Source organism: Lathyrus oleraceus, chromosome 2 (assembly GCF_024323335.1).
Source record: "Lathyrus oleraceus cultivar Zhongwan6 chromosome 2, CAAS_Psat_ZW6_1.0, whole genome shotgun sequence".
Taxonomy (NCBI): domain Eukaryota; kingdom Viridiplantae; phylum Streptophyta; class Magnoliopsida; order Fabales; family Fabaceae; genus Lathyrus; species Lathyrus oleraceus.
This window is the reverse complement of record NC_066580.1, coordinates 86,575,766-86,647,854: the sequence shown is the minus strand read 5'-3', so window position 1 is coordinate 86,647,854 and position 72,089 is coordinate 86,575,766.

Genomic DNA, 72,089 nt, shown 5'->3' with positions numbered 1-72,089 from the left:
ATGGTTCACTAAGCAAACTGAACTGTCATGCTCGCTAAGCGAGCAGATCCTTCGCTAGGCGAAGCCCATGCGTTTTCAAAATATAACATAAAATCTTGGGCTTGGACCTCTCTCATTTGAGTCCACAAAGCCACGAAAATTAGGCTATATATTCTAGACTTCCACCTCCCAAAAAACCCTGACTTAAAAACCCTGGAAAGAATAGTGAGAGAAGAGCTAACAGGATTCAGAGCAACCTCCAGGCAGCTCTGAAAAGTTCACTCTGACTTACACACTTTTTCGCCTCTGCCACACGCAGACCCTAACACTGCCTTGAAAACCCAGCTGTGCCATTCGATTTTGATTGAGTTCTCTAATCAGGTTTTCCCTTATTCCCATTACTCTATGCTTTCAATTTGAATACTCTGAATGTATGATGTATTATCATGAGGTTTTGCCCACGGGTTTTGATGTGTATGAATCTATAAATCAATGCCTTGGATGTTTGATCGTTTAATTTCTGAAATGTGTACCATGAGGTTTGGGGTTCCTGGAATCGCACTGTTATCAAAAGAAAAATCCAGAATTCGCAGGTATTCGCTAGCACCTTCGCTAGGCGAATCTTCAGCGAGGCTTCGCTAAGCCTTCGCTAAGCGATGTAGTAGCGATCGCGACAGTCGCTGCTTTTTGCTCTCTAACCTGTTTTGTTGTGACATGTTTTCTATTGTATCCATGCATTGCTTCCTAACCTGTTTGTTGAGTTTTGTCAGGGCTCACATGACCTTAAAATAGATGGCTTGCGTGGCATTCCACTTTATTTGTGGGATACCACCTGGAGGTTTATTCCGATTACCTATACTGATTCGCTTTCTTTGATGGTACCAGCTTGAGGGATCTCTGGGTTTCTCGTTTCCTTAGTTGCTGTTACTCTGGATCTTTATTCGTGTGGTACTTTTACCTCTTTCCCGTATTTTATCGCTTTCTTAGCTGGAAGACCTCAATAGGAGGCAATGTTTTTTTGTGTGTCTACTTTAAGCTACATGTTTTGTATGGTGTGGTCGTCTCCCCATAGGTTTGCTAGACTTCGTAGAGTCTCTCGTTTGCATGTCAATTAAGGTAGCACTGTTCCTTCGTCTAGGACTTCCTTTTTGCACGAGCATCCCTAAAACACCAACAACTCATTGATTTTTCTTCTCCTAAGAACACGTTTACTCCTTCTACTACAGGCGAGTAAGTCTCCAAAGGCCGAGCATCCGGTAGATTGCGTGGTAACGTCGTTCATCCAAAACACTTCCCCTTAACCCCTAGGTAGCCGAGCTACGAAGACTCTGATTCTCATATTCAGATGAGATACGTATGCAGTGGATGCGACATCCGTGCGAGTCATTTTCCTTTGACCCCTCTTTTAATAAATAACACATTAGATAACCCACACCCTTTAGACAAGAACAACAAGAGTGGACCCCGTAGAGTACTACGGATGCGTAGGGGTGCTAATACCTTCCCTTCGCATAATTGACTCCCGAACCCAAGATTTGGTTGCGAGACCTTGTCTTTTCCTTTCCTTTTTCCAGGTTTACTTTGAGCGTTTCCTTTCCCTCCTTTGGGATAAATAACGCACGATGGCGACTCTTCTGTCATTTCCTTTTCGCCGGTTGTTCTTTCGCATACTATGATTTTTCAGGTTGCGACAGCTGGCGACTCTGCTGGGGACCCTGGTTTCCCTAAGCGAGTCCCTCCTAGCTTTTGTAGGTTGTTTGTTTATTGGGTGTTCATTCTTTTGTACAATTATTTATTTTTCAGCATTTACCTGCTTCATTGCATTGTGTACATATCATTGTTGTATCTCTTGGCTCTGTTGTTGGTTTGTTTGTTGGGATGGGATGTTCTATGAGAGATAAGCCCATTACCCAGGCTTGAGTGTACACACAGGTTTTAGAGTGGATAGTCATGAGGCTTGCGTGGCATGTTGCTACGTTAAGTCGTTCATGAAGAACCACACTCAGACGAGGTTTCTTTTGGATATATTCTGTCCTATGGGTGTTCCATAACGGCAGATGTTCCTGTAGAAATCGTCGACTCTGGTGACCATTTCCCGAGAACTCAGTCGAGGCCTCTCCTCCGAGACGTGATTATGTTAGCTCTGGTGGGCGCATTGTCGCTGCTCAATCCGAGGACCCCGAGACTGGGAACTTGCTTTAGGATATCCTGTTGAGGAGAGTCAGTGAAGGCCTTTTATCCCGTAATAATGCCAAACCTTCGGTGGTAAACGTATTATTCTCGACTGAAGGGCTGAAGTTGACGAACTTCTAATCCTAGAACCTACCGGAAAGGGGCGGGCTAAATTTAGGAAACCTTAACCTTCAACCAAACCGGTTTTCTGGAGCGGAGTTTGGATCTTGTATTGTATTCCTTAGTGGGTTTCTCTTCAGACAGTGTAACCCGACAGATGCTCAAGCGGATATAGCAACCCTGATTTCCATGTCATTGCATTGCATCACATCATTTTGCATCATAGCATGTTTATTTTCAAAGAAAAATATAGTACATATAAAAGAAAAAAAATTAACCCGCATATGCCCAGAGGTGGCGTGAACTAGCTGCGAGAGTATAACCTCCGATGTTGGAGAGAGAATTGACTGATATGTTCATTGGAACCCTGTAAGGTGTTTTCATGGATCGTATGGGAAGTTGCCCGTTTGGTAGTTTTTTGGATGTTGTGATTTGCGGAGAAAGAACTGAAAGTCTTATCAAAGCGGGAAAAATCCAAGACCCTGGTTCTTCAAGTTCTTCAGGTGCTAAGAAACCATTCTCAGGGGCACCCAGAGGGAGAGAGGGTGAGACAAATGCTATATATAATCATAGAAATGGAAATAGAGGACAACAATACTGTCAAGTTGTTGCTGTGACTATTCCAGCAACCCAACCTCAACAACCACAAAGAGGACAACCATAACAACAACAGCAACGCCAATTCCAACCAAGACAAAGAATGCCAGATCGACATTTTGATCCGCCGCCTATGACTTATGCTGAATTACTCCCTGAGCTGCTCAGGTTAAAGTTTGTTGAACTTTGCACTATGGCTCCATTAACAAGGATTCCCGCTGGTTATGATGCTAATGTCCGTTGTGATTTTCATTCTGGTGCGCCAGGGCACCACATCGAGAATTGTTGGGCTTTTCACCATAAAATCCAAGACTTGATTGATGCCAAGACGATTAACTTCGCTCCTACTCCGAATGTGGCGAATAATCATATGCCTCAGCATGGAGGGCCCAGAGTAAATAGTGTGGAAGATGGAGAAAATTTGAACTTGGTGGTCGATGTTAATGACGTTCAGACTTCGTTGTGTGTAGTGAAGGAACGTCTGCTTAGAGGGGGAGTATTCCCGGGATGTGACGAGAATTGTTCAGATTGTGGTAATCATGAAAATGGCTGTGTGAAATTGAAAGAAGGTATCCAGGAACTGATGAATGAAGGTTGTTTGCAGTTTGATCGAGTAGTGAAAGGCCGAGAAGAGGTATCGACTGTTACCATTTACTTTACACCCTCAGAAGGTTCTGTGCGTGCTCCAAGAACTATTGGTGTGCCTGTGACTATTGATACGCCCGTGACCATATCTGCTCCGGTGACTGTTGGTGTTCCCGTGACTATTAATGCTCCAGTAACTATCAGTACTCCTACCACCATTGTTGCTTCTAGTGGAAGACTCTATGAGAATAGTAGAGAAATTCCGTGGGAATATGACAATGCTTCTTCCCCAGTGGCGATTGGTTCGTCAAATAAGACTCTAGTAACAGTTGGTTCGGCTGTGGATAACATGGGAGGACCCGGAGGATTTACGAGAAGTGGTCGTTTATTTGCACCTCAGGTTCCGAATGATAACAATGCTGAGGCTCTTGCTAGAACAAAAGGAAAACAAGTTGTAGTTGAAGAAGAACCAGTGCGAAAGGAAGTGCCCGAGAATTCTTTTGAGAAGGACGTGGAAGAATTTATGAGAATTATCAAGAAGAGTGATTACAAGATCGTGGATCAGTTGAACAAGACACCGTCAAAAATCTCTATTCTCTCTCTGTTGATGTGTGCCGAGGCACACCGTAACGCCCTGTTGAAAATGTTGAATATGGCTTATGTGCCTCAAGAGATTTCTGTTAACCAGCTTGAAGGGGTTATTGCAAATGTTAACACGAGATATGGTTTGGGATTCACGGATCTAGACTTGACACCTGAGGGTCGCAATCATAATAAAGCTCTGCATATCACGATGGAATGCAAAGGCGCTGTTTTGTCGCATGTTTTGGTTGATACCAGTTCTTCTTTGAATGTGCTGCCCAAAATGGCTCTGAGTAAGCTTGATGCCGAAGGGGTTGTTCTCACACCAAGTGATCTTGTTGTCCGTGCTTTTGATGGATCCAAGCGATCAGTTTATGGTGAAGTCACGTTGCTTGTGAAGATCGGCCCGGAAATGTTTAATATTGTCTTCTATGTGATGGATATTCAACCAGCATATAGTTGTCTGTTGGGGCGTCCATGGATACATGGAGCTGGAGCAGTTTCTTCGACTCTCCACCAAAAGCTAAAATATGTGTGGGATGGTCAAGTTGTGACCGTGTGTGTCGAAGAGGACATCTTTGTGAGCCATTTATCCTCCTTCAAATATGTGGAGATGGATGGCGAAATTCATGAAACTCTATGTCAAGCCTTTGAGACTGTCAGTATTGAGAAGGTGGCTTCTGTTGAACAAAAGAAACCAGGTACCTCGATTGCGTCCTATAAACAAGCTCTGAAGGTCATTCATTTAGGTAATGCGGAAGGCTGGGGCAAGATGATTGATGTGCCCGTAAAAGAAGACATGTTTGGCGTTGGTTATCATCCTTTTCAATTATCAGAGCAGGGTGTCCAGAATCAGAAAGGGCCGTGTACTTTCACTAGTGTCAGATTGATGAATCACGGGGATGTCTTTGCAACAGACAATGAAGATGGTGACAGTGATTGTGATATGGTGCGCCCGTGTGCTCCAGGGGAGAAGATCAACAACTGGACTGCTGAAGAAATAGTCCAAGTTACTCTTCATACAGAGTAATTTTCTTTTGTTTTGCATTTTGCATGAAAGCCCTACGCTCTGCCCAAGGCGTAGTGGTTCATTGTAGGGCCACATCATGTTTTAAATTTTCAATGATTATCACCAATAAAGGACGTTTTGCAATCAAATTTGTGCTACATGTCTTTCTGTTTTTCATTTTTTCGTTTTCAAAACCATAAAAATGGCAATGTTTTCTTGTTTTCTGTGACTTTCTTGAACTCTTTTCTAAAAAAAAAGCATGAAACATCGCTCGTGCAGAATTGATCTTGCGGATTCCATTAAAGACAGTTTTGTTATGGCTCAGTATGACTTTGATAATCCCATTTACCAAGCCAAAGAGGAGAGTGAAGAAGATTGTGAACTCCCCAAAGAATTGGCCAGACTATTGAAATAGGAGGAAAGGTTCGTTCGACCTCATCAGGAAGAGTTGGAAGTCATTAACCTTGGTACTGAGGATGTAAAGAAAGAGATCAAGATATGGGCTGCTTTAGAAGAAAAGGCCAAGAGTATCTTGAAGGAGCGTCAAAGAATGACAAGAAGACACTGAGGAGGCTAGCTGGAAGCTTTTACTTGAACAAGGATGATGTGTTGTACAAGAGGAACTTTGACATGGTTCTGCTCAGATACGTGGATAGACACGAAGCAGACATGTTAATGCAGGAAGTACACGAGGGATCTTTCGGTACCCATACTGGTGGTCATGCAATGGCCGAGAAGTTGTTAAGAGCCGGTTATTACTGGATAACCATGGAATATGATTGTTTCAAATATGCTCGGAAGTGCCACAAGTATCAGATCTATGCAGATAAAGTGCATGTACCACCAAACCCTCTGAATATTATGAATTCTCCTTGGCCATTCGCGATGTGGGGCACCGATATGATTGGAAAGATTGAACCTACTGCTTCTAATGGACATCGCTTCATCCTAGTCGCGATTGATTACTTTACCAAGTGGGTGGAAGCAACTTCCTATGCCAATGTCACCAGACAAGTGGTTGCTCGATTCATTAAGAAAGAAATTATCTGTCGTTATGGGGTTCCTGAGAGAATCATCGCTGATAATGGTTCGAATCTCAATAACAAGATGATGAAAGAGCTTTGCAAAGAATTTAAGATCGAACACCCCAATTCTTCTCCTTACAGACCAAAGATGGATGGTGCTGTAGAGGCAGCAAACAAGAACATTAAGAAGATTGTGCAAAAGATGGTTGTGACGTACAAGGATTGGCATGAGATGTTTCCTTTCGCTTTGCATGTGTATCGTACCCCAGTGCGTACGTCAACCGGGGCAACTCCGTTTTCACTTGTGTATGGCATGGAGGAAGTCTTGCCAGTAGAAGTTGAAATCCTTTCTTTGAGGGTGATGATGGATGTAAAACTTGACGAGGCTGAGTGGGTTCAAGCCAGGTTTGATGAGTTAAATTTAATTGAGGAAAAGTGATTAGCAGCTGTGTGTCATGGACAACTATATCAGAGAAGGGTGAAGAAGGCCTTTGATCAGAAAGTGCGTCCTCGAAGATATCAGATAGGTGACTTAGTTTTGAAGAGGATCCTTCCTCACGGTACAGATAACAGGGGCAAGTGGACTCCGAATTATGAAGGTCCATATGTTGTTAAAAAGGTCATTCCTGGTGGAGCCTTGTCGCTTACAACTATGGATGGTGAAGATTTTCCGTCTCCCGTGAATTCAAATGCAGTCAAAAAATACTTCGCATAAACTGACCCGCTGGACAAAAAAAAGAAAGTCCAGGCAAAAAAGGGCATCCCGGCGAACCAAGAGAAAAAGAAAAGAAAAAGGTTCGGGCAAAAGTTAGGGATAAAGAATAAAAAAAATAGTATGTACACTCGGTAAGTCGAAAACCTACAAAGGCGGCTTAGGCAAAAATGGGTATCCCGGTGGATTGAAAACCTGAAAAGGCGGTCCAGGCAAAAGAGGGATTAAAGCGAAGACTACAGTCTGAGTTATCTGTACTTCATCGCGTTTTAGTGTCTACCATCTTGAAGGATACGATCGGTCCAATCACCCTTCTAAGAAAGCAAAGAAGGTGGGGAAAGTGAAGATCTATGAGTCATAACAGAATTTGAAAATAGTGGAATGCCGTGTTCACATTGCCAGTAGGATAGTTTATTTTCTCTTTTTGCGCAATTACCTCTTCCTAGGAATTGCTTCCTGATGTATTTGCCTTCATAGGCAATTTTCAATCAATAAAAGTCGTTATTCAGTCAAATTGCTCTCTTGTTTTTTATTTTCACTGTTTTGTTTGCAAAAACATCCGAATTTTGGATAAACATTGCATCTAAAAACATGAAGGCTAGACAATGACGTGCGGAAAGATAAAACATCTGAAAATCATTTTGAATGCTGAGTACACTTGAGTATATTTTGTCCATACGATCCCCTGGGGCATGTATGTCTTGCCGTTCTGCAGGCTAAAGTTTGTTCGAAGGAAGACCCTGTTGTTTCAACACTGTCCAGTCGTGTAAGAAGTTGGGTCGTCTAAGTCATGTTCAGAATTTATTTCCCCAGCATGGTCGAGAGGTTGGTGTTTTCCCAACAAGTGACTCCCCAGTTGAGTTGGTTTCTCTACCATTCCGAGAATGTCAGATCAGTAAGTATCCTCAGCAGAATTGTTGTATACCCCAACGGAGTTGACAGTGCCAAACTGTATCTTCCCAGCAGAAGCGACCGCTCCTCAGAGTCCGATGCCAGATCGATGATCTCGACGCCAGATCCATGGTCTCTCTCCTTGAAGCAGAATCTCGGTACGGTATCAGTGTTTGCTTCCCCTACTGAGTCGTATATCTCGCAGATTATGTTTTCCAGAACCACTGTCGCTTTCCTCAACAGTAAGCTTCCAGTGCCATTCACTCCCCAGTTAGAGTCTCGGTATTATGTTATTGCCAGAACGCCGTGTGGCGGGTCATTTCCCCACAAAGTTCATTGTGCTGTGTATCTCCAACGACATTGTCTGGGTCAAGAAGAGTGTGATCATTCTCCCCAGCAGAGTTCCTCACCTCGACTTAGCATTATTTCTAACCTAGCACTCCGCATCCCTGCATGTAGAATCATATTGCATTGCATCCTCTCAAATCGCGTAGAATTTCCATTCAGTATGGAGCATTACGCCATGAAAAAACTCAAACATATGCATACATGAATTAAACCAGATTGGATCCTATCCCCAGCAGAGGCGTATCATTTTTCAACATCAGTGTAGCACGTTTGCAGCAGTTGCTCTTGGCAACATTCAGAATCGATAATCCCAGTGATATTTATTTTCTCACCAGCCCATGAAAGGAAAGCTTGATTCCCTTCCGATTTAGTCCCCGACAAGTGTCTGCCTTATTTTGACAAATGTAAATGTCATCCTTGCGATACCGGTAAGTGTCGTGTTAATCCCCGTAAAGGTCTATGCTTCTTTAATGTCGGTGAACATCGTCTTTCGATGTCGGTAAACGTCAACACCCGTGTGTGTCCTTTCCTTTTTGGTGTCGGTAAACACCTTTGTTCGATGTCGGTAAACATCAGCCGCTTGTTAACCATCGGTAAATGGTTTTGTTACTCAAGATCCCCCATCAGATTCGATATCCGTAAATATCGAATACTTCATTTTCGCCATCGGTAAATGGTTTCGTTTCATAAATATATTCTTTCCTTGGTGTCAGTAAACATCTTTGTTCGATGTCGGTAAACATCGAGTTCCTTCCCAGTCATCGGTAAATGTCTGGTCTTGTAAACGTCATTGTTCGATATCGGTAAACATCAAGTTCCTTCCCAGTCATTGGTAAATGTCTGGACTTGTTTCGCTATAAACATTATTGTTCGATGTCAGTAAACATCGAGTTCCTTCCCAGTCATCGGTAAATGTCTGGTCTTGTTTCACCTGTAAATATCTTTTTTCTCCCCAGCGAAGCCGCCATCGGTAAATGGCCTCGTTTTCTTTGATATCAGTAAATATCAATTTTGTTTTGAAGCCGCAATCGGTAAATGGCCTCGTTTTCTTTGATATCGGTAAATATCAATTTTGTTTTGAAGCCGCCATCGGTAAAACGACCTCGCTTTCCTTGATTCGTCACCTACAGAGTGCAAATTCTCCGGTTCTTTTGCTTTCATCCGTTCAGGTTCACAGTTGATTGAATAGGGGCAGCTGTAGCACCTCAAATTTGCCCCCCTCATTCATGCATTCATTTTTTAGGTTATTTAACATTTCATATTGCATTTTATCATGTCAATCAGAATTAACTCCAAGAAGCTTGAACATCATCCAGAACACTTTGTGGGTTCTATCCGGGTGATCAGTCAACACAAGGGAAAGACTTGAGTTACTACCAACAGGTTCAGATAGGGTCTATTCATCATTCAGAACGCAAATCTTGAAGGAGCAAAAATATGTCCCTGAGCTGTCATGCTCGCTTGGCGAGCAGCATGGTTCGCTAAGCGAACTGAACTGTCATGCTCGCTAAGCGAGCAGATCCTTCGCTAGGGCGAAGCCCACGCATTTTCAAAATATAACAGAAAATCTTGGGCTTGGACCTCTCTCATTTGAGCCCACAAAGCCACGAAAATTAGGCTATATATTCTAGACTTCCACCTCCCAAAAAACCCTGACTTAAAAACCCTGGAAAGAATAGTGAGAGAAGAGCTAACAGGATTCAGAACAACCTCCAGGCAGCTCTGAAAAGTTCACTCTGACTCACACACTTTTTCGCCTCCGCCTCACGCAAACCCTAACACTGCCTTGCAAACCCAGCCGTGCCATTCGATTTTGATCGAGTTCTCTAATCAGGTTTTCCCTTATTCCCATTACTCTATGCTTTCAATTTGAATACTCTGAATGCATGATGTATTATCATGAGGTTTTGCCCACAGGTTTAGATGTGTATGAATCTATAAATCAATGCCTTGGATGTTTGATCGTTTAATTTCTGAAATGTGTACCATGAGGTTTGGGGTTCCTGGAATCGCACTGTTATCAAAAGAAAAATCCAGAACCCGCAGGTATTCGCTAGCACCTTCGCTAGGCGAATCTTCAGCGAGGCTTCGCTAAGCCTTCGCTAAGCGATGCAGTAGCGATCGCGATAGTCGCTGCTTTTTGCTCTCTAACCTATTTTGTTGTGACATGTTTTCTATTGCATCCATGCATTGCTTCCTAACCTGTTTGTTGAGTTTTGTGAGGGCTCACATGACCTTAAAAGAGATGGCTTGCATGGCATTCCACTTTATTTGTGGGATACCACCTGGAGGTTTATTCCGATTACCTGTACTGATTCGTTTTCTTTGATGGTACCAGCTTGAGGGATCTCTGGGTTTCTCGTTTCCTTAGTTGCTGTTACTCCGGATCTTTATCCGTGTGGTACTTTTACCTCTTTCCCGTATTTTATCGCTTTCTTAGCTGGAAGACCTCAATAGGAGGCAATGTTTTTTTGTGTGTCTACTTTAAGCTACATGTTTTGTATGGTGTGGTCGTCTCCCCATAGGTTTGCTAGACTTCGTATAGTCTCTCGTTTGCATGTCAATTAACGTAGCATTGTTCCTTCGTCTAGGACTTCCTTTTTGCATGAGCATCCCTAAAACACCAACAAATCATTGATTTTTTTTCTCCTAAGAACACGTTTACTCCTTCTACTACAGGCGAGTAAGTCTCCAAAGGTCGAGCATCCGGTAGATTGCGTGGTAACGTCGTTCATCCAAAACACTTCCCCTTAACCCCTAGGTAGCCGAGCTACGAAGACTCTGATTCTCATATTCAGATGAGATACGTATGCAGTGGATGCGACATCCGTGCGATTCATTTTCCTTTGACCCCTATTTTAATAAATAACACATTAGATAACCCACACCCTTTAGACAAGAACAACAAGAGTGGATCCCGTAGAGTACTACGGATGCGTAGGGGTGCTAATACCTTCCATTCGCATAATTGACTCCCGAACCCAAGATTTGGTTGCGAGACCTTGTCTTTCCTTTCCTTTTTCCAGGTTTACTTCGAGCGTTTCCTTTCCCTCCTTTGGGATAAATAACACACGGTGGCGACTCTTCTGTCATTTCCTTTTCACCGGTTGTTCTTTCGCATACTATGATTTTTCAGGTTGCGACAGCAGTCTTCGGTCCAATCACAAGACTGATCCTTCCGATGAAGCTTGAATATAGGCGCACATGTGGCAATCATGTGGGAAATGAATCAGGAAATATAATTCAAGCGGCCGAGAAAACCTCTGACTTGCTACTCAGTTCTGGGCGCATGCATTTCTTGTGTTGCTTTGACCTTGGCAGGATCAACTTCAATACCTTTCCCGCTGATAATAAAGCCCAACAACTTACCAGAACGAACACCAAAAGTACATTTATTGGGATTCAAGCGGAGTTTATACTTCCTCAAATGCTGGAATAACTTCAACAAATGCTCAACATGTTCCTCTTCATCAATCAATTTAGCAATCATGTCTTCGACATACACTTCTATCTCTTTATGCATCATATCATGAAAAAGAGTAGTCATTCCTCTCTGGTAAGTTGCACCAGCATTCTTTAGACCGAAAGGCATCACTCTATAACAGAATGTTCCCCAGGGTGTAATGAATGTGGTTTTTTCCATATCTCCGGGTGCCATCTTAATCTGATTATATCCGGAAAATCCATCCATAAACGAAAAGACTTTGAATTTAGCAGTATTGTCTACCAACATATCAATGTGTGGCAGAGGGAAATCATCTTTCGGACTGGCTTTATTCAAATCTCTATAGTCAACACACATGCGGACTTTTCCATCCTTCTTTGGCACAGGCACAATGTTAGCCACCCATTGCGGATACTCAGTTATCACAAGAAAACCGACATCAATCTGCTTTTGCACTTCCTCTTTGATCTTCACAGCCATATCAGGATGCGTTCTTCTCAACTTCTGCTTGACTGGCGGGCATTATGGCTTCAAAGGAAATCTATGCTCCACAATATCAAAATCCAAACCAAGCATGTCTTGATAGGACCAAGCAAACACATCTGTAAGACCTCAATCTACCCCGTCGAGACGAAGATTTTAACCTTCACTTCTCCGGCTAGAATGACCTTAAATAGGGGCATCTGTAAGACCCCAATTTTGTCCCTAAGATCCCTCATGGCATCATAACATTGCATTTGCATTACCTCAAAGATCATAAGCATCTTGGTTCCCTTTACTTTTGGGTAGGACCTCTTGTGAGTGGTTTGAGATCACCAAGCATGTTTGAATTGTATATCATCGCTTTTCTTATTGTGTTTACTAACCAAAAGCATAAAAATATGTCACTAACATCTTTTGTTTATAGCTTGAGCAATCACAAGGTCAAGAGCTTCAAGGAGATCCTTTGTGCAGAGATATGGCCAAGAGAAGATGATAACAAGAATGGTAATGGTTCCCAAAGCTCTCATCCATAAAATATGCCTCCCTAGCATATCAATTCATCATTTTTGATCAAAGCAAGTTAAAGGGTTTGAGGCTTGTCCCCCAAGGAAACCCTAGTTCATCTAATCATCCATAATGCCTTGCTCTTGAAGAAACCTCAACCCGTGGTCAAATACAATCAAGGGAAGTTCTTTAATTAATAATTTCATGCATATTTGAAGTTATTTGAGTGTCCTCAATCATCAATTCATCAAAATATGAGTCATGGACTTGAGAAGTTGATAAGTTAATTCATCTGATTATTTTGAAATGTACTGAGACCTAACTTTTTATGTGTTGGTCAAATGGAGATGATCCCAAAAGCAAAAATGTTTTTAAGGACAATATGAACAACTTTCATGTTTATCACAAATTGATTTGAAGCTTGGAAGGTCATCATCCATTCCAATACATTATAGGTCATTTTGACTGAAACCCTAATTTTGGGTCAACTTCCCAAGAACATAACTCATTCATTTTTTATGATTTTGAGGTGGGATTAAATTAATTGGAAAGCTTAAGATGTCTAACTCAAATGTTATGTTGAACAAAAGTTCAAAATCTCAAAGGAAATACATGTGATAATGCAAAACATTATAGGTCACTTTGGACCAAATGCATTGAAAGTCAAAAAAGTCCAACTTCAAGTGCCCATAACTCATTCATCAAAAATCCAAATGATGCAAAATTTAAGTCCATTTTGATTGTCTTGAAGATATCTACCACTTTGATATTGAAGATTTTTTCATTTGAAGTTTGCATCATCAAAACAGAGGGGCTTGAACATTGGCCAAATTTGGAAACCTCACCTTTGCATGTTTTGTACCTTGCACTTTAAACTCAAAATTCACTAATTTCCACACTTCAAATGGATTTTTTTCCCAACATAACATTTGTTCCTTACATCAAGACCTTTCCAACCATTACTCACATGCTCATGTTTGGATTTGGCAAATGGCATTTTCGAAGAGGAGAAGTTTTAGGCATAATTGTGTATAACATGTTGAAACTCATTACACAAGCCTATGCATTTCCAACTACACGTCCATTTCAGCTCAATTTTACTTCAGATTGCATTTGGAGTTGGATTTGGGCCTTTTACATGATCATGCAAGCCCATGCAATGAAGATCCTCTTGCCATGCACACGGGTTTGGTCACACTTGCCTTGCCTCTCCATCTATAAATAGAAGCATTATGCCATTCAATTTTCATCCATGAATCAACCTGAAATGCTGCTGAACTGAAAATGAAACCTCTCACCAAAGGAACTATTTCATTTTCATTCAAATTTCTCAGATATGAAATTCAACTAAATCTGGTCGAATTTCTTGACCTAAAGTTCCTAGACCTCTCTCTCATAATCCATTGAAGCTCTGTTTGGCCAATGGAATCAAGGAAGCAAGCTCAGATCACCACAATTCAAAGGTTCTCTCCAACTGGTTTTTTTTCTTCGAAACTCACTATTTCTTGACCTATTTGCTTGGATATTGTGTTGGCTGAAGTCCTCTTCATAGAGGCAATTATTTTGAGTGCTCAATTGTTGAAATCCATGAAGTTCAGTATGAACACCATGATTTTCTCTCTTTGATTTCTCTCTCTATGAGGATCTAGAGGAGAAACCAATGGTACAGGGGTGATGCACATCACCCCAGCTTTCCAATGATGTATGGATCGTGTATTTTGGTTAAGCTTTTGAAACCTGTAAATGTCACCGGAATCTTCATGCTCACCGGAGAAGACGGTGGCTCTGGTCACCGTCCTTTTGCCAGATGCATCGTGAGCCCTTGGATTTGATCTCTAGATTTAATCTCCACTGTCCAATGTTATGACTTTGTTTTAATGTTTGTGTGACGCATTGACTTGGACATACCATGGGCGCGCGCTTCTGGACCATTAGATGTTACCACGTCAATTAATGAGTTCCATCAGACGCTCCTGGTTTTTTTTTATTTTCCTATTTTCTGATTTAATTTCTTTTATTTCCATTATTTTCAAAAATTCATATCTTCTTCAATTTAATTCCAAAAAATGTGGGACCAATTGCGTTCTTCTCCAAATAATTTCTAGTTTCTAATTTTGATTTTTAATATTTTTTATTTTGTCATTTGATATTTTTTTGTGAATTTTCTCTTTTATGTTAATTTTAATTCATTTTAAATAGTTTTTGACATTCAAAAAATTCAAAAATATTTTCCTAACCTATTTGAATGATGATGGATCTATGAAAAATATTCTCATCAATTTTTTAATTGATTTGAGATTTATTTGAGATTTTAGTTCAATTAGGTTATTTTTATTCATTTTTAATTGATAAAAAATTAGTTTCTGACTTTTAAAAATGCAGAAATTTTTTGTCAAACTTTGTTTGACCTTGTTGAACTTGGGATAAATCAGTTGGACCTTTCAAGGTTGATTTGAAGTGATTTTGAAGTTTGAGCTTTCTTTTATTTTTAATTCAAGTTTATTTTAATATTAAAAATGCCAAAAATATTTTGCTTATTGTTTGACCTCCAATCTTCATCTCATTTCTGGTTTCTCATGGTTTGACTTTGACTTTCAATGTTATTTGGTCAACACACATGGATTGGTACATTTGATTTCACCTTATGCACTTTATTCTTTCCATTTCCTTTTCAATTATTCATCTCCTTCTTCTTCTTCTTCTTTCTTTTTGATCAATGAGTTGAAGGTTGATAAGTTAGCATTGATTAGGGAGACTTAATCTGCCTTGATTCAAATCTATTTCATCTTGATCAATTGATCAAGTGAATGGCTTTGCATTAAGGATAGGTTGTTTCCTAAATCATGCAAAAGACTTAAACCAATACAAGATCAATTCTATTCTTCTTTTTGGCATGGCAAGTTGTTGGAACTTGGTTCACTAATCAAGACTTCTAACTTGTGTTGTTGCCTACATTATTATTGACCGGCCCCAGATAGTTGTGACTTCTACATAAGTCCAATTACGATTGCTTAACATAGCGCTAAATTTGCCTTATGGCACACTAACTACTAACATTAATCATTAACCATTAACATTTACTTTTTGCACTTTACTTTTATGCAATTTATTATTCTGGTACATATTATCCATTTGCTTTTTCCTTTGCTCACTTGAGCACATGTTTATGTTAATGCAATTTGCCTTTTGCTCACCTGAGCACATAATTGTGTACATACTATTGTGTTTGTGTTTGTCTGTTTGTTGTGAACCAAATGCAAAGAATTGGACAAAATGGACTTAGATCTTAGGACTTTCCCTATGCAAATTTGGAGTCAAAGAGCAACTAGGCATTGGGCCTTTAGAGTGCTATAAAAGTCAAAGAGCAACTAGGCATTGGGCCTTTAGAATGCTTAATGTTGAAAGATGACATTGAAAGGACCATATTCTAAAACTCTTCTTGTCCATTCCTTGCTTGTTTTGCTAGAACCTTTTGATGTGTGTGTTTCTTTGTGCTAGGGATTTCCACTTGAGCCAAATTGAGGAACCATTACCATGAGCTCCTAAGAGAGAGAGAGATTCAAGATACATTGGGGAACCTTCCAAGAGTTCATTTGATTGTTGATTGCTTGAGTTTATGCTTATGTGATTGCTTATTCCAAAGGATGGGAGCTACTTGGATCATCCATATGATCTCAGGAGAGGAACTCCTTTTTGTGGTTTTGTTTTCTTATCCCTCATCTTTTGCATTTCTTAGGATCTTAGCCATTCTTCTTCTTCTCTCCACTCTAACCCAAGCCAAAGCTTTTGTGCAAACATTTAATACTTGTTTTCAACATTAGAAACCTAAGCCTTATGCTTTTGATTTTCAAACTCCCTTTTCATAACACTTATTTTGAATTGAATCTCTAAGTCAACTTTGACCATATTTTGTAAATACTCTTCATTGGTAAATACCACTCATTCAAATATTTTTGTGGTTTCAATGGCCACCCTCTTAATCAAAACCTTTTCATAACCTTTAGCTATTAGGTCTGAGTTATCCTTGTGGAAGATGTAATACTCACCTATATCCTTAGTGATGGACAATGTGTCTTCCATGCTTATTATAGGGTTAACCCCTCACTAGCATGTTGAAGTTATCCTCACATGGTGGATTTCTGGGTTTAGGTTGAGTTTTCTCCCTTGGACAACAAAATACCTTAAGGCTTTTGGACCAATCAATTCACCAACTCATTTTGAGATTTTTACCCCGAACTACGAGGTTTTGATCCTAATCTTTTTTAAGATGGTACGTAGGCAATGGGTTTATCCATCCAAACACAAATGTAAATACACTTGTATATTCTATTCTCATCTCTTCAATCATGTTTGCACAAACAAATTTTCACAAAAACAAAAACCTTACAACAAGTATGAAAAGGGCTCCCTAGGAGTACCTAGGATGTTTTGGATGCCTAAAACCTTCCCATTGCATAACCAACCCCCTTACCCAGATCTCTGACTCGCTTTTACTAGTTTTTGATTTGATAAAAAATGTAGGTTTTAGTTCGCTTTCTAACCATTCCTTTGGATAAATAGAAGTGCGGTGGCGACTCGACTTGTATGATTTACCTTGGATTTAGTCAATATCTCTAATGGTAACGAATACCCCGCTACAGAAAAGTGGCAAACTGTTGGGGACATTTTCCTAGTGGGTTTTGCCTACTTTTCATCTTTGTTGTATTGTTATGTATATTGTTTTGTGATATATTTTTGTGAAATTTGGGATTATTGTATTGTATGTAATGATTGAATTGCTTGAATATTAATTCCTTGTATGCTTGGTGATCTTTGTGAGATAAGTTCTATACCCGGACTCGAGTGCACTTAGGATAGGAGAATGGTAGTCTTGTTGACTTGTGTGGAGTTATTCCTTAGCAAGTTGACTTGCAAGACCATTCACTTGGTGGAGGTCATGTTGGGATCAATAATGTCACACAAGTAGTTGTGGTTAGACATTACTCTTTCCAATATAGACCTTAGAAGCCAAGGACCTTAGTGTAACAAGCCCATCTTGGCATATTCTTAGGATGTAGTGCGAAAGTCGTTCAAGTGTAAGGTTTGATACGATTGTTACGCGATACTACACTCATAAGATTCTCTCTTGAGAATATTTTTGGAATACGAGTATTCGTTTCTCCGATAATATCCGAAAGATGGGATGATGACTATGGGAACCTCTTGTAGAACATGTTTGGCAGGTTTAAACCCTAGTACACTCCCTTTGGGTGGTCCTTAACCGAAACTCCATGCTCGTGACTCGCAACAAACCCTTGATTCATGGTTGATCCGTTCATGTATCCTTAATATCAATGGAACTTGGGTGTTGATAAGGTGTAAACCATAATCCACCAAAATGGATGATTGATATTAAGGATAACATGATCCATCCCATGACCTTTGTTTGGTGTGCTTTGCTTGATCCTTGAGTGTTATTGTTGCATTCATGCATTCATGCACCCATTTGCATCCATATCATCAATAATGAAGAAAATTTACAAGGAATTTAAGAGGTCTATTTGCAAATTTTCAGACATGGAAAGACAAAGAAGGAATACAAAGAAGTATAGCTTCAGACAACTAGATTTGAAAGAGTTAAGGAATCTGCATCCTATGTATTAGATCCCTTGGGTTTCAAGGCTCGTTTTGGGAAGCTTCTTCCTCTTCTGACTACTCAGGTGGACGAAGGGTTGATGAGTGTATTGGTGCAGTTTTATGATCCTCTGTACCGTTGCTTCACATTTCCGGATTTTCAGCTTTTACCCACGCTTGAGGAGTATGCCTATCTTGTGGGTATACCTATTCTAGACCAATTGTCGTTTAGTGGCTTGGAGAGTATTCCTACTTCTCAAGAGATAGCTGACATGTTACATATAGATGAATCTCTGGTTGGTGCTCATATGACTACCAAAGGTGGAATTCAAGGTCTCCCTTCTGAATTCCTCATTGCTCAGGCTATTATGTGTGGGAAGGCCATGAGTGAGGACGTCTTTGAGGCCATATTTGTACTTCTCATCTATGGGTTAGTATTGTTCCCCAACATCGACAAGTTTGTGGATGTGAACGCTATTAGGATCTTCTCTACTCTTAATCCCGTTCCGACTCTGTTGGGTGACACTTATTTTTCTTTGCATATGAGGAATGCAAAGGGTGGTGGTGCAATTGTGTGTTGTTTGCCTCTGTTGTATAAGTGGTTTATTTCTCACTTACCGCAGACGGTCGCCTTCAAGGAGAACAAGGGATGTCTACGGTGGTCCACGAAACTTATGTCTCTCACTAATGATGATATCTCTTGGTACAACCGTGTGTATGATGGTGTGCAGATTATCGATTCTTGTGGTGAATTCTCCAATGTACCTCTTCTTGGTACACGTGGTGGGATTAACTACAACCCTGTTTTGGCACGTCGTCAGCGTGGGTTCCCCCTAAAGGATAAACCCAATAACATTCTGTTAGAGGGTGTGTTCTTTGAGGAGGGTAAAGATCCCCAAGGCTTGAAAGCTAGGATGGTCCGCGCTTGGCGCAAGATTCATAGAAAAGGAAGGAATGAGTTGGGTCCCAAGAACTGTGTCGCTTTGGAGCCTTACACTGCTTGGGTTAGGAAGAGAGCTTCTGAGTATCTCATGCCTTACGAGTATCCGAGACCTACACCTTTGGTTATGGCTGGGCCATCAACCCTCCCTGATCAAGGGGTAGAGGAGTTGAGAGATGAATACCGTTCATGTGCTTGGATCCGTGAACGAGAAGAGTTGCTTCAGCAAATTAAGGAGAAAGATGCTTTAATTGAGTTTCTCGAGCATCAGGTTATTGATGATCCTAACGATGCATGGACTTCTCTACTTCCTCAGTCCTCTAGGTTCTGGAAGAGGAAGTACGATCGACTCGCCAAGGAGAAGGCAGATATGGAGACAACCTATGAGGAAGAGGTGAAGAGGCTTCGTGCATCTTATCTTCCTGTGTCCCGAGCTTTGGATGATTGTTTCTAGGGATCCATAGGATGATTATTTTCCTTTTCTCTTGTATATGGTTACCAATGCCGTACTTCTTTGATGTAAAACTATTTTCCAGATATTAGTGACAAGATACTTTCATATATGATAAATGTTTAATACTTCCAAATATTTGCAAATAGAACTCTAAAATTCCTCTGAAATAAAAACAAATCATATGCACAAGCATTGCATGCATCATGTGCATAAGCAGGTTTTGTTCCCAGCTTCTTTGGTCTAACTCTGTGTTCTTCATTTATTTCAAAGACAAGCTGACTCACCGGTACTACACCAGAGCCAATTCTTCAAGACTGATGGATCATCTAGAACAAGAGAATCGCGAGTTGAAGGAAGAAGTAGCCAGGTTGACTGCCCTGATGGAGTCATTCTTGGCCGCTAAGAGCCAGTCTTCTCCAACGCTATCAACTCCTCCCCAGAGGACGGTCATTTCTGAGATTGTAACCTCTACTGTGCCTGCTTCTACGGCTCATTTCGCGCCATCTATGCCAGCTGGGTTCCCTTGGGGAATTCCCCCCAACTTTGTACCAGAGGGTTTCGCCCCTAATCTTGCTTCTCTGCCGGCATCTAGCCCGGTCCTTTCAGTGCCACCGCCCGTTGTGCACACGTTACCAAGGGTCGAAGATACCATCTACCACTCTGAGCCATATGAGGGCCCAAACGTTTATGAAAAGATGGATGATATGAAGGACCAATTCCTTGAGCTTCGCAAGGAACTGAAAACTTTGAGGGGAAAAGACCTCTTTGGTAAAAGTGCTGCTGAGTTATGCCTTATGCCCAGTGTGAAGATCCCTATTAAATTCAAAGTGCCTGACTTTGAGAAGTATAAGGGAAACACGTGCCCTCTTAGCCATCTTGTGATGTATGCCCGCAAGATGTCAACGCAGACAGATAATGATCAACTACTCATCCACTATTTTCAGGACAGTTTGTCCGGTGCCGCTCTCCGGTGGTACATGGGTTTGGAGAGTTTGAACATCCGATCTTTCAATGATCTTGGTGAGGCCTTCGTCAAGCAATATAAATACAATGTGGATATGGCTCCCGATAGGGACCAGTTGAGGGTGATGTCCTAGAAAGAGAAAGAGACCTTCAAAGAGTACGCCCAGAGATGGCGCGAATTGGAAGATCAGATAGTGCCTCCCCTAGAGGAAAAAGAGATGACCAAGATCTTCTTGAAGACATTGAGCTCGTTTTATTACAAGAGTATGATAGCCAGTGCTCCCTCAGACTTCACCGAGATGGTGAATATGGGGATGAGATTAGAAGAAGGGGTCCGTGAAGGACGCTTAACTCGAGACGAAGGCTCTTCAGCAAAGAGATATGGAAGCTTTGCGAAGAAGAAAGAGGGAGAGGTACATGCTGTGTCTTCCCATGTCAAAAGAAGACCCTTTGTGAAGAGGAAGGTTGCTCGCCCAGTCAACAATCAGCATCAGGTGGCTCATATAGCACCCGTTTTCAGAGAAGCTCAAGATTATCAACAACCACAAACCCAACAATATCATCAACAACAACAGCGTCCACAACAGCAGGCCTATCAGCCTCGAAATAACAACAACAATGCCAACACCAGCTATGAGAGGAAGAGGGTCACCTTTGATCCAATTCCGATGACTTATGCTGAACTCTACCCGTCGCTGATCGATAGAAAGTTGATCACTCCGCAAGACCCTCCTGCTGTACCTGCTAACCCCCAATGGTGATATAAGCCTGAACTTCATTGCGTGTATTATTCCGGTGCTCCCGGACATGACATAGAGAACTGTTATCCCTTGAAGACCAAGGTGCAAGACCTTGTGAGAAGTGGGATTTTATTTTTTGAGGATGTCGGTCCAAACGTAAAGAAGAACCCATTGCCCGAGCATGGGAAATCTGTCAACATGGTCTAGGGCTGCCTTGGCAAGTACAAGGTTAAATATGTCAGTCATATTCGGTAATCGCTGGTTGAGATGCATAGATTGTTGTGTGACTATAGCCATTACGAGCATAATCACGACAGATGTAGAGTCTGTTCTGTCAATCAGAGAGGATGTCGCCAGGTGCGCAAAGATGTGCAAGAGATGTTGGACGAAGAAGTTATTGAGATCCTTCAAAATAGAAATGTTGACGAAGATGAGCTCGAAGTCAATGTAATTTCTCCGGTGTTCCGTATACCCGAGCCTATTGTCATCAAATATGATGGTAGCAAGCAGAAAGCTTCTCCTGCTCTCGTCATCAAGCCAGCCGGACCTATACCGTACTCCTCCGAGAAAGCGGTTCCCAATCGCTACAATGTTGTGGCAGTGGAAAATGGGAAAGAGGTGTCCTTGCCCTCCTCATCTGTTGTTAACATTGCCGATGTCAGTGGGTTGACCCGCAGTGGTCGTGTATTTTCAGCGCCGTCAAAGCCTCAAGCTGATGTTTGAGGAAGTGTTGATGCTGATTTTGTTGAGCACCCGATTGGGAATGCTGTGAGCACTCCGAATCCGGAACTTGTTGTTAAACCCTCCTCTGTATTGAAAACTCCTGTTCTTGTTGGCCAGAATGGCGATGCGAAAGAAGACTGTGATGAGATGCTGAGGCTCATCAAGAGAAGCGAGTACAACATTGTAGACCAGCTCCTACAAACACCATCCAAAATATCTGTGTTGTCATTGCTTTTGAATTCAGAACCACACCGAGAGGCTCTGCAGAAGGTTTTGGATGTGGCGTACGTGGATCACGATGTCACGATAGAATAATTTGATAGCATTGTTGCAAACATTACCGCTTGTAACAACTTGAGTTTTTGTGACTCTGATCTCCCCGAGGAGGGAAGAGACCACAACTTGGCTTTACACATATCTATGGGTTACAAAGATGACGCCATGTCCAATGTTCTGGTGGACACTGGGTCATCATTGAACGTATTTCCGAAATCCACTCTTGCGAAGCAGTCATATCAAGGGTCTCCCATGAGGTAGAGTGGCTGTGAAGGCTTTCGACGGGTCTCGCAAAACTGTGATTGGCGAGGTCGATCTCCCAGTCAAAATCGGACCAAGTGATTTCCAGATTACCTTCCAGGTTATGGATATTCTCCCATCGTATAACTGTCTTTTGGGCAGACCATGGATTCACGAGGAGGGCGCCGTGACATCCACCCTACACCAGAAATTGAAATTTGTAAAGGATTAGAAGCTGGTGGTGGTAGGGGGAGAAAAGGCTCTCCTGGTTAGCCATTTGTCTTCCTTCTCTTATATGGATGCTAAGGATGAAGTTGGAACTCCGTTCCAAGCTTTATCTATTGCTGAGCCTATTAAGAAGGGAACTTCTTCATTTGCTTCCTACAAAGATGCGAAGTTGGCCATTGAGCATGGCGCAACCGCTGGTTTGGGGCAAATGATTGAGTTAAAAGACAACAAGTCCCGGGCTGGCATAGGTTATTCTTCTGGGGTTTCCAATACGCAAGGTCTGTTCAAGAGTGGAGGTTTCATCCACACCAATCCAGACGAGGAGGTTGCTGCTATCTTGGAAGAGGACGAAGAGGATTTTGGCAATTTCGTCATCCCTGGGGGGATCTACAATAATTGGGTCGCTGTGGATATTCCAACAATTATCCATAAGTCAAAGTAATGTTCATTGTGTTTAAAAAACCCTTCTCCCATGCCAAAGGGAGGAGTGATGACATTGTTGGCGCATAAATATAATGATATTTTCATTCAATAGATTCATGTTAAATGTTTGTTTTCCCAATTATTTTCCCTTTTCGCTTTTGCATGAAACTGGTGATCACAAAAAACCATAAAAATAAGAATAAAATCAATCTTTTCATCTGTATAATGATTTGCCTTGTTTGAGTTCTAAAATTTCTTTCCAAAAACATTATGCAGGTTAATCAAACCCATTGAACATAATGATCCAACACCATCTCCCAACTTTGAATTCCTTGTATTTGAGGCGGAAGAAGATGATGTTGAAGAGATTCCTGACGAGATTACCCATTTGCTTGAGCATGAAGAGAAGATCATTCAGCCGCATCTTGAGAATCTGGAAACAGTCAACTTGGGGTCTGAGAATTGTGTGCGAGAAGTGAAGATTGGGGCACTACTGGAAGAGTCTGTTAAGAAAGGGTTAATTGAGTTGCTACGAGAATATGTCGATGTCTTTGCCTGGTCATATGAAGACATGCCTGGTCTAGATACTGATATTGTGCAACATTTCCTACCTTTGAAACCTGAGTGCGTTCCTGTGAAGAAGCTCAGAAGAACTCATCCTGATATGGCAGTAAAGATCAAAGAGGAAGTTCAGAAGCAAATGGATGCGGGGTTTGTGGTGACTTCTACGTATCCTCAGTGGGTGGCCAATATTGTGCCCGTGCTTAAGAAAGATGGAAAAGTCCGGATGTGTGTGGACTATAGAGACTTGAATAAAGCTAGTTCGAAAGATGATTTCCCTCTACCACACATTGATATGTTGGTCGATAATACGAATAAATTCAATGTCTTCTCATTTATGGATGGATTTTCCAGATATAATCAGATTAAAATGGCACCTGAGGATATGGAGAAGACAACATTCATCACACCTTGGGGAACATTCTGTTATCGAGTGATGCCCTTCGGTTTGAAGAACGCCGGAGCCACGTACCAACGAGCTATGACTACCTTGTTTCATGATATGATGCATAAGGAGATCGAGGTATATGTTGATGATACGATTGCTAAGTCAAGAACGAAAGTTGAACATGTAGAGCATTTGTTGAAGCTTTTCCAGCGTTTGAGGAAGTATAAGCTTTGTCTGAATCCGAACAAGTGCACATTTGGAGTCCGTTCCGGTAAGTTATTGGGCTTTATTGTCAGTGAAAGAGGTATTGAAGTTGATCCTGCAAAGGTCAAAGCAATACAAGAGATGCCTGCGCCCAAAACTGAGAAGCAACTCCGAGGTTCTCTTGGCCGCTTGAATTACATTTCCAGATTCATATCCCACATGACTGCCACATGTGCACCGATATTCAAGCTCCTCCAGAAAGATCAGTCCCATGATTGGACCGAAGATTTCCAGAAAGCTTTTGATAATATCAAGGAGTATTTATCTGAACCTCCTATTCTGTCTCCGCCTGTGGAAGGGAGACCCTTGATTATGTATCTGACTGTTCTTGAAGACTCAATGGGTTGTGTCCTTGGTCAGCAAGACGAATCAGGGAAGAAAGAGTATTCTATTTACTATTTGAGCAAGAAGTTCACTGATTGTGAGTCTCGATACTCAATGTTTGAGAAAACATGTTGTGCTTTGGCTTGGGCTGCTAAGCGCTTACGCCAGTACATGTTGAATCATACGACTTGGTTAATATCCAGAATGGATCCAATCAAGTATATCTTCGAGAAGCCTGCTTTAACAGGGAGGATTGCCCGTTGGCAGATGTTGTTATCTGAGTATGATATTGAGTATCGAGCTCAGATGGCTATTAAAGGTAGTGTTTTGGCTGACCACTTGGCACACCAGCCGATTGAGGATTATCAGTCAGTTCAGTATGACTTCCCGGATGAGGAGATTCTGTATTTGAAAATGAAAGATTGTGATGAGCCTACGCTCGATGAAGGGCCAGAGCCTGGTTCCCGTTGGAGCATGGTATTTGATTGCGCTGTAAATCAATATGGAAATGGTATTGGGGCAATGATTATTACTCCTCAGAGCACGTATTTTCCTTTTACAACAAGGCTAACTTTCAAATGCACGAATAATATGGCTGAGTATGAGGCCTGTATTATGGGGTTGGAGGAGTGCATTGATCTAAGGATCAAGCATCTTGATGTTTATGTTGATTCGGCCCTCGTTGTTAATCAGATTAAGGGTGAATGGGAAACGAATCAGCCTGGCCTCATTCCGTATAGGGATTATGCGAGAAGGATTTCAACATTCTTTACTGAGGTTGACTTCCATCATATTCCTCGAGACGAGAATCGGATGGCAGACGCTCTCGCTACACTTGCTTCAATGATTGTGGTAAGACTTTGGAATGAAGTTCCCAATATCACTGTAATGCGCTTGGATAGAACAGCTCATGTGTTTGCAGTTGAAGAAGTGAAAGATGATAAGCCGTGGTATTACGACATCAAGCGTTTCCTTAAGAGCCAGATTTACCCGCCTGGGGCATCTGTGAAAGATAGGAAGACTCTGAGGAGATTATCAGGAAGTTTTTACCTCAATGGTGATGTACTCTACAAGAGAAACTTTGACATGGTGCTGCTCAGATGCGTGGATAGACACGAAGCAGACGTGTTGATGACTGAGGTCTATGAGGGTTCATTTGGCACTCATTCCAATGGACACGCCATGGCTAGAAAGATGTTGAGAGCAGGTTACTATTGGCTGACAATGGAGTCTGACTGTTGCAAATATGTGAAGAAATTCCATAAGTGTCAGATTTATGCGGATAAGATTCATATTCCCCCGACACTTCTGAATGTGATTTCATCACCATGGCCCCATGTGGGGAATCGACATGATTGGCATGATAGAGCCGAAAGCGTCCAATGGACATAGATTTATGCTTGTAGCAATTGATTACTTCACTAAGTGGGTTGAAGCAGCATCATATGCTAATGTGACCAGGCAGGTGGTTGTGAAGTTTATCAAGAATCAAGTCATGTTCCGTTATGGTGTGCCAGATAAGATCATTACTGATAATGGATCTAACCTGAACAACAAGATGATGAAAGAGCTATGTAGTGAGTTCAAGATTGCGCATCATAATTCTTCTCCTTACAGACCCAAGATGAATGGGGCTGTTGAAGCTGCTAATAAGAATATCAAGAAGATTATCCAGAAGATGGTTGTCACGTATAAAGATTGGCATGAGATGCTGCCGTTTGCTTTACATGGATATCGTACATCTGTTCGCACTTCGATATGGGGCAACCCCTTTCTCTCTCGTTTATGGCATGGAGGCTGTGCTCCCAGTAGAGGTGGAGATCCCATCAATGAGAGTCTTGATGGAAGCCAAGTTGACTGATGCTGAATGGGTTCAGAGTCGTTATGACCAGTTGAATTTGATAGAAGAAAAGAGATTGACTGCCATGTGCCATGGTCAATTATATCAACAAAGGATGAAGAAAGCCTTTGATAAGAAGGTCAATCCTCGTGTGTTCCGAGAAGGTGACCTTGTGCTCAAGAAAGTCTTGTCTTTGACGCCCAATTCCAGGGGCAAGTGGACTCCAAACTATGAAGGTCCATATGTTGTTAAGAGAGCCTTTTCAGGTGGTGCTTTGATACTTACAACTATGGATGGGGAGGATTTCACTCGTCCTATGAATTCAGATGCAGTCAAGAAATACTTCGCCTAAAAATAAAAACAGAATAGCTCGCTAAGTTGAAAACCCGAAAGGGCGGCTTAGGCAAAAATGAGCGTCTTGGTGGATTGAAAACCTGAAAGGGCGATCTAGGAAAAAATTAGAGACATAAAAAAGAATGAATGTATGTATCCTGCTAGATTGAGTACCTCACCCTGGGGAAATCTAGGAAAAAAATAGGGATTTGGAAAGTAACTACATCCTGACAAGACATTGTTCTACAACTGTTATCTGTCAGAGATTCTCGCCCATTCATCATCAACCAAAGCTTCAAATACATCAGATTCAGAATTGGTGAAGAAATGGTTATTATGTTCAATGTAGCCCTTTTCCAATATATATCACCAATTTCAAATTTGTAAAGATCTATGGAGTCTTGCCATTTGCAGACTACCATTCCATCAAATAAACTTTAGCCTTTATCCAATTATTTGCACTCTTATTTGTTTCTATCTAACAAATGTTTTGCATGTTTTAATTGAAAAAATGTCATTATTTTAGATAATCAAATTTTTCATAATTTGTTTTTAAACAAAGTGAACATTCACAATGACATAAGGATACTGGGAATGCCTTCAGTGCTCTCCCAAGGAGGGTATGATCCCCAACAGGGTAGGACATTTGTTCATATTCCTGGCATGTTGGTGTCCTCTTCCTCCCGAGCCTTTTGTGGTTTGTCCCCCTAGCAGAGTGTTGGGAAGATTTATTCCTCCCTCCTTCTTTCAGCAGAATAGTGATTCTTCCTCCTCGGAAGATGTGATTTCATCATTTGGGTCAGTGTTTGATGACCTTTTGGAAATTTCTGATTTGGTGGTTGTTCCCCTCTGATGATTTCCCCAATAGAGTGTTTCCATGGCAGATTTTTGATGATCTTTGCCTCCAGCTGGAATGTTTTGCTCATTCCCCCTGCGGAGATCTTTGTTATCTTGGCTTTCTCTCTTGAGATGTAGTACCGGATGTTTGTACTTGTTCGATGGACTTGTTGGTGTTAGAAATGCCTAGTTGTCAGCATTCATCATACCTAAACTACGCATGTGTGCATATAGTTTTCAAACAGTCGGATATTCATATTGCATTCTTTGCCATATATCTTTGTTTGCAATCCCCTGCTAGTTGGTAATACATTTCCCCAAGCAGATGTCAGTGTCTGAACTCCCCATATAGAGTCAACTCCTTAAGCAGAAAGTGTTTATCTTCCCTTCCATACCCCCCACCGAGTTATATCCTCGTGGATGATGATTATTTATGTTTCCACCCAACACATATATTGGGATGGGAGTCTCCATTGAGTTATATCCTCACTGGGACGAGTCTTGATTCAGCCTGCCTCTTTAGTTTGATCCTAGATTGGCGTCTTGTGACTGTTTCCTGCGCTTCCCTGTAGTTAGTAATCATTCATCTTATCCCCGACGGAGTCTGTGGTTTTCTACCCTTATACCGGTAGTTGTAAACCCTATTTCATCCCCTTGCAGAGTTAACCTCTAGTTCATCCTAATCGATGACGGTTACCTTTCCGTGGTCTTTTACCCAGTATCCGGTAGATGTAATCCCCTCTTTGTTGGTTATCATTATCCAATATTCAGTATTGATAAGTCCTTCACCCCCGGTGATATATCTCTTGGATGATTTCTCTGATCGGGCAGTTTATCCCCAGCAAGTCATCTTTCATATACCGATTGCCGGTAATGGTTGTTGCTCCCCTTGAATGGTCATCATTATATACCGAGTGTCGGTATCCCGATGCCTTTCTTTGTCGGTCGATCTATCCTTTATTAACCCAGTAACCGGTTGTGGATAACCTTCCATGCGAGTATATTATCTATGTTCTGACGGTAATAGATAATATATCTCGTGCACTCTTTGGTCGAAGCCTTTTGTTCTTCCCCAGTTGAGTAAGATTCGTATCCCTTTTTGGAATCGAATGTTCATCCCATAATCCAGTTTGATTTTAGCCCTCTTTTGGATGATGAGTGTCTTGGGAATATTCCCCGATTCACGTTTTGGTTGGTCACCTATTATATGCCCAGTAACCGGTATCCTTGGTGTTCCTTCCTTCTACTCCCCATTATGACCTTGTGTCCCCCTGCGTAGTCAGTTTTTCCTGAAGTTTACCTTTTTAGGTATACCTCAGATGATTTCGGACGTTTGATATCTCTCATCCTTGTACCTGTCTTAGATATTCATTCTTCCCAAGCTTGCTGTTCTCTCACCGTTATACCGGTGTTCAGATCGCATGTCTCTTTGAGCTTATTACCCAGTAACCGGTAATACCTCATTTGTTTTTTTCCAACCTGAGTCCGGATTTTTATCCGAAGTATCCGTTATGGATAATTTTTGTTGTATTGGCATATTCCCCAATACGTGCATCTTTGAGTCAGCTCGAGTCTTTCTACTGATGTATTTCACTGGATTTCCTTCGTGCCTCTCAGCAAGCTTCAAGTCGTGACCTGCTCACGCATCTTTATCCCTTTACTCCCCGGTAGAGTCTCTGCCTCATAAAGTGAATTATTCATAGGGATCGTCAAATTCCTTCTAATCTTTTCCTTTGTGAATTCATTCTCCCACAGAGTATTACCGTTTGCATACATACATTCACATCATGAGGTCTCTTAGGGACCAAAATTCATCACTTTGTTTTATTTAAGCCCATTCTACCCCGTCGAGACGAAGATTTTAACCTTCACTTCTCCGGCTAGAATGACCTTAAATAGGGGCATCTGTAAGACCCCAATTTTGTCCCTAAGATCCCTCATGGCATCATAACATTGCATTTGCATTACCTCAAGGATCATAAGCATCTTGGTTCCCATTACTTTTGGGTGGGACCTCTTGTGAGTGGTTTGAGATCACCAAGAATGTTTAAATTGTATATCATTGCTTTTCTTATTGTGTTTACTAACCAAAAGCACAAAAATATGTCACTAACATCTTTTGTTTATAGCTTGAGCAATCACAAGGTCAAGAGCTTCAAGGAGATCCTTTGTGCAGAGATATGGCCAAGAGAAGATGATAGCAAGCATGGTAATGGTTCCCAAAGCTCTCATCCATCAAATATGCCTCCCTAGCATCTCAATTCATCATTTTTGATCAAAGCAAGTCAAAGGGTTTGAGGTTTGTCCCCCAAGGAAACCCTAGTTCATCTGATCATCCACAATGCCTTGCTCTTGAAGCAACCTCAACCCATGGTCAAATACAATCAAGGGAAGTTCTTTAATTCATCATTTCATGTATATTTGAACTTATTTGAGTGTCCTCAATCATCAATTCATCAAGATATGAGTCATGGACTTGAGAAGTTGATCAGTCAATTCATCTGACTATTTTGAAATGTACTAAGACCTAACTTTTTATGTGTTAGTCAAATGGAGATGATCCCAAAAGCAAAACTGTTCTAAAGAACAATATGAACAACTTTCATGTTTATCAAAAATTGATTTGAAGCTTGGAAGGTCATCATCCATTCCAATACATTATAGGTCATTTTGAATGAAACCCTAATTTTGGGTCAACTTCCCAAGAACATAACTCATTCATTTTTTATGATTTTGAGGTGGGATTAAATGATTTGGAACGATTAAGATGTCTACTTCAAAGGAAATACATGTGATAATGCAAAACATTATAGGTCACTTTGGACCAAATGCATTGAAAGTCAAAAAAGTCCAACTTCAAGTGCCCATAACTCTTTCATCAAAAATCCAAATGATGCAAAATTTAAGTCCATTTTGATTGTCTTGAAGAGATCTACCACTTTGACGTTGAAGGTTTTTTCATTTGAAGTTTGCATCATCAAAACAGAGGGGCTTGAACATTGGCCAAATTTGGAAACCTCACCTTTGCATGTTTTGTACCTTGCACTTTAAACTCAAAATTCACTAATTTCCACACTTTAAATGGATTTTTGCCCAACATAACATTTGTTCCTTACATCAAGACCTTTCCAACCATTACTCACATGCTCATTTTTGGATTTGGAAAATGGAATTTTCAAAGAGGATAAGTTTTAGGCATAATTGTGCACAACATGTTGAAACTCATTACACAAGCCAATGCATTGCCAATTACACGTCCATTTCAGCTCAATTTTACTTCAGATTGCATTTGGCACTGGATTTGGGCCTTTTCCGTGATCATGCAAGCCCATGCAATGAAGATCCTCTTGCCATGCACACGAGTTTGATCACACTTGCCTTGCCTCTCCATCTATAAATAGAAGCATCATGCCATTCAATTTTCATCCATGAATCAACCTGGAATACTTTTGAACTGAAAACCAAACCTCTCACCAAAGGAACATACCATGGGCGCGCGCTTCTGGACCATTAGATGTTTCCACGTCAATTAATGAGTTCCATCAGACGCTCCTGGTTTTTTTTTTTTCTATTTTCTGATTTAATTTCTTTTATTTCCATTATTTTCAAAAATTCATATCTTCTTCATTTTAATTCCAAAAAATATGGGACCAATTGCATTCTTCTCCAAATAATTTCTAGTTTCTAATTTTGATTTTTAATATTTTTTATTTTGTCATTTGATATTTGTTTGTGAATTTTCTCTTTTCTATTATTTTTAATTCATTTTAAATAGTTTTTGACATTCAAAAAATACAAAAATATTTTCCTAACCTATTTGAATGATGATGGATCTATGAAAAATATTCTCATCAATTTTTTAATATATTTGAGATTTATTTGAGATTTTAGTTCAATTAGGTTATTTTTATTTATTTTTAATTGATAAAAAAGTAGTTTTTGACTTTTAAAAATGCTGAAATTTTTTGTCAAACTTTGTTTGACCTTGTTGAACTTGGGATAAATCACTTAGACCTTTCAAGGTTGATTTGAAGTGATTTTGAAGTTTGACCTTTCTTTTATTTTTAATTCAAGTTTATTTTAATATTAAAAATGCCAAAAATATTTTGCTTATTGTTTGACCTCCAATCTTCATCTCATTTCTGGTTTCTCATGGTTTGACTTTGACTTTCAATGTCATTTGGTCAACACACATGGATTGGTACATTTAATTTCACCTTATGCACTTTATTCTTTCCATTTCCTTTTCCATTATTCATCTCCTTCTTCTTCTTCTTCTTTCTTTTTGATCAATGAGTTGAAGGTTGATAAGTTAGCATTGATTAGGGAGACTTAATCTTCCTTGATTCAAATCTAATTCATCTTGATCAATTGATCAAGTGAATGGCTTTGCATTAAGGATAGGTTGTTTCCTAAATCATGCAAAAGACTTAAACCAATACAAGATCAATTCTATTCTTCTTTTTGGCATAGCAAGTTGTTGGAACTTGGTTCACTAATCAAGATTTCTAACTTGTATTGTTGCCTACATTATTATTGACCAACCTCAGATAGTTGTGACTTCTACATAAGTCCAATTACGATTGCTTAACATAGCGCTAAATTTGCCTTATGGCACACTAACTACTAACATTAATCATTAACCATTAACATTTACTTTTTGCACTTTACTTTTAAGCAATTTATTATTCTTGTGCATATTATCCATTTGCTTTTTCCTTTGCTCACTTGAGCACATGTTTATGTTAATGCAATTTGCCTTTTGCTCACTTGAGCACATAATTGTGTATATACTCTTGTGTTTGTGTTTGTCTGTTTGTTGTGAACCAAATGCAAAGAATTGGACAAAATGGACTTAGATCTTAGGACTTTCCCTATGCAAATTTGGAGTCAAAGAGCAACTAGGCATTGGGCCTTTAGAGTGCTATAAAAGTCAAAGAGAAACTAGGCATTGGGCCTTTAGAATGCTTAATATTGAAAGATGACATTGAAAGGATCATATTCTAAAACTCTTCTTGTCTATTCCTTGTTTGTTTTTCTAGAACCTTTTGATGTGTGTGTTTCTTTGTGCTAGGGATTTCCACTTGAGCCAAATTGAGGAACCATTAGCATGAGCTCCTAAGAGAGAGAGATTCAAGATACATTGGGGAACCTTCCAAGAGTTCATTTGATTGTTGATTGCTTGAGTTTATGCTTATGTGATTGCTTATTCCAAAGGATGAGCTACTTGGATCATCCATATGATCTCAAGAGAGGAACTCCTTTTTGTGGTTTTGTTTTCTTATCCCTCATCTTTTGCATTGCTTAGGATCTTAGCCATTCTTCTTCTTCTCTCCACTCTAACCCAAGCCAAAGCTTTTGTGCAAACATTTAATACTTGTTTTCAACATTAGAAACCTAAGCCTTATGATTTTGATTTTAAAACTCCCTTTTCATAACACTTATTTTGAATTGAATCTCTAAGTCAACTTTGACCATATTTTGTAAATACTCTTCATTGGTAAATACCACTCATTCAAATCTTTTTGTGGTTTCAATGGCCACCCTCTTAATCAAAACCTTTTCATAACCTTTAACTATTAGGTCTGAGTTATCCTTGTGGAAGATGTAATACTCACCTATATCCTTAGTGATGGACAATGAGTCTTCCATTCTTATTATAGGGTTAACCCCTCACTAGCATGTTGAAGCTATCCTCACATGGTGGATTTGTGGTTTTAGGTTGAGTTTTCTCCCTTGGACAACAAAAGACCTTAAGGCTTTTGGACCAATCAATTCACCAACTCATTTTGATATTTTTAGCCCGAACTACGAGGTTTTGATCCTAATCTTTTTTAAGATGGTACGTAGGAAATGGGTTTATCCATCCAAACACAAATGTAAATAAACTTGTATATTCTATTCTCATATCTTCAATCATGTTTGCACAAACAAATTTTCACAAAAACAACAACCTTACAACAAGTATGAAAAGGGCTCCCTAGGAGTACCTAGGATGTTTTGGATGCCTAACACCTTCCCATTGCATAACCAACCCGCTTACCCAGATCTCTGACTCTCTTTTACTAGTTTTTGATTTGATAAAACTTTTAGGTTTTTGTTCGCTTTCTAACCATTCCTTTGGATAAATAAAAAAAGCGGTGGCGACTCGACTTGTATGATTTACCTTGGATTTAGTCAATATCTCTAATGTTAACGAATACCCCGCTACACAACCCCCTCTTAGCATCTGGACACAATCGAGACCCAATCTTGACTTCCTTCACATCATCTTCGGAACCTAAGTTGACTAGCTCAATTTGCTCTTCAAACGGCTGAACAATCTTCTCATCTTGCTCCAGAAGACGGGACAATTTATCACTCACTTCTACATCACTTTCTTCCTCGGCTTCAAACACAGGGAATTCAAAATTTGGAGAAGGAGAAGGATCATTGTATTCAATGAGGTTAGGAACTAACCTGCATAATGATTTGATATTTTGATTTTAGAGAAGTGAATTTATGACCAAATATTGTGCAGATGGACAATTATATTATTTATTTATGTTTTTTGTGATTACCGTTTTTAGAATAAAGCAAAAAGTAAAAACAAAACATCAAAGATGTGGATGAATAGAATTAATTTTATTAATGATCAATTTCAAAATGCCCAACAATGTTCACTTCTCTCTTAGGCATAAGAGAAGGATTTTAAAATATAGAAAGAAAATTACTTAGACTGATGCAAAATAACAGGAATATCAATAGCAGTCCAATTGTTGCATGTCTGTCCATGCATTACAAAGTTGGTGCAGTCGTCCTCTTCATTGTCCTCTAGCACAGCAGCTAAGTGTTGTTCATTTCCATGAATGAACCCTTTGCTACGGAAACTGAGTTGCATCTCTTCAGATCTAACGGTTGATGAGCCCTTTTGGAACCCTAACCCAGTTCTTCCTTTGTTCTCGGCGACCTCTACCACACGCCCTCACTGATCAACAAGACCTTCTTCAATAATCTTCTGCGCATCTTTCAGAGAGGACATAGATGCCCTAACTTTTTTCTCAGCAGCAATAGATAAGGCTTGGAACGGAGTTCCAACCTCATCCTCAGCTTCCACATATGAGAAAGATGACAGATGGCTGACCAACAACGCTTTCTCACGTCCCACGGTCACTTACTTGCCATTCTTGACAAACTTGAGCTTCTGGTGCAGAGTGGAAGTAACAACTCCTGCTTCATGAATCCATGGCCTTCCCAACAAACAGCTGTAGGCTGGGTGAATATCCATTACCTGGAAAGTAATCTGAAAATCACTCAGACCTATCTTGACTGGAAGGTCCACTTCACCAATGACAGTCTTGCGTGAGCCATCAAAGGCTTTGACAATTACCCCACTATATCTCATGGGAGCTCCTTGATAAGATAACTTTGACAATGTTGATTTTGGAAGCACATTGAGTGACGACCCAGTATCAACTAGCACGTTTGACAAAGCATCTTCTTTGCAATTCATCGAAATATGCAAAGCCAGATTGTGATTTCTTCCCTCCTCAGGGAGTTCTTCATCACAAAAACTCAAATTGTTGCATGAAGTGATGTTGGCTACAATATGATCAAATTGAGCCACAGTAACATCTTGCTCTATGTACGCCTGTACAAGAACTCTTTGGAGTGTTTCTCTATGCGCTTCAGAGTTCAAAAGCAGAGATAGGACGGAAATCTTTGAGGGAGTCTTAAGTAACTGCTCAACCACGTTGAATTCACTCCTCTTGATCATCCGGAGTACCTCATCATCATCACTATTGGTTTTCAAATGCTGGATTCACCAGACTTATCTCTTGAACAACCAACAGGATCCACACTAGGCACCTCCGCCTTCTTACCAATAATCAATTATTCCTTACTCTCTGGGACAACTGGTCCGAAAACTCAATCACTGCGGGTCACCTTCGTAACGTTGCAATGCTTACTACTGAACTGGTCGTAGGCAATGGGACCTCTTGACCTTTCTCAATCATCGTAGCATTGTATAGATACGGTACAGCTTTATCAGATGCATATGGGACTGGGCCCGCCAACCGTATTACCAACAGCGAAACTGATCTATTGCTGACATTCTTGCTACTATCATATTGCATCACCAACCACTATGGTTGCTTGAAAATGGGGACAATGACATTGACATCGTCGTCTACATGACGGGATTGAACAATCTGGATCATGCCTTCATCCATCAGACGCTGGATGTCCCTTTTCACAAAAACACACCCCCTTGGATTCACACTACAAATATCACAACCATCGTGATCATGTTCACATTCACTCACCAAACAAATATCTTTATGCATTTGCACCAGAGACCATTGGATAAACTTGACATCAAAAACCTTGAATTCACCTGGACAACCATCCACCATATTTACTGAGGTATTCCCATGAGCGGGCAAGGGATTAGCTTTCACATTAGGTGTGCAGTCTCCAAAAGACACCATGCCACTCTTCAAAAGCTTTTGTACCTCGTATTTCAACGGATAGCAGTTCTCAATATTGTGTCCAGGTGCACCCTGGTGAAAAGCACAGCGAAGTTCAGGTTTGTACCACCATGGAAGTGGTTCTGGGATCTGTGGTGGATTCCTCGGTTAAATCAAATTCTTGAGGACTAAAGATGGATACAGCTCGGTGTAACACCCCAAAATTTGCCCTCCTCATTCATGCATTCATTTTTAGGTCATATAACATTTCATATTGCATTTCATCATGTCAATTAGAATTAGATCCAAGAAGCTTGAATATCATCCAAGACACTTTGTGGGTCCTATCTGGGTGATCAGTCAACACAAGGGAATGGCTTGAGATACTTCCAACATGTTCAAATGGGGTCTATTCATCAGTCAAAATGTTAATCTTGAAGGAGCAAAAGTTTGTTCATGAACTGTCATGCTCGCTAAGCGAAGCCCACGCGTTTCGAAAAAAATAAATAAATAAGTAAATAAATAAATAAATAAATAAATAAAATATAACAGAAAAATATTGAACTTGGACCTCTCTCATTTGAGCCCACAAAGCCACGAAATTAGGCTATATATTCTAGACTTCTATCTCCCAAAAATCCCTGACCTAACCTGGGAAAAAGATAGTGAGAGAAGAGCTAACAGAGTTCAGAGCAACCTCCAGAGACTAAAGGGAACTCATCTGCAAATAGCCAATTCCATCTCATATAAACCCTTAGATTGCTTTGCAAACCCAACCGGGCAATTCAATTTCATTCGATCTCTCCAATCAGCTTGAGAGATCTCCGAGTTTCTTGTCTCTTTAGTTGTTGTTACTTCGGATCTTTATCCGTGTGGTACTCTTACATCTTTCCCTCATTTTACCGCTTTCTTAGCTGGTAGACCTCGATAGGAGGCAATGTTTTCTTTTGTTTATTTACTTTTGTGTCCAAAGACATCCCTGAAGAGGCAATTGACGGATAAAAGGGATTAGTAGTCAATCCCCCGTTATTCAGTGCGTCATTCTTCAAGATCACACTACGTGTCGATGCTTCAGAACAAAAGTCCAAGATATTTTGTCCGGTCAGTCAGTGGAAAGGATTCCCTCTTTCTGAACCCCCACCCCTTGTCATGAGCTCACCCCGTCCAGGGTTAAGAGCTATGAGGTCCTATCCTTATTACCCTTTTGATCTGCTCACCCTGACATTCAATGTCAGTGGTTAAGAGCCCATTTGATTACCTTCTCATGGCTTGTTTGTCGAGGTTGATATGACCCCTCTTGAATAAAGCCCTACCCATGTATGTCTGAGCCCCCTATCGGCAAGTTTACTTTATGCATATCAATTAGGTAGCGCGGTTCCTTTGTCTAGGACTGCCTTTTTGCATGAGCAACCCCGAACACCACCAACTCACTGACTTTTCTTCTCCTAAGAACACGTTTACTCCTTCTACTACAGGCGAGTAAGTCTCCAAAGGTCGAGCATCCGGTAGATTGCGTAGTAACGTCGTTCATCCAAAACCAACCCCATAGTTAGCCGAACTACGTTTTGCTCTGATACGTAGGCATAAGACGCGATGTCTTACCGAGCACACTTCCCCTTAACCCATAGGTAGTCAAGCTACGAAGACTCTGATTCTCATATTCAGATGAGATACGTATGAAGTGGATGCGACATCCGTGCGAATTATTTTCTTTTGACCCCCTTTTAATAAATAACACATTAGATAAACCCACACCCTTTAGACAAGAACAACAAGAGTGGATCCCGTAGAGTACTACAGATGCGTAGGGGTGCTAATACCTTCCCTTCGCATAACCGACTCCCGAACCCAAGATTTGGTTGCGAGACCTTGTCTTTTCCTTTCCGTTTTCCAGGTTTACTTCGAGCATTTCCTTTCCCCCTTTGGGATAAATAACGCACGGTGGCGACTCTTCTGTCATTTCTTTTTCGCCGGTTGATTTTTTCGCAGGTTGCAACAGCTGGCGACTCTGCTGGGGACCCTGTTTCCCTAAGCGAGTCCCTCCTAGCTTTTGTAGGTTGTTTGTTTACTGGGTGTTTATTCTTTTGTACAGTTATTTATCTACCTGCTTTATCTTATTGCATTATGTACATATGATTGCCGTCTCTGCTGATTCTGTTTGTTGGGATGGGATGTTCTATGAGAGATAAGCCCATTACCCAATCTTGAGTGTACACACAGGTTTAGAGTGGATAGTCATGAGGCATGCGTGGCGTGTTGCTACGTTAAGTCATTCATGAAGACCCACACCCAGACGAGGTTTCTTTTGGATATATTCTGTCCTACGGGTGTTCCGTAACGGCAAGATGTTACTTTAGAAATCGTCGACTCTGGTGACCATTTCCCGAGAACTCATTCGAGGCCTCTCCTCCGAGACGTGATTATGTTAGCTCTGGTGGGCGCATTCTCGCTGCTCAATCCGAGGACCCCGAGGCTGGGAACTTGCTTTAGGATATCCTGTTGAGGGGAGTCAGTGGAGGTCTTTTATCCCGTAATAATGCCAAACCTTCAGTGGTAAACATATTATTCTCGACTGAAGGGCTGAAGCGGACGAACTTCTGTTCTTAGAACCTACCAGTGAGCGGCAGGCTAAATTTAGGAAACCTTAACCTCCAACCAACCCGGTTTTCTGGAGCAGAGTTCTGATTTCGTATTATATTCCTCAGTGGTTTTCTCTTCAGACAGTATAACCTGACAGATGTTCAAGCGGATACAGCAATTCTGATTGACATGCCTTTGCATTGCATAACATCATCTACATATTTGCATCCAACATCTCATGCTTATTCATTTGCAGGGTATTCCCTTTCAAAAGGGGATGCCTTAAAAATGAATAAGCAGCGCATCACATACCATGCATATTAACCCTTGTTTGTTTTGCAGGTGTCACCGCAGTGTCTAAGGTTTGTCTCTGTTTCAGGCATTATTGGTCCCAAGCGAGTCCACAGGTACCCGACCAAGGAAAATCGTCCGTGACTAGCGATGGACCAGGTACAGAAAGAGCTGGCTGATATGCGTGAAAGGATGGATCAGTTCATGACATTGATGACTGGTATGGCAGAAGGCCAGGAAAAGCTGAGGGAATTCGTTGAGCAACCGAGGCCCGATCCAGAGGTGGAGATACCAAATGTTGAGGGAAACCCTGGTAACCCTGGGAACGTTGATAACCCCGTGAACACTGGTAAAGCGGGTAACGCAAATGCTGATGGAAACCCGGGTAATGTTGGCAACACGGGGAATGTTGGAAATGGTATTGGCGGAAGGTACAATGTGAATCAAGGAATCCGGATTAACGGGCGCCCCATTACCGAGGATTATCAGTATGATCAATTCTCTTTGCACGACGATGCTCATGAGACCACTCGCCGTATGGATAAGCTTGCTGAGAAGCTCAAATCTTTGGAGTCTCAAAATTCCTTAGGTTTTGATGTCACAAATCTTGGTCTGGTTAAGGGAGTGAGGATTCCTCACAAGTTCAAACCCCCTACTTTTGAGAAATACAACGGGGCATCTTGCCCACGCACTCATCTCCAATCTTATTTGGGAAGGTTGGGAGCTCACACGGAAGATGAAAAGCTGTGGATGTACTATTTTGAAGATAGTCTAACTGGAGCTTCTCGTGAATGGTATTCTCATTTGTCTCGTACTACCATCAAGAGATGGAAAGACTTGGCGGAGGCTTTTGTCAAACAATATCAATACAACTTGGACATGGCTCCAAATCGGACCTTGTTGTAAGGAATGTCTCAGACTGCCAAGGAGACCTTTAGAGAATATGCTCAGCGTTGGAGACAGATTGTTGCGTCTGTCCAACCCCCTATGTCTGAAAGGGAGATGGAGGATATGTTCATGAACACTCTTCCAGGAAATTATATTGAGAGATTGGCTGCTTGCCCGTCAATCAACTTTGCAGAGATAGTAATTGCTGGAGAAAGAATCGAGAGTCTGTTGAAGATGGGCCGAATTCAAGACAATGGTGCTTCCAGCTCATCAGGTCCCAAGAGACCGTTTGCTGGTAACGGTCAGCGAAGAAGAGAAGGCGAGACAAGCGTTGTGTATGCCGGCAGAGGCAGGGGCAGAGGACGCCCTAATTATTATCAAGATCAAGTGGCCGCAGTCACTATTCCAACACCTGCTCCTCAACAACAACAACCGCAGTATCATCCGCAATAGCAACCTAGGCACAACAATCAACAACAAAGAGGTAATCCGGGTCAGCAGAGACACTATCAACAACGTCCAAGGCAAACGGACCGGGTCATTGAGCCAATCCCAATGCCTTATTCTGTGTTACTTCCCAGGCTGATTGACCTGAATTTGGTTACATTAAGAACTCTGGCCCCGCCAATCGATCCCAATAATTTGCCTAGGGGTTATGATGTCAACGCCAGATGTGCTTTTCACTCCAACACACCTGGCCATACTACAGACAATTGCAAAGCTCTCCAGCTAAAGGTACAAGATTTGAGAGATACCCAGGCTATCAATTTTTCTCCGGTGCCAAATGTTATCCAAAACCGGATGCCAACCCACGGAGGGCAGAGGATTAATGCTGTTGATAGCGGGGAAACTTTGAATTTGGTATCTAATGTGACTAAAGTGAAGACTTCGCTATCGGTGGTTAAAGACCGACTCTTGAAAGGACAGATATTCTTGGGCTGTGGGGAAGAGTACAGAAATTGTCAAGCTGCCAAGAACGGATGTGGGTGTTTGAAAAGGGGTATTCAGCGACTGATAGATGAAGGTTGTCTTCAGTTTGATCAGACCCGTCCAGTGAAGAATGATGTGTCGACAGTGATGATTTATTTCACTCCTGAAGAAATATATGTTCCTGAGAGACCCGCTCCAACAACAATATATTTCCCAGAAAATCCAGCACCAGTTAGAATTTACTCTGACAACCCTCAACCGGCTTTGGTTAGTCCAGTCACCATCACGATACCAGGACCTATTTCGTATGAGAAAGACAGTGCTATCCCGTGGCACTATGGGGCTGATATCTACTATCAGGGGCAGAAAGTTAACAATGAAGACATTGACATTGGTAGCTCCGCTGTAGACAATGTTGGAGGGGTTGGTGGCTTCACTCGCAGTGGACGCCTATTTGCACCATCAACATTGCGCACGAATACTAAAGCTGAGGCAGCTGCCAAGGCTAAAGGAAAGGAGGTAGCCACCGAAGAGGTTACTACTGAGGAAGCTCCTCCTAAGACCGTTGTAGCGGTGTATTCGTCGCTATATGATCTATTGGTTAAATCATAAGCAAAGCATACAATGAAATTTCGAGTCGCCACCGCACTTTTATTTATCCAAAGGACTGGCTAAAAAGCGAACAAAAGCCTAAGAAGTTTTACACATAGAAAACTAATAAAAGATCAGAGAGTCTGGGTAAGGGGTAAATTACGCAATGGGAAGGTGTTAGGCACCCACTACGTCCTAGGTACTCCTAGGGAGCCCTTTTCACACTTTGTTGTACAAAATTATTTGTTATTGACATAAGCATTGTGCAAACATGATTGGGATGGTGAGAAAAGAATATACAATTTTATTATTTGGGTTTGAACGGATGAACCCGTTGCCTACGTACCTTCCATCAAAGGTAAGGATCAAAACGCCGTAGTTCGGCTAAAAAATTTCCAAAAGTTAGTGGATTCAATTTTAAACACAAGCCCTAAGGTCTTGCGTTATCCACGGGAGAAAACTCAACCTTATACAAACAACAAGTCCACCATGTGAGAACAACTTCAACTTGCCAGTGAGGGGTTAACCCTATAATAGGCAAGGAAGACTTACAATTCAATCAACTAAGGACAAACAGGTGAGATTGACATCAACCAACTAGGATAAATCAAACCTATAGCTCATGTATGAAAAGATTAACAATGGACAAAGCCAAAACAATTGAATGGGTGAAGTTAATTGATAGTGATTATGAAAATGGAGTCAAAGTATGATTAAGGTTAATTCAAAAGAAGTATTATGAAATGGAGTTTTGAAAAAAAGTCAAGGACTTGGGTCCAGGTTTTTAGTTAGAAGAAGCATGAAGATGTTTGCACAACACTTATCTCAAGTTGAAAAGCAAAAGTGTGAAAAGGTTTAGGACATAATGAGGATGAATGGATGAAGATGGGTTGTAAAAACTTCTTTAGAAAGTTCACCTCTTGAAATCATATAGAAGATGATTCAAGTGTGTCCTTTGGAATGAGCAATGGATAATAACAAACAAACAAGGAAGAAATCCAAAAGCGGATACCGGATGCCAATCACTGGGCTTATACCAATCTCCTAAAACAGAATGGATATCAGATGCCACTCAATGGACTCATACTAATCTCCTCAGAAGAAAACAAAGATGAAATATGGAGGTTAACTGCCAATCTATCTGGACTTAGGTTAACTCCACATATGATCATAGGAAAACCAATGCCACATTACAGGGACTTACAATGGATCCTCACATACAAGAATAAAAGAAACATATGATCATAGGAAAGCAAATGCCAACTTACAGGGACTTATAATTGCAACCTCACATACAAACAAACAAACCAACTTATGATCACAGGAAAGCAAATGCCAACTTACAGGGACTTATAATTGCAACCTCACATACAATCAAACCAAACAACAGAAGATATGAGTGACCAATGAGGTCTTACACTCTATCCTTCCATGTCATAAGAACAAAGGCCAAAGAAATGGACTTACAATTGTCCTCAATGGGTAAACAACAGTAATAATGTCACAAAGACAGATGAGATGATCATGCACTAATGGGCAATTAATGATGATAAATGCATAAAGCATACAAGCAAACATGTGCATGTGAAGTAATCAATCAATCAATGAGAATCAAACAGCACACTCTATAACCAAACAAGGAGGCTCATACAAGAGGGTTAGGCACTGACGCCAACTGGAATAGGGTCAAAGAGTTGCTCTTAACCTTGCCATTGAGAGGCTAAGGTGAAGCAGATGAAAGGAGATGAGGGGTGTGCCTCATTTCTCTTATCCCTGATCAGGGAGAGCATTTGAATATCAGAAAGTGTGGGAGCTCAGAAAGATGGAGCTCTTTCCACATTAGACTCTATAGATCTTGGGTTTTGATCTCAATGCTACAACCATGTAATGGGAGCAAGGAGAAGACTCACAGAATAGTAGGAGATAGGTTTCTTATCTCTTTGATCTACCAATTGCCTTATTTAAAGGACTTCTCCTGCTTGGGGACAAAATTAAACACACACAAGCATTGCCTCTTAAGGAGGACTTCAGACAGTTGCCTGGCCAAGTAACAGGCCAGGTCTTCCAGACTACATGAAGAAAAAGGAATTATACCTCAAAGCAAATTGCTAAATAGCAAAGCAAAGCAAGTTCAAAGAACTTAAGCAACTAATGGTACCTGAAATAGTCAAACAAATCAGTACACAGTTCAACAGTTTAAATCAGAAGGAGGTAGAAACCAACAATCAAAACAGACAGGCAAATGTGCAAAGCACAAGACTCAAATCATATGAGTCAAACCACCTACAAAACAAAGGGGTTAGCTCATAATAAACAATCAAGCTTAATCAACTTGCAAAAAGTTTCTTTGAAGCATTTGTTGCTCAACCTGAAACAATGAACTCAAACATAAGCCAGGAGACCCCTAGGACAAGCCTAGGGTCAAAAATGAATGAGAAAGTCAAAACAGCAAATGAAAGTCAACCAAAATCAAGTTTAAACATTTAAGAAGCAAACCCAATTGGTCTCAAGTTCAAATCATGCATTATCATCATTTCATAGGCAAAAGAAGGCAAAGCATGGCAAATGAGGGCTCATAGAAGTCAACAGCAAGACTTAGCTCAAAACCAAACATAATCAATTCCAAAAATCACCAAATAATTCATGCTGAATCACAATCCATAACATGACATGCATATAAAATTTCAGCTCAATTGGATTAGGGGAAGATGGTCAATTAAAATCAGGAAGTCAAAACAATTTCAAGCATGCCCAAAAACGTCAAACAAACATGTATCAACTTCAAAAAATCATAACTCAATGATAACAGACGAGAAATGAATGGGATCAACACCATGGCAAAGCTTAAGATGTCTAGTATGCACATGTAAAATTTCATGATCATCCAATAAAGTATGAGAATTTCCCAAATGGAATGGCAAGATGTGTCACACAAAGTCAACATTTGACTAGACAGGGGAGAAAAATCTCAAACAATTAGGAAATGGCACAAATAAATCCAAGAAAAATCACAAGTGAACTAGACATATAAGAGAAGGATCATGCAAAATTTCACATTAATTGGAGGTCAGGAAGCATGTCATCAAAAATCATGAAATTGCATATCATTGGTGTGACACACATTGTCACACCCTACTTCAAAAATTCATAACTTAACAACCAGATAAGATAAAATCATAAACTCTACATCAAAACAAACATGAATGAGTGTAGATTAAGCACAAAAAATTTCAGAGTCATTGGATACATCCTCATCATTTCACAATTGAATTGGTAAGATGTACAAAATATGCATACATGAGCAAAACCCTAATGCCATTAAAAATCCAACCATCCAAAAAATCAGCAAAAATCATGATAAAAAAGTAGAGATTCAAATGAACAATATGCAAAAATTTTCATGAATTTTGGAATTGAATTGAAGATGCTATGAATTTTAGAAGATGAGGTAACAATTTGGAATAAATATCAAAAACCACCAAGGTTTAATAAGTCAAAGTGTTGACCGGTGGCATTTTTGTGAATATTACACTAACTACACAAAACGCAGCGTACAGGGGCGAGTAAGCGAAATGTTTTGATTGGTTGCCATCAATGGAACAGTAACAGAACGCATGCAATACGTGAACAGGGATTTCTGGAAATGTAAATTAGGGTTTTCATGGAACAGTACTCATCTTCTCCAACCCAACAAAATCGTGCAAAATCAAATCACCCAGAAAATGAAATCAAGCATATCAATGTGATCAGCAGACAACACACAACAAGAATATGACATCTATTTTCACTAAATCATCTTAAGCAAAGCAAATCGAACAAGAACATGTTTGAGCATAGAATTTAAAATCCAGATTTCTCTTAACACAAGCGACCATTTCATGTGATTTAAGTTGCATTGTAACCAGCAAGGAATAATCTATCATAAGCGTAGCATGGATTAGAGAAAGAAAGTGGTCGAAACCTTACTTGTTTAAGAAGCAAATGGAGCAACAGTGATGGATTGATGATGTAAGCTCGAAACAGTCGAAGGTCCAAGCTCCAAAAAGGGAATGATGAAGTTACTTCAGCTCAGCAAGGCTTGAAAATGCTCCAATCACGATTTGCCATAGAAGAGTTCTTTGAAAAATAGAACACGATGATGCTGTACAGTTGATGTTTAGTGCTTCAAAACAACTCTCAATGATGGTCAGATGATGAAACAATGAAGGGATGCTCGGGTTCTTTGGAGTTTTTGCAGAAAAATGCAAAGATGAGGAAATGGTGATTTTAGAGAAAATGAAATATTCTGTGTTAGATGGCTGCTGCTAGGGTTGAAATGTGCAGAAAAGTTGCTATATATTTGCTGTTTTAACTTGGCTAAACAAATGCTAATCACCATTATCTCAAAATAAGTAAATTGCCATTTTGCTAATTTTCATCAAGTGGCACATGGGGTGTATGATCTGTACGAGTTTGGGCCTCAAGCAAGTTTCAAATGTTATTCCAAACAAGTTCCAATTGGCTAAAAGTGTTAAAAATGCCTAATTCAAAAAGTCAACTTTTCAACATACTTGAAATTAATTAATACAAGTCCAAAAATGCAATTTTGCATGGTGAGGTTTTGATGAATGATGAATACATTTTTGGAAAGAGGGGATCAAATAGGACTTGTAGGAAAAAACCCCACCAAAATTGGCCAAATGGTTTGAGAGATATGGCTTTTTGAAGTTCAAAAATTTGTGAAAATGAATTGATCATATCTTGCCAACCATACATGGGAATTGGGTGTTCTGGGACTTTTTGGAAATGGGAGAACAAGATATTCAACTTTCATGTTGGGCAAAAATTCATTTGAAGCTTGTATCATGATGTAAGTTGAGGATCAAGAAGTTTCCATTTTTGGCAAATTTGAATTACAGGTCAAGTTTCTATTTTGGGAAATTTTCAGTTTGACCTCAAATTCTTCCATGATGATGTTTGGAATGATGTATGAGGCTTATATGGACATGAATGAGCTCCCTCAAATAAATTCCCACCATCAAATCACTGATTAAATCCACAGTTGACCAAGTTTGACTTTCTGTTGACTTTTCTAGGGTTTTGCATGACTGAAGCATTTCTGGTGAATTCCAAACCCTAAATCCTTGAGACCTTGATTCCAAATGATGTCTCAAGTTATATGAACTCTTGATTATTGATCATGGTGCCCAAATTCTGCAAGAATGGCCACCATCCACTGCAATGACTGACTGTGGCTGATTTTGACCTAATTGCTGATGATTGCTTCAACTGCAAGCAACAAGGTTATACTGACAATATTTTTGTACTTTTTGATTGATAAACATATGAAAGGCAAAGATATACAAATGCAAAGCATGCTTGGTGATCAAGAATCAACTCACAAGGCAACCTACCCACTAGGAGGGAAGCTAGGGCATGCAATGATCCTTGAGGCCATGATATGGTATGATATGGGCCATGAGGGATCTTAGGGCCCAAAATTGGGGTCTTACAGATGCCCCTATTTAAGGTCATTCTAGCCGGAGAAGTGAAGTTTAGAAATCTTCATTTCGACGCGGTAGAATGGGCTTAAATAACAGTAATGAGACAAATTTTGGTCCCTAAGAGACCTCATGATGCAAATGTATGCATGCAAAAGACACAAATTCTGTGGGGAATATATGGTTCACACAGAAGAAAAAGATGATCCATCGGAGTAATACACTCACCAGGAACAGAGACTCTGACAGGACTCTAGTTGGGGATAGTGAAAGGAAAAGAAATGCGTGAACAAGACACGACTCTGACTAGGAGATAACAGAAAATAGACTGGAGACCTCACCGGGAGTGAAGGACTCACACTGGGAAAAAGAATTCCAAAGGAAAATAAATCCATGGGAGAGACACAAGCTGACTCCTGAGGAGAAGCAAAAGAAAACTTCACTGAGGAAGCACCAAAGAAATGAGATGTTACCGGTATAAGGGTAACAAACTCAGGAAGAATGAATATCTAAGACCGGTATAAGGGTGAGATATCAATCAACCAAACATCTGAGAAAGACCTGGAAAGGGACGTAAACTCAGGAAAATCTGACTCCACAAAGGACCGAGGTCATAATAGGGAGCAGAAAGGAAGGAACACCAGGGATACCGGTTACTGGGTATATAATAGGTGACCGACCGAAACGTGAATTGGTATATATGCCAAAACACTCATCATCCGAAAGGAGGGCTTGAAAAAAAGCAAATCGACTTATAGGATGGACATTCGAATCCACGACGGGAAAACGAATCTTACTCAACTGGGGACACAAACCCAAAGAGTGCATGAGATATAATATCCATTACCGGCAGACCGTGGATAATAATACTCGCATGAGATATATTATCTATTACCGTCAGAACGTAGATAATAAACTCGCATGGTAAGAAACACCAGAGATACCGGTTACTGGGTATATAATAGGTGATCTACCGAAAACGTGAGTTGGTATATATGCCAAAACACTCATCATCCAGAACACAAACTGGTTAAAGGATGGATATTCGATTCTACAAAGAATACGAATCTTGCTCAGCTGGGGAAAATCAACAAAGGATTCCAACTAAAGAGCGCATGAGATATATTATTCATTACCGGCAGACCGTGAATAATATACTCGAAAGGAAAAGACACCAGAGATACCGAAGTATATAATAGGTGACTAACCAAAAAGAGAGACAATCGATACCAAGCATCCGGGTAAACGAAAGACAACTCAAAGGGATAAATTGCAAGCATCCGGCAATTATCCAACAACAAAGAAATATTCGACTCCACAAAGGGGGAAATAACGAATCTTACTCGACTGGGGAAACGCAAAAGGCTTCGACTGAAGAGTGCACGAGATATATTATTCATTACCGGCAGACCGTGAATAATATATTCGCATGGAAGATTATCCACAACCGGTTACTGGGTTAATAAAGGATAAATCAACCGAAAAGAAAGGCATCGGGATACCAAAATAGGTATATAATGATAACCAATCAAAAGGAGCAACAGACATTACCAACAAAAGGGTAAATGAAAGAAAAACTCGCTGGGAATAAATTGCTAGCATCCGGCAATTATTCACAGGGACTAGCTGGGGATGCATTGATATATAATCAATGATCCGGGGAACAAATCACTAGCAAACGGTGAAAGGACCCACTGGGGATAAAATTGCTAGCATACGGCAATTATCCACAAAAGATTGGCTGGAGATATAAGTGCTTATCTGAGCAAACTTATCCAAGCAAAGGAAAACCAACATCCAGAATATTGAATGAAGATAACCACAAAATTAGGGTTTACATCTACCGAATACGGGATAGAAGACCAAAAACTCCACGTGGGGATAGAACGAATCACAAATCCGCGCGGGAAATCAAAATAGGGTTTATGACAAACCACAAACTGCTGAAGCAGGCAAATATAGGATTTACAACTACCGGTATGAGGGTAGAAAACCAACAACTCTGGCTGGAGAATAAAAGGTGTATAACCACAAATTCTGCCAAGAAACTAGGAAAAATAGGACTTACAACTACCGGTATGAGGGTAGAGGCCCGAAAGATTCCACTGGGGAACAACCCACTGGGAAGCACAAGACTTGGACAAATAGCCAATTCGGGAATAATCCGGAAAGGCAGACTGAATCAAGACACGTCCTAATGAGGATATAACTCAAATAGGAAAATCCGTCCCAATATATGTGTTGGGGGGAAACGGAAGAAACCGTCATCCACGAGGATATATCTCAGTGGGGAACTGCAGAAGGAAAGACAACATTTTCTGCTTATGGGGCTGACTCTATATGGAGAGATTTTACACACCCGACATCTGCTTGGGGAAAGTTTATAAAGAGACCCATAATTACCCAAAAGCAGGGAACAACAAACAAAGGATATATGGCAAGAAATGCAACATGAATATCTGAATGTTTATGAATATGCATGAATATGCGTGAGTTATGTTTGATGAATGCTGACAAAACAGACAATTCTAACACAAAAAGGTTCAGGAATCAAACGCCCGGTATTATACTTCCAGGGGAAAAAACCAGCTGGAGAGCCAATCCGCGGAGATCTACATGCTGAAAAGCAAAGATCATCAATTACTGCTGAAGAAGCAGAGAATCATAGATATCAGGAAACAACCCAATCAGGGTACAGAAAGTCACAACGGGCAAAACAGCCACCAAGACGAATCTGTAGGGGAACAAGAGAAATCCCAAAGCATCTGCAAGGGATCCCAGTATCAACTGAGAAACAAAAATGCATAAGCACGAACTGCTGCAGAAGCAAAAATCCAAATAACTCCGCTGGGGAACAACCCACTGAGGGAGAATGATATCATCCAAGTAGAATCTAACTGCACAAGCAACTCTACTGGGGAAAACTGTCGGTTACTCTCTTGGGGAAACAACCCACTGAGGGAGGACGAATTAAACAAGTAGATTCTGCAACGAACCACTCCACTTGGGGAGAATATACAGAGCAAACCGATCACAACAAGTAGATCCTACAATATAAGCCATTCTACTGGGATCACAACTAGTCAGGAAATCAATCCATTTTCTGGATGCTAAAGCCATCATCTGACCATATAGGGGATTGAAGTATTATTCAACGGGCAAAAACTGCCACGAAAAACACCCTGCAGACTACGCTGAGGAAAAGATGGTTGAAAACACTGGGATATCGACCCCATCAACCACTGAATAGGAAAATAAATCCTACCCTGCTGAGGAGAGAAATAAGTACTCTGATGGAGAGATAGCAACAAATCCGCGGACGACTTCGCCGGGGGAAGGGTAAAGTACCGGGTATCAAACCACGGACCTACCAAATCTTCAAAGAGAAAACAACCGTGCTGAAGAAACAGACAATTCCACTGGCAACTGCACTGGGAAGAGTGACCACAACTCTGCTCGCGAATCCGATGGGGATATCAACAACAGCTCTAACTCATGACTGTGCTGAGGGGACAAATAAAGTCCGGGGATGTCGACCCTACTGGAGAAAGTGTCGGGGCACCAAGATGACAAACCATCAACCACCGAAACTTCTACAAGAAAATCAACCATGCTAGGGTAAGCTGCTGGAGAAAGCAAAGTTTTCAACAACAACCCAGTGCTTGCGGCTATACTGGGGAACCACCCCACCAACACCTCTGTTTGAGGAACAACCTCAACAAAGATCTGAAGAAATAAAATACAACCAAACCAGGAATACGAACAAACGTCTTACCTGTTGGAAATCATGCCACCCTTGGGAAAGCACTGAGATATTCTTGAGTATCTTTTCAATCATGTGAATGTTCACTTTGTCTAAAACGACAAATTTTGAAAAAATTCATTTGTTTAAAACAATGATATTTTATCAATTTAAAACATGCAAAACATTTGTTGAATTGAAACAAACAAGAGTGCAAATAATTGGATAAAAAGCTCAAATTTATTTGATGGAATGGTAGTCTGCAAATGGCAAGACTCCATAGATCTGTACAAATTTGAAATAAGTGATATATATTGGAAGAGGGCTATATTGAACATAATGATCCTTTCTCTACCAATTTGAATCTCGATGTATTCGAAGCTTCGGTTGACGACGAATCGAGAATCTTTCTGACGAAATGACGACTGGTGAAACAGAAAGTCTTGTCAGGATGCAGTTACTTGCCAAATCCCTAATTTTTGCCTAGATTGCCCCAGGGTGAGGTACTCAATCTATCGGGATGCAAATATATTCTCCTCTTTTTTTTTAGTCTCTAATTTTTGCCTGGACTACCCTTGCGGGTTTTCCACCGAGACGCTCATTTTTGCCTAAGCCGCCCTTTCGGGTTTTCAACTTAGCGAGCTATTCTGTTTTTCATTTGCATATACTTTTTTTTTAGGCAAAGTATCTCTTAACTGCATCTGAGTTCACAGGACGAGTGAAATCCTCCCCATCCATTGTTGTAAGCATCAAAGCTCCGCCTGAAAAGGCTCTCTTAACAACATATGGACCCTCGTAGTTCGGAGTCCACTTGCCCCTGGAATCGGCCGCGAAAGACAAGACTTTCTTGAGCACGAGGTCACCTTCTCGGAACACACGAGGCTTGACCTTCTTATCGAATGCTTTCTTCATTCTCTGCTGATACAACTGACCATGACACATGGCAGTTAAACGCTTCTCTTCAATCAAATTCAACTGGTCATAACGACTCTGAATCCATTCAGCATCAGTCAACTTGGCTTCCATCAAGACTCGCATTGATGGGATCTCCACCTCTACTGGGAGAACGGCTTCCATGCCATAAACGAGAGAGAAAGGGGTCGCCCCTGTTGAAGTGCGTACAGACGTACGATATCCATGCAAAGCAAATGGCAGCATCTCATGCCAATCTTTGTACGTAACAGTCATCTTCTGGATAATCCTCTTAATATTCTTATTAGCAGCTTCAACAGCCCCATTCATCTTAGGTCTGTAGGGAGAGGAATTATGGTGTGCAATCTTGAATTCAGCGCAGAACTCGTCCATCATCTTATTATTCAGATTGGATCCATTATCAGTAATGATCCTTTCTGGCACACCATAACGGCAAATCAGCTGATTCTTGATAAACTTCACAACCACCTGTCTGGTTACATTCGCATATGAAGCGGCTTCAACCCATTTGGTGAAGTAATCAATTGCTACGAGAATAAACCGATGTCCGTTGGACGCTTTTGGCTCAATCATGCCAATCATGTCGATTCCCCACATAGAGAAAGGCCATGGTGATGAAATCACATTCAGGAGTGTCGGAGGAATATGAATCTTGTCCGCATAAATTTGACACTTGTGACACTTCTTCACATACTTGCAACAGTCAGACTCCATTGTCAGCCAATAGTAGCCTGCTCTCAACATCTTCTTAGCCATGGCATGTCCATTGGAATGAGTACCAAATGAACCCTCATGGACCTCAGTCATCAATAGGTTTGCTTCGTGTCTATCCACGCATCTGAGCAAAACCATATCAAAATTTCTCTTGTACAGCGCTTCACCACTGAGGTAGAAACTGCCTGACAACCTTCTCAAAGTTTTCCTATCTTTCACAGATGCCCCAGGTGGGTAGACCTGGTTCTGGAGGAAATTCTTGAGATCAAAGTACCAAGGCTTGTCATCTTTCACTTCTTCGATTGCGAATATGTGAGCGGGTCTGTCCAAACGCATCACAGTAATGTTGGGGACTTCATTCCACCATCTGACTACAATCATGGAAGCAAGCGTAGCAAGGGCATCTGCCATCCGATTATCCTCTCGAGGAATATGATAAAACTCAACTTCTGTAAAGAACGTTGAGATTCTCCTTACGTAATCTCTGTATGGGATGAGACCTGGTTGATTTGTCTCCCATTCACCCTTGATCTGATTGACAACCAAGGCTGAATCACCATAGACGTCAAGATACTTGATTCTCAAATCAATGCATTCTTCCAGTCCCATAATACAGGCTTCATACTCCGCCATATTATTCGTGCATTTGAAAGTTAGCCTTGCTGTAAACAGAATGTGTGAACCTTGAGGATTAATGATCACTGCCCCAACTCCATTCCCATATTGATTAACAGCGCCATCAAACACCATCGTCCATCTGGAACCAGGTTCCGGACCTTCATCAAGTGTAGGCTCATCGCAATCTTTCATTTTCAAATACAGAATTTCCTCATCAGGGAAGTCATACTGAACAGACTGATGATCTTCAATCGGCTGGTGCGCTAAATGGTCAGCCAAGATACTACCCTTGATAGCTTTCTGAGCTCGATACTCGATATCATACTCGGACAACAACATCTGCCAACGGGCAATCCTCCCGGTTAAAGCAGGCTTCTCGAAGATATACTTAATTGGATCCATTCTGGATATCAACCAAGTTGTATGATTAATCATGTACTGGCGCAAACGCTTAGCTGCCCAAGCCAAAGTGCAGCACGTCTTCTCAAGCATATAGTACCGAGACTCACAATCAGTAAACTTCTTACTGAGGTAGTAGATAGCAAATTCTTTCTTCCCTGATTCATCTTGTTGACCGAGTACACAACCCATCGAGTCTTCAAGAACTGTTAAGTACATGATCAGAGGTCTTCCTTCCACAGGCGGAGACAAAATCGGAGGTTCAGACAGATACTCCTTGATACTGTCGAAAGCTTTCTGGCAGTCCTCGGTCCAATCATGAGACTGATCTTTCCGGAGGAGCTTGAATATCGGTGCACATGTGGCAGTCATGTGGGATATAAATCTGGAAATGTAGTTCAAGCGGCCAAGAAAACCTCGGACTTGCTTCTCAGTTTTGGGTGCAGGCATCTCTTGTATTGCTTTGACCTTTGCAGGATCAACCTCAATACCTCTTTCGCTTACCACAAAACCCAACAACTTGCCGGAACGGACTCCAAATGTACATTTGTTCGGATTCAGGCGAAGTTTGAACTTCCTCAGACGCTGAAAAAGCTTCAACAAATGCTCAACATGTTCAACTTCCGTTCGGGACTTAGCAATCATATCATCAACATAGACTTCTATCTCCTTGTGCATCATATCATGAAACAAGGTAGTCATAGCTCGTTGATACGTGGCTCCGGCGTTCTTCAAACCGAAGGGCATCACTCGATAACAGAATGTTCCCCAAGGTGTGATGAATGTTGTCTTCTCCATATCCTCTGGTGCCATCTTGATTTGATTATATCCGGAAAATCCGTCCATAAAGGAAAAGACTTTGAATTTAGCTGTGTTGTCTACCAACATGTCAATGTGTGGTAGAGGAAAATCATCTTTTGGACTAGCTTTATTCAAATCTCTGTAATCAACGCACATACGGACTTTTCCGTCCTTCTTAGGAACAGGCACAATATTGGCCACCCATTGAGGATATGTAGAAGTCACCAGAAACCCCGCATCAATTTGCTTCTGAACTTCCTCTTTGATCTTCACTGCCATATCTGGATGAGTTCTTCTGAGCTTCTGCTTCACAGGCACGCACTCAGGCTTCAAAGGCAGGAAATGTTGCACAATATCTGTATCCAAACCCGGCATGTCTTCATAGGACCAAGCGAAGATATCTGAATATTCTCGTAGCAAACTGATCAAATCTTCCTTAACAGACTCTTCCAGAAGTGCCCCAATCTTCACCAGACGAACACAATCTTCAGACCCCAAGTTGACTGTTTCCAAGTCTTCGAGATGCGGCTGAATGATCTTCTCTTCGTGCTTAAGGAGACGGGTAATCTCATCAGGAATCTCTTCAACGTCATCTTCTTCTGCCTCAAATACAGGGAATTCAAAATTGGGAGATGGCGTTGGATCATTATGTTCAATGGGTTTTAGGATCAACCTGCATAATGATTTTAGTTAAGGAAAAACTTTAGAATTCAAACAAACAAATCATTATGCAGATGAAAAATGTTTACTTTTATTTTTGTTTTTATGGTTTTTTGTGATCACTGATTTCATAAAGAAAAGCGAAAAGTGAAAACAAAGGAAAAAACAAATGTTTAACAATGCGAAAATTGAATGAAAGTATCATTGTATATATGTTTTGCCAACAATGTCATCGCTTCTCCTTTTGGCATGGGAGAAGGGTTTTAAACAAAGTGAACAATTTACTTTGATCTATGGATGACTGTAGGAACATCTACAGCGACCCAATTGTGGCAGACACCACCAGGAATAATAAAATTGTTCACGTCCTCTGTATCTTCTTCCAAGATAGCAGCAACTTCCTCTTCTTCAGGTTGATCAGCATGGATGAATCCCCCACTTGTGAACAAACCTTGCTCATTGCATGCCCCAGAACAGTAGCCAATGCCAGCTCGGGATCGGTTATCTTCAAGTTCAAGCACTTTCCCTAAACCAGCAACTGCACCACATTCAATGGCCAGCTTTGCATCTTTGTAGGAAGTGAATGAAGGATACTTCTTCTCAATTGGTTCATCTATAGATAAAGCTTGGAACGGGGTTCCAATTTCATCCTCAGCATCAATGTACGAGAAAGAAGACAGGTTACTAACCAGGAGAGCCTTTTCTCCCCCTACTACGACCAGTTTCTTGTTTTTGACAAACTTCAGCTTCTGGTGTAGGGTGGATGTCACGGCGCCAGCCTCGTGAATCCATGGTCTGCCCAAGAGACAGCTGTAAGATGGGTGGATGTCCATTACTTGAAAAGTAACCTGGAAATCACTTGGTCCTATCTTGATTGGGAGATCAACTTCCCCAATCACGGTCTTGCGCGACCCATCAAAAGCTTTCACAACAACCCCACTCTGCCTCATAGGAGGCCCTTGATATGACAGACGAGAGAGTGTGGATTTTGGCAATACATTCAGGGACGATCCAGTGTCCACCAGCACATTGGACATTGCATCAAATTTGCAATTCATAGAGATGTGTAAAGCCATGTTGTGGTCTCTTCCCTCCTCAGGGAGATCAGCGTCACAAAAGCTCAAAGTGTTGCAAGCGGTAATGTTTGCAACAATGCTATCAAACTGCTCCAGGGTGACGTCGTGATCAACGTACGCCAGATCCAAGAACTTCTGCAGAGACTCCCTATGGGGTTCTGAATTCAGCAATAGAGAAAGAATGGAAATCTTGGAGGGCGTGTGTAGAAGCTGGTCTACAATATTGTACTCACTCTTTCTGATGAGCCTCAGCATCTCATCAGATTCTTCATCAACAATGCCACTCGGGCCACCTGAAGAAACAGGAGTCTTTTGTACGGAAGAGGATGGTTGGGCAGCATCAGGTGCCGGATTCTGAACATTCACAGCGGTCCCCACCGGGCGCTCAACAGTATCAGAAGCAGTAGCTTTAGACGGTGCAGAAAATACACGACCACTTCGGGTCAGTCCACTAACATCAGCAACAGTGGTCACGGAAGTGGAAGGCAAAGGCACTTCGACCCCATCCTGGACAGCAACAGGATTGTATCTGAAAGGCACAGCTCGGTCAGATGAATAGGGCACAGGGCCGGCAGGTTTGGTAATCAAAGCAGGGGAAGCCTTCGGCTTGTTGCTATTATAGCGGATAACAACGGGCTCAGGCAACTTGAACACTGGTGATATGACATTCACTTCGGGTTCAACCATATCAACATTGCGATTCTGCAGAATCTCAATGGTACCTTCATTCAACAGCTTTTGAAGTTCTCTACGAACCTGGTCGCAACCCAAACGGTTGACCAAGCAGACGCGGCACTTGTCATGGTTATGCTTCAAATAGCTGTGCTGACACAGCATCCGATGTAAATCAACCAATGACTGCCTGATATGGCTGACGTATTTAACCTTGTACTTCCCAAGGCACTCTTGAATCATGTTCACAGATTTCCCATGCGCAGGCAATGGGTTCTTGGTGACGTTCGGGCTGGAGTCTTCAAAACTCAGAATTCCACTTCTCATAAGGTCTTGCACCTTAGTCTTCAATGGAAAGCAGTTCTCCACGTTGTGGACCGGAGCACCGGAATGGTAGACACAATGTTGGTCTTGCTTGTACCACCATTGCGGGTTTGCAGGAATGGCAGGAGGATCCCTGGGAGAAACCAATTTCCTCTCCAACAAGGAGGGATAAAGCTCTGCATATGTCATAGGAATCGGATCAAAGTTGATCTTCTTCCTATCATAGTTCATGTTAGCTTGAATGGTTGTACTTCCACGAGGCTGGTAAGCCTGTTGCTGTGGACGTTGTTGTTGCTGTTGGTACTGTGGTTGTTGATATTGCTGTTGATGCTGATATTGCTGAGGTTGATACTGTGGAGCATTATCTTTGAATACAGGTGCTATATGAGCCACCTGGTGTTGATGTCCGGCACGTCGTGCGGGCTTCCTCTGAACAGAGGGTCTTCTATGCTTCGGCTGAGACTGCACGGCATGTGCTTCCCCTTCTTTCCTCTTAAACGCTCCATATCGCTTAGAGGAGGAACCATCATCTTTGGCCAACCGTCCTTCTCGGACCCCTTCTTCAAGACGCATCCCCATGTTCACCATCTCGGTGAAATCAGAGGGAGCGCTCGCTACCATCCGCTCGTAGTAAAATGAACCAAGAGTTTTCAGAAAGATCTTGGTCATCTCCTTCTCTTCCAGCGGTGGAGTGATTTGAGCTGCCAGCTCACGCCATCTCTGGGCGTACTCCTTGAATGACTCTTTATCCCTTTGTGACATGGACCTGAGTTGATCTCGGTCAGGCGCCATATAAACATTGTACTTGTATTGCTTAACGAAAGCTTCGCCAAGGTCGTTGAAAGATCGGATGTTAGCACTGTCCAGGCTCATGTACCATCTGAGCGCGGCACCAGACAAACTGTCTTGAAAATAATGGATCAAGAGTTGATCATTATCAGTTTGAGTTGACATTTTCCTGGCATACATAACCAGGTGAGCCAATGGACAGGTGTTCCCCTTGTATTTCTCAAAGTCTGGGACCTTGAATTTAACTGGTATTTTAACACCGGGAACTAAGCAAAGTTCGGCTGCAGACTTGCCAAAGAGATCTTTGCCTCGAAGAGTCCTCAATTCCTTTCTCAGCTCAAGGAATTGATCGTTCATAGCATCCATCTTCTCATGAACGTCTGAGCCCTCAGATGCCTCAGAGTGATAAATGGTGTCGTCTACCCTGGGCATGGTATGCACGACAGGAGGAGCGGCGACAGGGACCGGGCTAGATGCCGGCATATGAGCAAATGTGGGAGCTGGAAGATCAGGCATAAAGCCTGGAGGCATGCCCCAAGGAAAACCGGGCGGCATGGCATTGGGCGCAGGGGCGCTGGCTGGCACAGTAGAAGTAGAAACCTCGGATACGACCGTCCTTTAAGCAGGTGTTGCAGGAGGCGGAGAGGGTTGATTCTGGGCAGCAAGAAGTTGCTCCATCAAAGCGCCAAGTCTGGCGACCTCTTCCTTTAGCTCTCGGTTCTCTTGTTCCAACTGCTCCATGACTCTGGCGGAGTTGACTCTTGTATAATACCGGTGAGTCAGCTTGTCTTCAAAATAAATGAAGAGCAGAGGTTAGAACCAGAAGACCAGAAACAAAGGGTACCTGTTTATGCAAGGATGATGCATGAAATGCTTGTGCAAATGCTTTGTTTTTCAAGGAACCCTTAGGGTATTATTTGCAATATTTTGAATATTTAAACATTTTAATTGCTCATGGAAAATATTTCATTCAATATATTGAGACAAAGAAGTACAGCATTTTTGATTCAATTATTACAAAGAGAAAAGGTAAATGACATCCTATGGATCCCTAGAAGCTCGAGATGCTGGAAGACGAGAAGTGCACAACTTCTTGATCTCTCTCTCATAGGCAGCCTCCATATCAGCTTTCTCCTTAGCAAGTCGATCATACTTCCTCTTCCAGAATTTGGAAGACTGAGGAAGCAGAGAAGTCCAAGCGTCGTTCGGATCATCGATCACTTGGTGCTCGAGAAATTCAATCATAGCATCCTTTTCCTTGAGCTGCTGCAGCAATTCCTCCCTCTCACGGATCCAGGCACGCGAAAGGTCTTCTTCTCTCAACTCCTCTACACGTTGGGTAGGGAGGGTTGAAGACCCAGCCATATCCAACGGTGTAGGTCTTGGATAATCATACGGCATCAGGTAGGTGGCAGCCCTCTGTCTGACCCAAGAGGTGTATGGTTCCAAAGCTATGTAGTTCTTTGGACCCAATTCATTCCTACTCTTCTTGCGAATATTGCGCCAAGCACGGACAAATCTGCCTTTCAGGCCTTGGGGATCTTTTCCCTCCTGAAAGAATACACCTTCTAACAGAATGTTATGGGGTTTATCCTTTAGGGGGAACCCAAGCTGACGTCGTGCAAGCATAGGGTTGTAGCTGATCCCACCACATGTACCAAGAAGAGGCACATTGGGGAATTCACCATAAGAATCGATGATCTGGACGGTATCGTACACACGATCATACCAAGTGATGTCATCATTAGTGAGAGACATGAATCTCTGAGACCACCATAGACATCCCTTGTTCTCCTTGAAAGCGACTGTCTGAGGCAAGTGCGAAATAAACCACTTGTACAGCAGGGGTAGACAGCAGACAATAACTCCTCCATTCTTCATATTCCTTAGGTGCATGGAGACGTATGCATCACCCAACAAGGTCAGAACTGGATTAAGAACTGAAAAGATCCTAATGGCGTTCATGTCCACGAACTTGTCGAAGTTGGGAAACAGCACCAATCCATAGATGAGCAGCACAAATAGAGCCTCAAAGGCATCCTCACTCATGGCCTTCCCATAAAAGGTAGCTTGGGCGATGAGGAACTCGGAAGGAAAACCCTGAATTCCGCCTTTGGTAGTCAGATTAGCTCTAATCAGGTCTTCATCTATATGCAACAAGCTGGCAATCTCTCGAGCAGATGGAATATCCTCTAGGCCACTTAACGGCACTTGATCCAGAATCGGAATCCCAATGAGATGAGAATACTCCTCCAAAGTCGGCAATAGCTGGAAGTCCGGAAATAAGAAGCAATGATACAATGGGTCGTAGAACTGAACCAGAGTACTCATCAATCCTTCGTCAACCTGAGTGGTGAGCAGAGGTAGAAGCTTCCCATAGCGAGCTTTGAAACCCAAGGGATCTAATACATATGATGTCAGATTCCTTAACTCTTTTACATCAGGCTGCCTGAAGCTGTACTTCTTTGTATGCCTCTTTGGCCTTTCCATGTCTGAAAATTTTGCAAATAAACCCTTTTTAAGTTCCTTGAAAATCTTCTTTTTTTTTTTTTTTTTTTTTCTGATGACATGAATGCGGATGAATGCGTGAATGCATGAATGCAACAAACACACTCAAGGATCAAGCAAAGCACACCAAACAAAGGTCGTGGGAAAGCTCTATGTATCCCTAATATCAATCATCCATTTTGGTGGATTTAGGTTTGCACCTTATCGACACCCAAGTTCCATTGATATTAACGGTACATGAACCGGTTCAAACCTCCTTAATATCAACCAGCCGCTTTGGTGGATTTAGGTTTTACACCTGATCCGGGATCCATTGATATTAAGGTTGCCTGAACGACTCAACCACGAATCACGGGTTTGTTGAGAGTCACGAGCATGGAGTCTCGGTTAAGAACCACCCAAAGGGAGTGTACTAGGGTTTAAACCTGCCAGACATGTTCTATCAGAGGTTCCCATAATCATCGTTCCATCTTTCGAATATTATCGGAGGAACGAATACTCGTATTCCAAGAATATTCTCAAGAGAAACTCTTATGAGTGTAGTATCGCGTAACAAATCGTATCAGAACTGACATCTGAACGACCTCCGCACTACGGTCCTAAAAATAGGCCAAGATGGGTTTGGGTAAACTAAGGTCCTTGGCTTCTGCGGCACATGATTGAAAGAATAATGCCTATCCACAAATAACTTGTGTGACATTATTAATTCAACATGACCTCCACCAAGTGAATGGGCTCGCAAGTCAACCGGCTAAGGAATACTCCACACCAGTCAACAAGACTATGCCATTCTCCTATCCTAGAGTGCACTCGAGTTCGGGTATAGAACTCATCTCACAGATCACCAAAGCAAACAGCATTGTATATCAAGCAATTCACACATTACAATCGATACAGTAATCCCAAATTGTACAAAAATATGTCAAATAACAAATAATAATATCACACAACAAAGGGTGAAAAGTAGGCAATACCACCAAGGAATATGTCCCCAGTGAGTCGCCACTTTTCTGTAGCGGTGTATTCGTCGCTATATGATCTATTGGTTAAATCATAAGCAAAGCATACAATGAAATTTCGAGTCGCCACCGCACTTTTATTTATCCAAAGGACTGGCTAAAAAGCGAACAAAAGCCTAAGAAGTTTTACACATAGAAAACTAATAAAAGATCAGAGAGTCTGGGTAAGGGGTAAATTACGCAATGGGAAGGTGTTAGGCACCCACTACGTCCTAGGTACTCCTAGGGAGCCCTTTTCACACTTTGTTGTACAAAATTATTTGTTATTGACATAAGCATTGTGCAAACATGATTGGGATGGTGAGAAAAGAATATACAATTTTATTATTTGGGTTTGAACGGATGAACCCGTTGCCTACGTACCTTCCATCAAAGGTAAGGATCAAAACGCCGTAGTTCGGCTAAAAAATTTCCAAAAGTTAGTGGATTCAATTTTAAACACAAGCCCTAAGGTCTTGCGTTATCCACGGGAGAAAACTCAACCTTATACAAACAACAAGTCCACCATGTGAGAACAGCTTCAACTTTCCAGTGAGGGGTTAACCCTATAATAGGCAAGGAAGACTTACAATTCAATCAACTAAGGACAAACAGGTGAGATTGACATCAACCAACTAGGATAAATCAAACCTATAGCTCATGTATGAAAAGATTAACAATGGACAAAGCCAAAACAATTGAATGGGTGAAGTTAATTGATAGTGATTATGAAAATGGAGTCAAAGTATGATTAAGGTTAATTCAAAAGAAGTATTATGAAATGGAGTTTTGAAAAAAAGTCAAGGACTTGGGTCCAGGTTTTTAGTTAGAAGAAGCATGAAGATGTTTGCACAACACTTATCTCAAGTTGAAAAGCAAAAGTGTGAAAAGGTTTAGGACATAATGATGATGAATGGATGAAGATGGGTTGTAAAAGCTTCTTTAGAAAGTTCACCTCTTGAAATCATATAGAAGATGATTCAAGTGTGTCCTTTGGAATGAGCAATGGATAATAACAAACAAACAAGGAAGAAATCCAAAAGCGGATACCGGATGCCAATCACTGGGCTTATACCAATCTCCTAAAACAGAATGGATATCAGATGCCACTCAATGGACTCATACTAATCTCCTCAGAAGAAAACAAAGATGAAATATGGAGGTTAACTGCCAATCTATCTGGACTTAGGTTAACTCCACATATGATCATAGGAAAACCAATGCCACATTACAGGGACTTACAATGGATCCTCACATACAAGAATAAAAGAAACATATGATCATAGGAAAGCAAATGCCAACTTACAGGGACTTATAATTGCAACCTCACATACAAACAAACAAACCAACTTATGATCACAGGAAAGCAAATGCCAACTTACAGGGACTTATAATTGCAACCTCACATACAATCAAACCAAACAACAGAAGATATGAGTGACCAATGAGGTCTTACACTCTATCCTTCCATGTCATAAGAACAAAGGCCAAAGAAATGGACTTACAATTGTCCTCAATGGGTAAACAACAATAATAATGTCACAAAGACAGATGAGATGATCATGCACTAATGGGCAATTAATGATGATAAATGCATAAAGCATACAAGCAAACATGTGCATGTGAAGTAATCAATCAATCAATGAGAATCAAACAGCACACTCTATAACCAAACAAGGAGGCTCATACAAGAGGGTTAGGCACTGACGCCAACTGGAATAGGGTCAAAGAGTTGCTCTTAACCTTGCCATTGAGAGGCTAAGGTGAAGCAGATGAAAGGAGATGAGGGGTGTGCCTCATTGCTCTTATCCCTGATTAGGGAGAGCATTTGAATATCAGAAAGTGTGGGAGCTCAGAAAGATGGAGCTCTTTCCACATTAGACTCTATAGATCTTGGGTTTTGATCTCAATGCTACAACCATGTAATAGGAGCAAGGAGAAGACTCACAGAATAGTAGGAGATAGGTTGCTTATCTCTTTGATCTACCAATTGCCTTATTTGAAGGACTTCTCCTGCTTGGGGACAAAATTAAACACACACAAGCATTGCCTCTTAAGGAGGACTTCAGACAGTTGCCTGGCCAAGTAACAGGCCAGGTCTTCCAGACTACATGAAGAAAAAGGAATTATACCTCAAAGCAAATTGCTAAATAGCAAAGCAAAGCAAGTTCAAAGAACTTAAGCAACTAATGGTACCTGAAATAGTCAAACAAATCAGTACACAGTTCAACAGTTTAAATCAGAAGGAGGTAGAAACCAACAATCAAAACAGACAGGCAAATGTGCAAAGCACAAGACTCAAATCATATGAGTCAAACCACCTACAAAACAAAGGGGTTAGCTCATAATAAACAATCAAGCTTAATCAACTTGCAAAAAGTTTCTTTGAAGCATTTGTTGCTCAACCTGAAACAATGAACTCAAACATAAGCCAGGAGACCCCTATGACAAGCCTAGGGTCAAAAATGAATGAGAAAGTCAAAACAGCAAATGAAAGTCAACCAAAATCAAGTTTAAACATTTAAGAAGCAAACCCAATTGGTCTCAAGTTCAAATCATGCATTATCATCATTTCATAGGCAAAAGAAGGCAAAGCATGGCAAATGAGGGCTCATAGAAGTCAACAGCAAGACTTAGCTCAAAACCAAACATAATCAATTCCAAAAATCACCAAATAATTCATGCTCAATCACAATCCATAACATGACATGCATATAAAATTTCAGCTCAATTGGATCAGGGGAAGATGGTCAATTAAAATCAGGAAGTCAAAACAATTTCAAGCATGCCCAAAAAAGTCAAACAAACATGTATCAACTTCAAAAAATCATAACTCAATGATAACAGACGAGAAATGAATGGGATCAACACCATGGCAAAGCTTAAGATGTCTAGTATGCACATGTAAAATTTCATGATCATCCAATAAAGTATGAGAATTTCCCAAATGGAATGGCAAGATGTGTCACACAAAGTCAACATTTGACTAGACAGGGGAGAAAAATCTCAAACAATTAGGAAATGGCACAAATAAATCCAAGAAAAATCACAAGTGAACTAGACATATAAGAGAAGGATCATGCAAAATTTCACATTAATTGGAGGTCAGGAAGCATGTCATCAAAAATCATGAAATTGCATATCATTGGTGTGACACACATTGTCACACCCTACTTCAAAAATTCATAACTTAACAACCAGATAAGATAAAATCATAAACTCTACATCAAAACAAACATGAATGAGTGTAGATTAAGCACAAAAAATTTCAGAGTCATTGGATACATCCTCATCATTTCACAATTGAATTGGTAAGATGTACAAAATATGCATACATGAGCAAAACCCTAATGCCATTAAAAATCCAACCATCCAAAAAATCAGCAAAAATCATGATAAAAAAGTAGAGATTCAAATGAACAATATGCAAAAAATTTCATGAATTTTGGAATTGAATTGAAGATGCTATGAATTTTAGAAGATGAGGTAACAATTTGGAATAAATATCAAAAACAACCAAGGTTTAATAAGTCAAAGTGTTGACCGGTGGCATTTTTGTGAATATTACACTAACTACACAAAACGCAGCGTACAGGGGCGAGTAAGCGAAATGTTTTGATTGGTTGCCATCAAAGGAACAGTAACAGAACGCATGCAATACGTGAACAGGGATTTCTGGAAATGTAAATTAGGGTTTTCATGGAACAGTACTCATCTTCTCCAACCCAACAAAATCGTGCAAAATCAAATCACCCAGAAAATGAAATCAAGCATATCAATGTGATCAGCAGACAACACACAACAAGAATATGGCATCTATTTTCACTAAATCATCTTAAGCAAAGCAAATCGAGCAAGAACATGTTTGAGCATAGAATTTAAAATCCAGATTTCTCTTAACACAAGCGACCATTTCATGTGATTTAAGTTGCATTGTAACCAGCAAGGAATAATCTATCATAAGCATAGCATGGATTAGAGAAAGAAAGTGGTCGAAACCTTACTTGTTTAAGAAGCAAATGGAGCAACAGTGATGGATTGATGATGTAAGCTCGAAACAGTCGAAGGTCCAAGCTCCAAAAAGGGAATGATGAAGTTACTTCAGCTCAGCAAGGCTTGAAAATGCTCCAATCACGATTTTCCATAGAAGAGTTCTTTGAAAAACAGAACACGATGATGCTGTACAGTTGATGTTTAGTGCTTCAAAACAACTCTCGATGATGGTCAGATGATGAAACAATGAAGGGATGCTCGGGTTCTTTGGAGTTTTTGCAGAAAAATGCAAAGATGAGGAAATGGTGATTTTAGAGAAAATGAAATATTCTGTGTTAGATGGCTGCTGCTAGGGTTGAAATGTGCAGAAAAGTTGTTATATATTTGCTGTTTTAACTTGGCTAAACAAATGCTAATCACCATTATCTCAAAATAAGTAAATTGCCATTTTGCTAATTTTCATCAAGTGGCACATGGGGTGTATGATCTGTACGAGTTTGGGCCTCAAGCAAGTTTCAAATGTTATTCCAAACAAGTTCCAATTGGCTAAAAGTGTTAAAAATGCCTAATTCAAAAAGTCAACTTTTCAACATACTTGAAATTAATTAATACAAGTCCAAAAATGCCATTTTGCATGGTGAGGTTTTGATGAATGATGAATACATTTTTGGAAAGAGGGGATCAAATAGGACTTGTAGGAAAAACCCCCACCAAAATTGGCCAAATGGTTTGAGAGATATGGCCTTTTGAAGTTCAAAAATTTGTGAAAATGAATTGATCATATCTTGCCAACCATACATGGGAATTGGGTGTTCTTGGACTTTTTGGAAATGGGAGAACAAGATCTTCAACTTTCATGTTGAGTAAAAATTCATTTGAAGCTTGTATCATGATGTAAGTTGAGGATCAAGAAGTTTCCATTTTTGGCAAATTTGAATTACAGGTCAAGTTTCTATTTTGGGAAATTTTCTGTTTGACCTCAAATTCTTCCATGATGATGTTTGGCATGATGTATGAGGCTTATATGGACATGAATGAACTCCCTCAAATCAATTCCCACCATCAAATCACTGATTAAATCCACAGTTGACCAAGTTTGACTTTCTGTTGACTTTTCTAGGGTTTTGCATGACTGAAGCATTTCTGATGAATTCCAAACCCTAAATCCTTGAGACCTTGATTCCAAATGATGTCTCAAGTTATATGAACTCTTGATTATTGATCATGGTGCCCAAATTCTGCAAGAATGGCCACCATCCACTGCAATGACTGACTGTGGCTGATTTTGACCTAATTGCTGATGATTGCTTCAACTGCAAGCAACAAGGTTAGACTGACAATATTTTTGTACTTTTTGATTGATAAACATATGAAAGGCAAAGATATACAAATGCAAAGCATGCTTGGTGATCAAGAATCAACTCACAAGGCAACCTACCCACTAGGAGGGAAGCTAGGGCATGCAATGATCCTTGAGGCCATGATATGGTATGATATGGGCCATGAGGGATCTTAGGGCCCAAAATTGGGGTCTTACAACCGCATTCAATAAGGAAGTGGATGAGTTTATGAGGATTATCAAGAAAAGTGACTACAAGGTTGTCGACCGGCTAAATCAGACACCCTCAAAGATCTCCATTCTCTCACTATTGATGTGCTCTGAGGCGCACAGAGCAGCCTTGTTGAAAGTAATGAATATGGCCTATGTCCCACCAGAGATAACCGTTAACCAGTTGGAGTCGGTAGTCTCAAATGTAAATGCTAGCCATGGGCTAGGTTTCACCGATTATGACCTGACATCCGAGGGCAGGAATCACAACAAAGCCTTACATATCACAATGGAATGCAAAGGGGCGGTGCTTTCCCATGTTTTGGTTGATACAGGTTCTTCTATGAATGTTCTTCCAAAGAAAGCCTTAATGAAGTTGGACTGCGATGGCATCATCCTGAGGCCAAGTAATTTAGTTGTGAGGGCTTTTGATGGCTCTAAGAGATCTGGCTTTGGCAAAGTTGAGTTGCCAGTTAAGATTGGACCGCAGGTGTTTAGGAGCATCTTTTGTGTGATGGATATCCAGCCTGCCTATAGTTGTCTGCTAGGACGGCCCTGGATTCATGCTGTCGGTGCTGTTACTTCTACTTTCCACCAGAAGCTCAAATATGAATTAGAAGGTCAGGTCGTCACTGTCTGTGGTGAAGAAGATATTTTTGTCAGCCACCTGTCTACATTTAAGTATGTGTAGATGGATGGCGAGATGCATGAGATGCTGTGTCAGGGCCTTGAAGCCATAAACATCAGTGAGGTCGTGCCCGAAGCTGTCTCTTCACCTAAGTCCGAGAAGGTCGGAACTTCTATCTCTTCATACAAGCAAGCTGTTGAAGTGGTTAAAGCTGGTAATGCCCAAGGCTGGGGCGAATTTGTGGAACCAGTCATCAAAGAAGACAAGTTTGGATTGGGGTTTACTCCGGGGTCTCAGAAGAATGAAGCCGGTACTTTCTCCAGGGGGGCTGGTTTCTCCCCACATCGTCAATGCCGCAGATGAAGACAAGGATGACAGTGACTGTAACTTAGATAGCTGGATTCGCCCGTGTGTCCCGGGAGAAAAGCTCAACAATTGGTCGTCTGAAAAAGTCGTCCGGGTTACTCTACTGAAAGAGTAATTTTTATTGTTTTCCTTTCATTACATGCATAATAAAGTCTTACACTTTGCCCAAGGTGTAATGACTCATCTGTAGGGCCATCCATTTAGTTGCATTTCGCAATTATTTTCATCATCAATAAAGGACAGCTTTTGCAAACAATTTTGTGTTCTCTTTCTTTCAATTATTTTACTTTTACAAAAAATGGCGATGTTTCTTTTTCGTTTTTCTCTCCAAAAAAAATATCTCTCGTTCTAAGGTAAAGCATGATCCTCCATCATAATCACCCGGATCTCACTGCTAATGACACTGCTATGGCCAAGTATAACTTCGACAATCCTATCTATCGAGCCGAAGAAGGGGTTGAGGAAGATCGTGAATTGCCTGAAGAGTTAGCCAGGTTGTTGAAATAGGAGGACCGAGCTATTACACCTCATCAGGAGGTGATTGTGACCGTCAACGTTGGTACCGAAGGCGACAAGAAAGAGATCAAGATTGGGGCCAGTCTACAGGCCGAGGTGAAAGAACAGTTGATCAGTTTGCTTCGTGATTACGTCGACATCTTTGTTTGGTCCTATCAAGATATGCCAGATTTGGATACGGACATCATTGTGCACAGGTTACCGTTGAATGAAGATATGCCAACGGTGAAGCAGAAGTTGCGCCGAACTCATCTTGACATGTACTTGACGGTGTTAGAAAGGTCAATGGGTTGTGTGCTCGGTCAGCATGACGAGTCAGGTCGAAAAGAGCATGCAATATACTATCTTAGCAAAAAGTTTACCGACTGTGAACAAAGATACCCACTGCTCGAGAAAACTTATTGCGCTTTGGCATGGGCTGCTCGCCGACTAAGACAGTATGTTGACTCACACGACTCTATTGATATCAAAGATGGATCCAGTCAAGTATATTTTCGAAAAGCCAGCGCTTACCGGAAGGGTTGCTAGGTGGCAGATGATACTGACAGAGTATGACATCCAATACACTTCACAAGAAGCCATCAAAGGAAGTGTCTTGTCAGACTATCTTGCAGAGCAACCGATTGATGATTACCAACCTACGAGGTTCGACTTCCTTGATGAAAACATCATGTTTCTTAAATCGAAAGATTGCGAGGAACCACACCCGGAGGGGGGGCCTGACCCTGAATCCAAATGGATTATGATGTTTGATGGGGCGGTCAACGTCAATGGTCACGGAGTTGGTGCAGTGTTGATCACGCCGGAGGGAGTTCATGTGCCATTTTATTCCAGAATAACTTTTCCCTGCACCAACAATGAAGCCGAATACGAAGCTTGTATCCTAGGACTTGAGGAAGCAGCATCCTATGCGAATGTTACGAAGCAGGTGGTAGCCAGATTTCTGAAAAGAGATATCATCTACAAATACGGAGTTTCCAAACGGATCATTACTGATAATAGTTCGAATCTCAATAACAAAATGATGGCAGAGTTTTGCCGGGACTTCAAAATCGAGCATCAGAATTCTTCTCCTTACAGGCCAAAGATGAATGGCACTGTTGAGGCAGCCAACAAGAATATTAAGAAGATTGTGCAAAAGATGGTGGTAACATACAAGGACTGGCATGAGATGTTACCATTTGCATTACATGGGTATCGAACTTCAATTAGAACATCCACCGGGGCAACACCTTATCAGCTCGTATATGGCATGGAAGCAGTTCTGCGGGTTGAAGTCGGAATTCCTTCTTTGCGGGTCCTAATGGATTTTAAGCTGGACGAAGCAGAATGGGTCCGTTCTCGATACAATCAGCTGAGCCTGGTTGAGGAAAAGAGACTAGCAGCTATATGCCATGGCCAACTATATCAGGGACGAATGAAGAGGGCATTTGATCAGAAAGTGCGCCCTCGGGAGTATTAAGTCGGTGAATTGGTACTCAAAGGAATTCTTCCTCCCAACACAGATCACACGGGCAAATGGATACCTAACTATGAGGGTCTATACGTGGTTAAAAGAGTTTTCTTTGGCGGAGCTTTGATACTAACAACCATGGATGGCGAAGACTTCCCATCCCTTGTCAACTCAGGCGCAGTTAAAAAATACTTCGCATAATTGACCCGCTGGACAAAAAAAGAGAGTCCAGGCAAAAAGGGCATCCCGACGAACCAAAAAAACCAAAAAAAATAATAATAAAGAGGTTCGGGCAAAAATTAGGGATATAAAAATAAAAAAATGTACATCCGGTGAGTCAAAAACCCGAAAGGGCGGCTCAGGCAAAAAAGGGTATCCCGGTGGATTGAAAACCCAAAAGGGCGGTCCACACAAAAGAGGGAATAAGCGAACGACTGCAATCTGAGTTCATCCGTGTTATATCACCGTTTCATTCAATCCGGCAATCTTCAAAGGTTAAAGATCGACTAATCATCCACTTCAGAAAGCAAGATGAGCAGAGCGTCTTGAGGTCATACGAGCCATAGCAGAGTCGAAACTCAGTGGGACCCCGTTTCCACCTTGCCATTAGGATAGTTTTCTTTTGTTCAATTTATAGCGATCGCCTCTTTTCAGGGATCAGCTTCCTGATGTACTCGCCTATTCCTGGCACAAATTTTTCTACCAATAAAAGTCGAATCATTCAGTTAAAAAGCCTCTTTATTTTTCATTTATCAGTTTGTTTGCAAAAAAAATGTCCGAATTTTTGATGAAACATATTGCATCTGAACATAATGGTGGTTTTTACAGATGATTTGCACAGGAAAACATTTAAAATTGCTTTGAATGTGCTTAACCCCGGACGGTGAAGTCAAACCGAGTAATTCCCCCAGGACATACGTGTGTGATTGCAGGTCACAGGAACCGGATGCCAAGTCATGAATCCTCATCCCCAAGCGGTTGACAAAGTCTCTCCTCAGCAGAGCACGTCCCCCAGTAGAGTTGCGCCTTGTATCCCCAACAACAGCGGAGTAGTTGCATACCCAACAGACAAGAGGGTGGTGTCCCCGGTAGTCATCTCATTCCGCAGGAGAATATTTTTAACAGATTTGTTCTGATCCTCAGCCTAAGGACGATTAGCAAGTTCATATCCCCCAGCAAGGTCAACTTCCCAGAAAAAAAGCCGATTTATTTTCGATGGCCCCCCGGTCCCGGTAGACGGATCATTCCCCACAAAGCATTCAAGGATTGATACAATGATCCGCTCCCTGCCAGAATTTGCTTCCCCAAGCAGATTTCTTTTTTGCACCATGCATAAAATTTGCATTTGCATTTGCATATCAAGCATACACATAAGCTGGTAAACGGGTTCTTCAAAGCAGACTGAAGAATTACTTTACAACCAAAGTCATGAGATCCAGCCAAAGGATCAAGTGTGTGTGATCCAGCACGAGGGTCATTTCGAAGATTCAGCCTGAGAATCGTTTTCCAAATGAGCCAGCCTAAGGTTCAATTTGAAGATTCAGCCTGAGAATCGTTTTCCAAATGAGCCAGCCTAAGGTTCAATTTGAAGATTCAGCCTGGGAATCGTTTTCCAATGAGCCAGCCTAACGTTCAATTTGAAGATTCAGCCAGAGAGTCGCCTACAAGCGTTATCTCCCCAGCAAGCCAGCTGGAGGAGTAGATTGACAGCTCAACAGAAAATCAACCTACAAGAGGTTCCAGCCCGCAGATCGCAATTTAAACAACAAAGTCTAATTGAAGAGTCGTTGCAACATGTTCTAGCCTGAAGAATATGTACGAAGCCCAAAAAAGAGGAATATTATCGAAGCTGCATATCTAACATGAAGATTGGGTGTAGGTTTCGAAAGAGGGTCAACCAGCGCATGCCTCAGATGTGAGATCCTGATGATTGGAATTTACCATCAAAATAAAGCAGATCTAGCCAGAATATCGAACTAGGTCTAGCCAGAAGATCAAAGTCAGGTCTAGCCCGAAGACCGAAAATAGATTCAGCCAGAGAATAAAAAGAAAAGAATAGATTCAGCCAGAGAATCGAAGTAGATCTAGCCAGAAGATCGAAGTAGATCTAGCCAGAAGATCGAAGTCAGGTCTAGCCCGAAGACTGAGAATAGATTCAGCCAGAGAATCGAAACAAAGAAAGTAGATCTAGCCAGAAGATCAAAGTAGATCTAGCCAAAAGATCGAAGTAGATCTAGCCAGAAGATCGAAGTCAGGTCTAGCCCGAAGACCAGAAATAGATTCAGCCAGAGAATCGAAACAAAGAAGATCTAGCCAGAAGATCAAAGTCATGTCTAGCCCGAAGACCAAAAATAGATTCAGCCAGAGAATCAAAATCGTATCCAGTCCGAGGATAAAAATTAATGTCCAACCAGAGGACTAAATTGAGTATAGACTCAGCCAGAGGATCGAAACTCCAGATTAAGTCAGAAGACTGATTCAGATTCAACTAGAGGATCGGAAGAAAAATAAACAGCGCGGTGTATTTCTGCATTTTGTGGT